Source organism: Achroia grisella, unplaced genomic scaffold (assembly GCF_030625045.1).
Source record: "Achroia grisella isolate CSIRO2021 unplaced genomic scaffold, CSIRO_AGI_Agris_v1 utg874, whole genome shotgun sequence".
Lineage (NCBI taxonomy): Eukaryota > Metazoa > Arthropoda > Insecta > Lepidoptera > Pyralidae > Achroia > Achroia grisella.
In genome coordinates this window covers 3273679-3329667 of record NW_026713051.1, presented here as the reverse complement: position 1 = coordinate 3329667, position 55989 = coordinate 3273679, and the positions used below count along the sequence as shown (strand labels likewise).

The following is a 55989-nucleotide window of genomic DNA, read 5'->3' as shown; positions in this document are numbered from 1 at the left end:
TATACCCTAAACTGCAACAATTATACTGGATATCGATTAATCTGCTACTAGCGAGTATTTAACAGTAACATAAGCTTATCGCATAATTAAAATAAGCATTTTTATTCCAAATATGATGACAAGCCCAATGTTCAGGTGTAATTTAACCTTTCTCAATTTTAGTCGTAACGACGAAAAGACTCCGTACAGTAACTTTATAAAAAAAGACTACTCAACAATAGATGGCGCTTTATAGATTATTTCGCGATCATATAAATTTAAAAATGATTATTCAAAAACGTCCGTTTTCACGTTACAGTGATAACCATTGTCATTGTGTACAGTTAGTTTTGAAATCAAAATCATCTCTCTGGTTACAAATGTAACGATAATAATAAATGATTGATTGTTCGTGAAAAATGAATCAATTTGCGTTTACTATTTGCCATTTCTTTACGATTACCTACATCTTTATAAATAAGCTTTTTAATTCTGTCTATCTTTCTAATCTTTTTATTAAATATTACTATTTTTGTCCACTCATTGTATTATATTTCTACTATATTCCACTGTCTATTTTAACGTAAAATATTAGTCTAATTAGGTATCTAACATTTTAAATAACATGGTTTAGCACCAATAGTACCATAGTCTTAAATTGTTTATTTTCACGTAATAACTGTATTTTCTTAATTTTTTTAATATGTAATTCGACCTGGGTGTATGTTTGGGTTCCTTATACCACAGATAATATATGCTTATACCTTATCTTATCTAAAACTTTGTCGACGTACGTCAACACTCAACTTCGCCGCTTGTGTTTCTCTGTCTGCTCAGCGAAATCTTGTAGGAGTTTGTACAGCTATCTAGTGCAGTTTTAGATACATGTTCTAGTATAGAACCCATTGTAGTTCTATGCAGGCCAAGATCTTTCAGAATATTGTAGAGATTTCGCTAGTGTACCTCTTGATTCCCTTTCAACCGGATATAAATTACTTTAATTACAAGTATTTATTTCTTTTTATGCTTGGTGATTGGTTATATTAGACGCCTCGGTGGTAGCGATTTAGCACACCACCTTTCTTCTGATAGTCACGGGTTCGATTTCTCGCACGGCACAAATATATGTATTCAGGAGTATGATAGTTTGTATCGGTCCTGGTGTTTTCTATGTATAATATGTATGTATGTATTTACGAAAAAAATATATCTATGTATTTGTATCAGTTATCTAGTAACCATAACACAAGCTTTAGTTTGCTTAATTTGGAAGAAGATGGCGCTATATCAATTATCCTAAGATTATAAGGTATTAATATTTATTATTTGTTTCCCATTGTACTTAACGTTAATTTTTTTTAATAAAACAATATGTCTGGTATGGATACTGAAACACATACATCCTCTCGGATTATTTTATTTTTTTCATGCGTGTCCATTAAAATCCAGTCCAGTAAGGAGCAATACTTAGGATTGAGAATGATTTATTTTTCGTGTACCAGCCTAATAAAAACAGAAATAATCTTTTTCCATAATATTTATAAATTCAATATTAGCACTTTTGATTTCATATTTTCTTATTTTACCACTCATTCGGAATGTAGACTGGTCACAAAAAGAATATACAAGAAACTTGTGCGTCGCTCTATTGAATATATAGAATAGATTTTTTTTAAATAAAGAATTACACAACAACATGTAAGAGGCATACGATAATCAACATAGGAACCTTTAACACACAGATTGATTAGTGCAATCGGATAATATAGCCACTGCTATGAATTTTAAGATCTTTTTGACTGCATCCGTGGTCTAGCGGTTTCCTTAGATACTTTAGAAGGTCGCGGGTTTGATCCTCGCACGTGACAAACATTTGTATTAATGAGTATGATTGTTTGTATCAGTCTAAGTGTTTCCAATGTATTTTATGTATGCATTTATAAAATAAATATCTATGTATTTGTATCAGTAGTCTAGTACTCATAACACAAGATCTGCTCTACTTGGAACTAGATGGGGCTGGTGAATTGTCTTTAATTTTTTTTTAATTAGATTACTACCATGCTCTATCATATTCTTTTATCGTAGACACAATACAATATATACATCTACCTGACTATGTCTATGATGGCTTCGGTGGTCTAGTGGCTTAGCACGCCACCTTACTTCCAATGGTCGCGGGTTCGATTCCTTGCATGGCACAAACATTTGTATTCATGAGTATGATTGTTTGTATCGATTTGGGTGTTTTCTATGTATAATATGTATGTATTTATGAAAATAATATAATCGCCTACCGATCTGATTAAAAAAGTTTATTATCTCTGTATTGATCTCTTTTCTAATTATAACTTAGTGCTTAAGTATTTACTTACATGAAAAACTATCTAGTAGTCTGCTCTTTGTTAATAGGTGCGTAAATTCAATTTATTTCAATAAAGGATTTTTCTATTCTAATGGGTCTGCACTCAGAATAAATCTTTGATTTTTCATCTAGTAGATTCTATGTTATGTTTCAGTTTGAAAGGTGCTATGAGCTAAAAAGTTGATTGATAAGTACTATGATTTAACATATCATGTGCTAACGTAACAATGCATCCTTGGTATTGTAAATATTCAATGACGGTCATGGTGGTCTAGTGGACAGAGAGGCAATTCAAAATTTATATTAAACAAATGCTATATAAAAAAGCCTATTATAGGATAGATGAATTCATAGATGATGGCAATATCTAGTAAGAATCAATTTTTTAGCGTACAACGTTATAATTTCTTTTTCATACTGCTTTCTTGAAATATGATAGCGTAGCGGCTTTTGTAGTGATTGCCGCATGCATCCTTATGTAAAGTGCAAATACTGTAACTACCATATAATATATGTATAATTTAAATAAGCAGCTATGACGAGGTCGAGTGGAATGAGTAGTCATGCTCACTAAAATGTCCAGACATGTGGCGGCGTGGTGAGCCGGGTCATTGGACTCCCTAAAATATGGTCGAGCGCAGTGATGGCTCCGTCATCCATCCATCCGTCATACTCGTGAACGAGTGCTGCTTGTAGGGACTGATCTGCTCTTATCACTACGACTGATTTAATCTTATTGTGTTTTTATATTTGAGCCTAAATTAATTAGTGTTGGTTGGTAGTTTGTATTCACACATTTCGACTTGTAAAATGTGAACTTACAAGGATTGTTTAAGAGAGCAACACACAAGTTTCTTGCTTATTTTTCTTATGATGAGACAAATTTCCGAAGATTTATAATCTACTGCTTAGTAGATTAAAAAAAAATGTTGACTATTCAAAAGTGCTTAAATTAAGTTTATTTGAATAAATGATTTTCTAATCTATTCTATTCTATTCTAGTGGTTTAGTACACCGCCTTAGTTTTGATAGTCACGGGTTCGATGCCATGTACGATACAAAAATTTGTATTCATAAGTATGATTATTTGTTTTGGTCAAGAGTATTTTCTGTGTATATTATGTATGTATTGATACGGTCATGTATCTACATCAGTTATTTGGTATCCATAACACAAGCTTTACTTAGCTTGGGACTATATTACGCTGCGTGTCCAGAGTCATTATTACTGGTATGCTTTCTTTTCACAGCTTTTGCTGGTTTTTTCCATTATTATTATTATGGCCACTTACCAGCAGTCTGTCTCTAAGTTTATTCATAATAAATACGGGTAACGGAGTTTGGAAATAGGATAGTGGGAGTGAAATAAAACACATATCTCCTTAGTTCCAAACTATTTAATACTGTAACAAAACAACCATCACTATCTAAAATAAGTAGGTCGGTACATAATACCTACCATTACAATGTATAACAATGTAGGAATGCTTCCCCTCTGTACGAAATTTTAACGAAGTTCATAAGCGCACACAGTGCGTGCCTTTGTTTGAAACTCTTTAATAATTCCGAAAAATAAGTATATACCACATTATTTAGAAAGGATTATTATATTAAAATACATTATGTTTCCAATGTTGTAGACAGATCCAATAATATTCTAATAAACAATTCATCGTTTAGTCAATTGATTTATTTAAAAAAATATAGATATTTTTAGTTATATATAAAACCAACAAAATGTCACCGTGTTTCTACGAGGTCGGACAAATAAAGATAGCATATCTCCCAGGTTAACCCCCCTTCCCACTAACATACATGTCACACATATATTTTGTGACATGTATTTTGGTAAGGACACTTTCTCATGTCAAACAAATAGCTTATTTTATACGTTTTATTAAATTATGTATAAATCATTATTTAAACACTACATGCTTTTCAATATATGTAGCTATAACATTTATAATTATATATATTTGATGAAAACACAATACAATGCTCAATGCCGTCTTAGGGCCGAACATTGAATTAATTTTGTCCAAAAACTTACCTAACACTAAAGAATGATAATAACGGAACCAGGCAAAAGGGCCTGCATTCGATTTCTATCATTCTAATATAATAAATGATTCATGATGGCTTATATCTTACGTAATTAAAATATCTAAACAATTTTCTCATCACATTCATTCAAACTGATGCTTTACAATAAATATCAGAACCTGACTCTCATGAAAGGAACATTACGTGATATTTAAACTACGAGAGAATTGTTTCTTTATTACAATGTACCTACGGCAGAAGATGTTTTGTGACAAATTAATAATTTTTCACCAAAGACAAAACCAGTCTTGTAACTCAATTTAACGTACAGCTGAGCTTGATTTGATAATTAGAGTTCGTTGGACCTCGATTCACGACAAAGAAGCAATAAAAAAATAAATTCAAATCAAGCCAGCTCAAGTAATTTTGTTTTACGATCACTATAATTAATAGTAACTATTTAACATTTTTGAATACAAAATTTTTCTCTAATTATTCGCAATATATTTATAATGATCTTCAGAAAAGATCATATGTGAGTCTATTCACAGTTTGGTATAACCTACAAGTTTAAATGCTTTATATAACATTTTTTTTCAAAACAAGCTCGATATGAAAATCTATACTAAGTAAATTTTTTTTGGTAATGAAAATGCTTATGTCATATCACGGTGCTTCTACTTATTAAACCCCAAAATTGTAACACAAATCATTTAAAAAGCAAAACAAGCCTAAACGTGGTCCAATGACATGCTAAAACTTACACATTATAATATTGCCTTATTTTAAAACAAACTTTTTTTTGAAATCTACTTTTTCTTATAAATAACAGTTTCAATGCCTTTTTATTAACCTAAATTGTATCACATTTAAATAATGCACTAGAAAAATTCTCACACATTTTAATAATTAGATTCCTTATTTCTAAATGGCTACAGAGTTTCGGGGTAAATAATAAAAATGAGAAATTAAATTGACTATACACAAAATATACCGTTTTGAAATAAAACCTTATTATAGGTAATATTAATCTCATTAGTGAGGATTATGGAAACTCAAATTATATAAATTTAACATCAGATTTCATTTATTTAAAATGTATAAAACTAAAAGAGAATTAATTATAAAATCTTAGCCATTATATCTTATGTTTTTCTCTACTGCATTCCGCCGTATACTTATGAATTAGTTTTGCGAAATACTTATTAATCGGCACCATGTATAATATCCAAAATACTGACATAGGCGCCTGTTATGAAACCAAGAATTCCAAAACATACAAGGAATATATTTTTCCAGAGCACCCAGTTAAAACGGCCTAGACCATTTGGTCGATCCCAAAATGTGACAGTTTCGATAATTGAGGGAAATATGAGGCCAAGGAAAGAGAGACAGACGGCACCAACCAAGGAGATAAAAGGACCTAAGTTCGGAATAGCAATGGCAATGCAAAGCGTCATCACAATTAATGCAATCCTAATACTGTATTCAGCAAAATTCTTCTTTGCCCCGAACCTGTGACGAACGTTTTTCCAGATGATCTCCATTGGCACGTAAAACTGTAAGCTGTAGGTGAAGAATATAGCCACAGCAATCATCAACTTCACAGACTGACCCAATCTGAAAATAAAAGAGTTTTATTAATGGTTGTTAACAATTGAGAGGTGAGTTCGGATAGTTATTTTGAAAAGAAATTAAATTCGTAAGTAAGTAAGGTATCGTTTTACTAGGAAACAGGTACTTTATTATTTAGGTATTTACTTATAAAAATATAGTCCAACAAATCCTTTCTAATGTCATATATCATATATTGCCTAATGCGAAAGTAACTCCTTCTGTTTGTTTGTCTGTCGTACTTTCATGTAAAAACTACTGACCCGATTTAAATTAAATTCAATAGTTATAATTTGATAGTCCATCTAGTCTATATTCTTATTCGCCAGGCCTACTACTAGGCTTATTAATGGCCTACCATTTGATAATCATTTACAATATGTGTAGTATGCCCCCGTTCTTTTGAGTTTTGTGTGTTTGAGTTATGCGTATCACTTACTTATCTATTATACTTCTACAATCTAGTATGCAGTGTATGCATAGTTGGTATTAGTATGAAGAGCGAGATAGTGTAGATTATACTGCAACTGAGGTAAATATCCATATTTTTCCTCTAAGTATGCGGACAACAAATATAATATTTGGTTATAGTTCGTCACTCGGTTTGCTATTCTTAGTATGTAGTCTATAAATCTGCAGATTCTCACAATATCCAGCAACGAAATTCCTTGTTACTGTAATACTTAAAATTAAGGAAAAACTCGTTTTGGCTATAGACTTACATTTCGTCTTGTGGAAGATTTAGCGTGATGCTGCTTTCAGTGTTTTCTCCATATTTCAAATATCCAAAGAATCCAACAAACGCGTACAGGGAAACCACAAAGAACATGCCGGTATTGAGGACACCAGGACATCCGATGAAATGTGTCGGGGTCTTCATGTTGTTTTCAAGAGGCATGACCACACCAATTCCTTCTAAAGCGAAAATAGCAGTACCAAAGAAAGTTGGTAGTTTCTCAAAACCAGTGAAGGGGTACCTTTCATGTATGCTTGGAATGTCTTGGAATAAATAGTAAAAAGTAATTCCCATTCCGGTGCCGACAAGAAGGTTAGCGATCATAGAGAATGGTGCCAAATATTTCAAGTTTCTTAGAAGGTTCATCAAAATAAGTAAAGGTAATAGTGCTGCCATGTAAACTCGGAGAGGTATATCATGATAATCGGAACCTATTGTATAGAAGTCAACCACTTGCTTGACGTTTTTAGAGACGAATACGATATATACGCAGCAGCAACCAAGCAAATCGACCACCAGGAACCAGTTGACCATAGCCCTGAAATATATATAGACAATTGTATTATAAAATGTAAATTTTTAGTAGATATTGGATATTTCATTTTTTATATTAGGTTTATGAGTCATAGTTGTAAAAATGTTAAAAGAAATAAATCTCCAATCTCATAATTAAACTTTTGAACTCGTTATGCATTTGGTCACCTAAGAACTTTTAATCAAAGGACTTACATAGTACCAGATTTTTTACTTTAGATATTCAAGTCAGATTTATACGGCAATGTATCTACAGAAAAGTGGTTAGTAATGTAAATGTTAGTAAGCTATTTTATAACAAAATAGTACAAAATAACATACAAACATTCATATTACCTACCATCATATGTATACCCATTCGTATTACTAAGAATACAAGGTGTTGTTTTTTATCTTGGAAAAATACAATTGCAAAATTACAATAGTAGTATCGAATCCTTTACAGTAAAGGAGACAAAAATGTTATACCAGTTAATTTATTAGAGAATATAATGTTTAAATGAATTGCCTATAATAAAATAGGCCTTTTGTTACCTAGCTAGCCGGGAAAATTTGTGCACAGCCGGAGGTCCAGAAAGAAACGCAGCTTCTGCCGTCTCTGCAAAGCCAAGAGATGGTTTTTGCATTCTTCTGCATAGTTCATGAGCAGTCTTTACCAGGATATGCACACAATACGTGCATATGCCACCTATAGCGAATGTGGCCACCAGACCAAAGAATAAACCAGCACTACGAAATGCTACAGGCATTGCCAAAATACCGCTGCCCAGAGATCCCTTCAACAAATGGACAAGTGTGTCCATGTCCCTGAAAACAAATTATATAATACAGAAATTTTTCCCGTAAGTAATGTATATATACATAATATAAATCTGAAAGACTCTAACACAGCCTATCAAAGGTGTTTAGTACTCTAGTAATTAATGCTGTGTATCGTCAAGTTGACAAATATTGGCCAATATTGTATTTAATTATTTCTAAATGAGGCCAAGTATCCTTGAATAACTTCGTAAAACTCGAGTGTTTCTGGTACCTAGTAATATGAAATGGCTCATTCCGATAATATACAAATTAGAGATATCTCGGAAATAGCACTAACGATTGATAATAATTTGAAAGACGACATTTTACTTTTGGACTAAAATAAGACCTGTAAATCAATCCGTATAATATATAATTTGATTATACTTAGTTTAAAATAAAGAAATTACTTACGATGTGGGATGTGCGAGTTTTCTGTGGTCGAATGGATTATAATCCTCATCAGCCTCAATATCACGGCCTGGTATCTCCATAAGTGGGAGAGTAGATCCAGCCTGTTGTTCCACTGGGATCTCATTTGGGTCAACTTTGTACCTGTGAAATATTCCCCAAACATTGTTATAGCTAATGATATGGCTATTGGATTAAATACCTTAATAAATGATGTAGACAGGTTAGAAGTGAGTGGGTAAAAGAGTGTAGTTTCATTCACAATCTGAATTTAAGCATAACTATGTAGTAGTAGCGATAACATATAAAGCGCCACATTTCAAGCGTATGTGATCGATGTGTGAAACGATGTGTGATCGCGTCGCGTGATCTCATTGATGAAAGGAAACATCTATACGAGAAAAATTGTGGCTACTATTAATTACTCGCGATTGACTATAATGTATAAATCGTTTAATGTTAGCTGCATTACTCTGTGTAAGTGTCGTTGTGTATAGTGTGATACATTTCATTATGGTCTCGAAAATAATATACAGAATTAAAGTCTTTTTGCATGCACTTCACTCTATTAAGACTTGGCATTTACAAATAATATGGCTCAACTGTAAATTTAATACAGCTTTACGTTGTTAGCGGTTTTTTATATTTCCTCACTAACAATTTAACAGTTTGTTTTTTTTTGCAATTGTTAATAAATTACTTTAAAGGATTCTTATAGCCTAAACTTCTGTTATACATTTTTTGTATAAAATTGGAATGTATATTTTACATAAAGCTAAATCAAATTTGTACAAATGGAAAGTTTGAGAGCCAATCCCAAGCCTGAACAGAGATGGCGCATGAGTACCAGCTGCCATGGAGCTCCGGTGTAGCGTGGCAACAAAAGGGCGCGCGGCAGCCGGCACTCCTACTACACATTTTTTTAGTTTTTTACCAAAACCAAATAAAACAAATTATAAAAAATTGAAACCATAAAATGGAATGATGTACCGGTGTATGAGTCCATTGCAAGATGATCAAGGTCGTCGAACGACTTTAATCTCGTGGAAGCAGCACACGTCTTCCCGGATCGTCTCCGAACGGCGTCGAGCTTTATTAGCTCGTTAAAGGAGCAAGTACTTAACAGTCAACATACAATATAAAATACCACGTCAAAACATTTTTCAATAAATATTGATTATGTTTCAAAGCTCAGGCAGAGGCCCTCGCCGCACTCCTAAGAGCGCAATAATCTCTAAATTTTAACGATACGATGTTAGCTTTAGCTTTTATAAAAGAAAACTATTTATGTTTTTTTCTTTTCAATTTCCTGTTGAACAAAAATGTCAATATTATTAGTTTAACGACTTAATCGATATTTCACAATCAAAGTGAATGTTGAACAAAAAAATGATGTTACAAGCTGTGAAGCATGCTTTTTATGTTGATTTCATCTCTAAATAGGTACTATGCAGTAAATCAAAATTAAATCAGATGTGGCATTATCGATTACTGATTATTTGAAGTAAATTATTGACAACACAGAGGCAATCCAAGCTGGTCGATGATCCTTCTGTTATTAAATGAATTCTCGAACAATTGCATGAAACAGATTCACTTACTTGACCATAACGACATCTGATAAGTCATTTCTGACTCCTTTTTTCTTGGGATCATATTCGGCTATCATCGGCCGCATTTGGGGTTTCTGAAACAAAGAGAATTAATATTAGTGTTAAAGTCGAGTCACTGTTAATTTACAACTTTTTAATAAACAGATGTTTGTTAATTAAATTTCTTTCCCTATTAATTTACATTTCATTTATAAGTATCTACTTAAATTTTATAACACTAGAGTAGGCACATAAACTAATAAATATATTAGCATGGTCATGAAAAATAGTAGTCATATTGTAATTGTTATTAAATGTTTTTTTTTTTTAATTATTTAGCAGCCGAAAAGATTTTTAACATTTACCTACAGGAAGGCAGACCCCAATTAAGAAATTCATTGGTAAAAAATGATCCGATTGAAAACCAACTCAGAGTATGGGGCATCCTATGCGACGACATTAAAATCGAAAACGAGCTATATCTGCATGTTAAATATGCTTCATAAGAACACTTCAGCAATCTATTCATAAATACTTAGTGGGTTTCGAAGAAAAGATTTATGTGAAAGTAATTTTCATTTGACGTCTTCAAATATTCTTCTTGGTTTGTGAACAACGACATATTTGAAGCGTTGTTAGCTATAAATAATATTTTTGTAGCACGACCAGGGCCGGATTAGGCATCTGCTTATAGGCCGGTTCGACTAGGGGCCCGTGTGCATAATGTTAATCTGTCATGGAGCGACTATTTTAATAGTGCCCTCAATTACAATAGATACTTTTGTGTTATATTTAACACATGCAGTTAGTTGATGTAATATGCTAAACATACAGTACCATCTATTAACGACCAGTAGAACTAATAATATGAATTAGTTGCATAGCGTATTTTGTGATAATCAAAACTTTTGACTATTAATCCATCCCTTCTGGGAGAAGGGGATTGTTAGTGATGTGGACTCTTGACCCCATTGCTAGCAATGTATCATAGGTTGACCTCCTCGCAATTCCTCCAAACACTATCATGTTAAATTCCTGGAGAATATACCATTATGTGCTAACTGCACACCTTATCCTCCACTTGTGCCCCGCCAGCGTATACCGAAAGCGTAGGTGGGGTACCATTCATTATCATCCATTATATAAAAATCCTATCCCTTCATACACTCGAAAAGATTAGTGATTTTGAAACAGCAACCTTTCTTTTCTAAACAGATAACTTCGCAGCAAGTTTTAGTAATCAATGAGCCCACAGGAAATTTCGCACCCCGTAAGATTTGTGTCATAGGAGCCCCGACATACTTGATCCGGCCCTGGGCATGATGATGCCACTGTGACGTTATTGGCCCAATCGCGTACAGGGGCTTGGTCCGCGTGTTTATACCACGTGACCAGTGCTGCTATTTTAGGGTGCTATAAATAACAAACAGCCGTGTACAAATGTGCTGCCCGAATCGCGAATCTCCGGTAGAATGAACGTTAATTCCCCCGTGATATTGTTGACTTGCTGGATCGCGCGGCGCCGCATAACCAGCGGTTTTGTTAATAATGTTGATTTCTAAAGGAGTAAGTATAGTTAAACCTGGTCAAGTATTTTCTTTTATTCTTATTATTATATTAATCGAACAAATGCTTCGTCTATACGTAATAAGAAAACTCAATTTACTTTTCTCTTATATGTAATATACGTATACAATACTCATCATTTCATTTGGCTGTTGATATGATACTTTTTCATTTAATCATGATCAAATTCCTTATATATTCATGTTCGTATGCGATCTAATGAAATAATATAAAACACTTTTTAGTCATACGGTCAAATTATTAAGTGACAACTTAGAGCATTACTGCGGAATTATTTATTGTTTGACTTTATTCGTAAAATTCAATAAACACAAATTTTTCATGAAATTAATCCATCTATGGATACTGATAAATGTCAAAGACGGAATTCAGACGATGTGATGCGATACTGTACAGATATTACCTATAAACAGAGTAGATATTCTTATAACGTTATCTTAGGAACCACTAAAGCGACATTGTTGTTTGTTGACATATATTGATATTGTTTTAAGTGATGAAAATACCGGTAAAGGAACATTATTTAAGTAACAAAAGGTAACATAACGACTTTATAAACAGCCAACTTGTAGCGATGATAATTGAACTCCGAAATTACATATAATTTTTGCTTATATAATTATCTAGATAATATGCGATAAATTTTTAGTTTTGTCTGCAATTTTTGTATTAATATCTGAATTGGATTCAGGGATTTGATACTTAAAATCCGAATAGTTTTATTTAACTAAGACGTATATTTGGAAATGGATGTTGTTACAAGTTTATATTAAATCATGGATGTGTCCTAAATTAATGTATATCAAAGTTTAATTTATTTTCGCAGTATGGTCGTAACAAGCAATTGCAATGTCACATGCAACTATCTATGAAAGGAATCTACAACAACAAAAGGGGGTTGCACTGTGAGTTTGCAGGTGCACCCCTGTTTTGTTATGAGTCAGACGTTGATGTATAATGTGCAAAACTCACCCCAACTTTAGTCCTATGTAGTAGTGAATATTATTAAATAGTACTCCAACTTTAAAGTTCAGGTAGATAAGTTTTGAATTTGCAGCAACTACATTTTGTATATAATTGAGAATAGTAATTTCGTAGTTGCATGATACATAATTATAATAATAATACCTACCTAGACACGTTGTAAATTTCATCCTCTATAATTACAATACAACTATTATAAAAAGGCGTCATTCTTAACACATGCCCATATAGAATGAAAATTTCTTTCGTCATCACTTTTATCATCCTCATATAAGTTTTAAAGTCATTTGCGCTTGGGCAAGGTCCGTTATTTTGAACGTATTAGCCCGTAAAAAGAGAGATGTATAAAATACTGATAATAATAATAATAAATACCCCTGGACAATTCACACAGCGCCATCTAGTCCCATGGTAAGCGGAGCTTGTGTTATGAGAACTAGGCAACTAACATAAATACTTAGATGTATTTTTTTGTAAATATATACATAATATACATAGAGAATACCTAGACCAATACAAGCAATCATACTCATAGATACAAATTTTGCTACGTGCGAGGAATCGAAACCGCGACCATCGAAAATGAAGCGGTCTGCTAAACCGCTAGACCACCATCACCGTCATAATAGGTATCCCTCCACTGTGTCACATTGCTATTTACATGCACATTCATAATTTATTTTACTTTTACTGTCCATATTGTCTGACTGACTAATTTCTGTTGCCGGCGGGAACTGCATAAAAGAGACGGAAATCCCTTAAGGGGATAATATTTAAATTTTCCAATAATAAGTGCATTATTGGAAAATTTAAATATTAAGACTTAGTCTGTAGTTACGTCTGCAAGCCATGAATAAAACAGGTGCAAAGGGGTCGAAGTAAGTTGATGACGTATATACCATAAGTAATTGGAATTGAAACAATACAAAATTACGGACTATAAAAGGAATATACATTCTCATGACTATCGCTCTAATATGACGCATTGTCAACTTTGAATTATCGAAATTCCGGTGAACACAACATATCGCTAAGGGTATATGAATGCAAAGTGACAATGCACCAATTATCATAGAACTGTCTTAATGTTATTTAATATGATAATAGTTAAAGCATAACGAATAAAAGTTATTTTCTGTCTTATTTTTTACGTATTGGACTATTTTTGGCAATTTATCTGTGTTCTTTAAGTCTGAAATCTTTCGGGTCTAAGTGATGAATTCTGAGGACTTGATGCAACGAGTTTTAAAAACCTAGAAATAGTCCAAACCCCTTAACAAATGTATAAACAAAAAATAAACACAACAATAAGTCGTGGTCACGATGTAAACTCTTCAGCATATGCGATCTGCGATGGTTACAAGTTACTTTTCAAAGTTGTAAACACACCTACTTTTCACACCGCTTACATAATAATATAGAACCTCATTATTGGGCGGCTTCTGGGCGTCGCTACTACGAATACTCATTTCGCGAGTAGCTACTTGTAATTCATGTTGATACAGAATATAAATCATCACATTATCTGCAGGTGACCATGTGAATATATTTGTAATAAATGTAGCATGTGTCAACAATATTGGCACGATGCTATTACAAATGTATTCAGAATCGTCCATACAACAGTACTGTGTATATATTAGTCGTCACGAAGCTCTAATAAGAAATATACTTGGAATTTCATGACGATAATAAAGTACATATTAGTTAAGAAGCAACTTGTGCGCACTTCCATCTAAATGACACACCAAGGTCAAGGCAGATTCAACAAATTCAGTCTATTCGCTGGGGGCGTGTCGCTTTACAATGATGGCGATTCTCGATGCTGACAATCGCCGTGTCACGACTATTAAATATTTTCAATTTCATAAAGCGATCATTGCAGCGATAGCATCGTTGTTCCGGAGACGAGAATATTTATAATATTACAGTTCTTATGTTGTCAACCACCGCTAGACACCGGAAAATATCAGACTCTACAACTATAATTATTCGATCACATTAAATAATTATAAGTATACCTAGAGAGATTATTAGCAGACCAGATATTATATTAAAATTAATTCTATTTCTTTGATCAAGCGTGAACAAACGGAATGATTTCGCTAGTCTTTTTATGTGTTTGTTATTGTGAGTGGAAGGTTCCTAGGAAAGGAAATCCCTCATAACCTGTTAATTAATATATAACATCATATTCTGGGAAATTTTCGTGACATATTGCAAGAAGCCTTTTTATGTACCTTATACTACATTATTACTGAAACGACAGGAAAATATGTCATTTCCGAGATCCGCTTGTAATGAGGTAACTTTCACGTATTTTACTAAAACCTATTTAAATAAACACAATGCTGTGGTAATTCTATTGTATTAGTGGCAACTTAAGTGTTTTCTATTTCATGTCTGTAAAATATTTAACATTTTGGAAATACATTTTATTTCAATGAATAAAAAAACTTACGTTTAGAAATCTATTATCATAATTATTTTATGAAAATTTATTACTCTAACTGCGTAGTGTAGATTATGTGGTACATATATTGTTATCAATTTTTAGTATATATTTCCTATTAATTTTTATATACATTATTTATTTTATTTTATTAGTGTAGTTTATTTCTAACGTCAATACAGCTAAAATACTGAAATGCGACTACATCCATCTAATACAACTATATAAGATAAAAAAAAATGTCACTTGCTTTGTACAAATTGCTCCGATGCAATCATTAGTATGTATATGTCAACTTAGGTGAACTTAGGAATAACTAATTTGTTGTACATCAGTATGTCAGATTAATTATTCCTAAGTTTTGGAAACGACTCGACGATACAGGTTCTAGACGATACATATATAATGGTTCCAATAATTCTATAATTTGACTTCAGTTACAGTTACCGGATATGGGAGTGGAATATTCTAGTTTATGCAGCATCACAACATATAATTTACTAATTACTTCCTGTACTTATAATTATATGACTATGTAACAAGTAGGAAAATAGTTTACAATTAAATACAATCCTTTTGTTTTATAAATAAGCCACCTCTGGCAGGTAACCTAATTAAAATATTGCATAAATAGCGTATATTCAGTTTACATTTAAATACAGGAAAATATAGCTCTGTTTATTTACTATACACAGCTATATTTTCCTTTATTTTACTTGGTCAAATGAGAATATAAGTTTTATAACAATATATATATATTTTATTATTTTTATTATATTCTAAATTTGAAATACACTTTAGATACATAGGTTTGATATCAAAATATTACGTGTTAAGAATATATGAATATTTTATGATTACCATTTCATCACACAGTTGACAGTCCACAAAGTTTACACGATTGGCAATCAGTCGTGAAATTACTTATATGTAGATATTATTTTAATTCGGAACCAGAATTTATTTTTCTCATATATAAAATTAGTCTCAGAGTTAGTTTGTGATAACTCTGTAGTTATAACTTGTATAAAACTCAGCTAGAATATATAATACATAATAATCAGTGTCAGATATTTTTATGATATCCATTTGTTTGTTAATAATTCTGATAATTGATGTAAACAATCATTTTCAATTATTGAAGATATTTTAATGAAATCAAACAATTACTAAGATAATTTCTAATCTTTTTCGTTAAGATACGTCCAGCCGTTTGTAACTGAAATGGTAATAGACAAACTTACATTCAAATTTATAATATTAGTATGAATTTCTGTACGGGTAATAAAATGTCTTTGACTAAGCAATGCACTGCAAAAGCGCAGTCTTTATTTCCTGCAACTAAACTTAAAATAAATCTATGCAACCACTTGTAAAGTTGTTATATTATTCAAAGAAAGAGATTGAACAGTTTTATAAATAACTCGTATCGTTCTACAAGGTCTAATATGACGTTAGCAGTATTATAGAATGAACCCCTTCAATTGAATTGCAAAATTGATTGCACTTTATTCTCCACCGGATCATAGTGATTTAGCACTTAAATAATCCAAGGGAAGATTATATCAGTACAATTGCAAGAGGTCTAAACGTCGTTGATGCAACCAATATTGTCAAATGCGTAATAGGTCCTTTATTGAAAAACTAGCTGCGACCGCTACTTGGCCTTCAGTAGTTACAGTAGTCCTTTCGCATGCCTGTTGAAGAGTTGAAGATGTAAAGGCAAAAAGCATTAAAATATATAAAAAAAAAAAAAATAATATTCGAAACACCATTTTTATGAATGATTCAAAGAGCATCACCCAAGTTTGTTGCTCGTTCTACTTGTGATGAGATGGCTTTCCGTAGGTGCGGAAGATTAAAATAAGGATAACTGTGACTATTCGATATACAATTCAAGTGGTTTATTTGAATAAAACAGTTTCTATTCCATTCTATGTTTATGAAATGAATTAATTAAAGAAACATTATACGTTATCGAAAGCTAGATATATCAGTGTAAGCATTCAAACGGATGTAATTATTATATAAATTTGAAAAATAGTTGAATTGTTACACTTTAAATCATGCAATTAAAGAGTCTGTAGCGATTGGGATAGGGGATACTTATCAGTATCTATCGATTAAACTGACAAAGTCACGGGAAGAAGCTACTACTGAATGGAATATAATTACTTTATGATGAATTGATATATAATTAAAAGTCATACTCAATGACTCCATTTTTGTCATAACATACTCTTGCCAATGGAAGGCAACAATGGTTATGTGAGAGTCATTCACAACACATCATGATTCGCCGGATGTTGTCTAAAATATCAATGGCACCCGCCAAAATCCGGGGCTCCTCAGGTGAAAGAAGTTATTTTCGGTCAGCACACTCGAAACTCGAGAGACGGATGATATACAGTTTATTTCATTTTATGACATTTTTATTTATACCCGCTAATTCTTAAAAACTGATATACCTACATATTTTAGTACAAATATAAAATATGAGGTATAAAATTAATGTTATTATCATTTGTTTTTATAAATATAGATGACGGTTTTAATATACAAAATAATTAATTGCTAAAATCGGCTTATTAGATTTCTTGACAGTCACGTATAGTCCGAAAAGATAAAAATCACAATATGCATACTGCACATAAAAAAGTTAAATACCATTATTTGGTATTTAACTTTTTTATAATGTAGTTCTATTTAAACTTATCTGTATCGGGTCAGAAAAAGATAGGTAGTATGTAGGTAGTAGTATGTTGAATATAGATTCCCTCTACTTAAAGTAATTTAAAAATTTAATTAAGGTTCATTAAAAATAATTTTCTGTTAATGTCACGGAAATAAAAAATAACTAGTTCTTTTTGAACGAAGTCACGATACATAAACAGTTTACAGTAAAGTCACATTTTTAATGACTGTTTTGAATAATTGACTTGCCAATCAAGGCACTGAATCTTGTTCCATACTTTTTTTATCGCAGCCTACTAACCAATATTTTATTGAAATTCTGAAGAGAATGTGTTTTTATACTTAATATTGTTTTAGCTGGCTTCATTATTCAAATTTTTTCACTTAAATAAATATTATATACTTATCATAATACTAAATTAATAAGTTGTAGTGTTTGAAATTATGTACTGGTACATGACGTTTAAAATAGCTATGCTATGGCAAATGATCGAGAACTTTGGACAAGAATCAAGATTTTGTAGACATATGTACATTCATGTTGTTTAATAATTCGGTATAGGAAGGTACAAGTTGGCTATAGCTGTGAAACAAGAACGCGGATGACCATAGAAGACAGATCCGTCATGAGACTTGCCAAGATAAATAGATACTAATTAAATACTTAGTAGTACTTAAAGAATATAATAATGCTGAAGAATATTCATGAGTGTTTTACATAGTAATTACTTGTCAAATGTTTCTAAATAGTCTTGAAGCACTACGCAGTCATATTACAAGTAACTAAGAATTTTCTGAAAATAGCCGTTAATTGCGACTTTGTCTGTGCAAACCTGCAAAATAAGGGTTTAAATTTTTTTATATTATGATTAATGTCCCCCCCTCCCCCTCCCTTCCTATATCCGTATTCCATTATGTATTTGCAAGCAAAACTCACAAGTTTGATTTAACACCGATGCGGCAATATACGAATACATAAAGAAATATACTATGTACTAATAGGCTACGTATTGCGAGAGCTAATTCAGTTTTATTTTATCTCTACAAACTTTAAACAATTCTCATTTGTCTTCTTTGTGTTTTGTCCATATAAATATTTGCGTCAAGCACCTATTTTCGACATAGATGATATTTCTAAAACCCAGACTTACGTATGTACTGTTTGTCTAATAAATGTACAGCTACAAATCACAATTTTGCATGTACTCAGCCACGGAAACGTATCATTGCTGGCCTTAGCAGACATGGTTGGTCAATGAAGCGTAATGTAAGGGATCATTAAAGAACTATTCAAGATTTTCTTCATGTAAAGTGGTCCTTTATTTACCTAATTCTATTCACTGTATTACCATGACCTCTCTTGCAATTTTCATTATACTTCACAATTTTTATTTGATCTGAACATTATACTTTTATAAACAGCCTTGACTGTAAATGAACCTATGATGTATTTTCGAAGTTAATAAACATTAGCTAATGGATGACGTCGAAACATTGTCATTAAAACATGGCGTATATATATATAGACATAAAATATCAAAATTCTGGAAATAAATTAAAATTAAATGTACCTATTTGCATATTTTGTTGTAATCTATTTTAATTTAAAATCGTATTATTTGTCATTTACGTCAGATTCATAGGTCAAAGAGGTCTTGTCCAATGGGAACGGCGCCAAGAGGCGCTGACCGCAATTCCTCCTTGGAATCTTTTACCTTGTGCGAAAAGAAATGATTTATATATTTTTCATTATATAGTTCCCACCAATATATAATAATTTGTCAGTAAAATAATATACTTTTGAGTATTAGATATACAATTACATATACGAGTATACCCCATCAACTGTTGCATAGAAGAGTTCGCATAAAATTATATATTTTTTCATATTTATATTTAAGTAACTGTTAACTACTGTATGTTATTAACTAATAATTATATTATTTCATAGCTCATGAATAATACTGTAAAAGATTATTGCGAATATTAATATACGTTATCTTAACAACACATATTGAAAATTTATGTGGAGATCTCTTAAACCTTGGAAAAGCTAAAAAGCATATAGTTTGTATTTTATTATACAATTTTGTCTATATTGTATACATCATAGTTTTAGATAAATATATTTCATTAATCAGTACTTATTTTTTACTCATTACCTACTTTTAATCTGACGTAAACACATACAGAATCTAGAGTAACGACGCATACTAAATTATAATGTGAAATATTTATCTCGTGACCTTCTCACGATCATCTCGCTTAGATTGTCACTGGCTTCCTACTAGGGGAGATAGTAGGTCGAGATGTTAGTCGAATAATAGGCTGGGCCCTGAAGGAGTGCAAATGAACGTAACACTAACTGAGTGACCTTGCTTCGCCGGAAACATACACTTAGAGCAACGAGACATTTTTCAAACTAATTCTGTTTATTTTATAGTTGTTACAAGTCCAAATATAAATGCTCTTGACCTTTTTTCAACTGTAATTTGGAAGACCTGAATCGAGGCGACTTTCTGGTTTATCTTATGACCTGCTTACATAAAGAGAAGCTTTTTAGTGTTTCATCTCAAATTGGGAGTAAATAACGTTTACTTCCTTATTATCTAAATATTTGATTTTACATATTATCTCTGTTTTCATTTCTAAGGCATTTTATCTGGTACTCTACTTAGACTTGCAGAAGGACTTCATCACGTAAACATCATAAAATAGATAGTGCGAACTCAAACTTTATGTTAATTGACGTTCAGTTAATTATGAATACTGTATAAATCAGTTTTGTATTGTGTTTCATTACAAATATAATAAATAGTCCAAATTTATTATTGAAATTTACTGATGAAAATTCATTGTGGTTATCGTTTATATCTTATACTGAATATGAATGGTAGTTGAGGGACAATTAAGTAAAATTTTCCACAAATTGCAATAATAGTAACCATGTTGCGGATAGAATTAATTTGCTTCCAAATGGACATATTAATTCTTTGTGGAGACGAAAATAAAATTATATATTTTATGTAATGTTTGGTTACTACATTATAATGAAAACTATAACACTACACTTGTATATTATCTATATATAAGGAATTAATAAGCAGTGAAATTAGATATAATAGCATAAGTGCCAGAGTCTCCATACCAATTCAGCAAACATCCGGCGATGTTGTGGAACGAGTTCAGTGCATGTTAGTATTTATATATACGCGTATATAAATGACATAAAGGTTGATTTATAATAACAAATATAATAAAATATCAGTTACAATTGAAAATGTGAGCAACTAACAAAATTTATAATATTAAATATTTAACAAACGTAAAGTAAAAAAAAAAATATTTTAGTATAAAACAAGTCCCCTTTGAAAAGTTTAATTAGATATCGTTTGAACTCAGCTCTCTCAGATATCCAAGGTAAGTGCATTTCTAATTAAACTGCAAAATCCAACAACAGACAGGTAGCTGAGGTAGCTCTTTAGTAATGCAAATGGATAATGTAAAAGGAATACCTTGGACCTGTTGAGAACTGAAACATTCAACTAATTAAACGATTAAAATTGTTTGTAAATATTATCAAGTAGCGAAAGAATTGCAATTAGAGCACTCGCTCTGAGCCTTTAGCATAAAAAAGTTGTAATTACGCTGCTTTCCAAATATATAAGTCATATTAATAGTGTAGTGCAGAAGTAATCATCAAAGTATAAGGTAACTTCGCCTTTTCTAGTTATTACGTTAACTGTTTAAGTTCAAAGAATCACTAATTAAGGATATAAGCTTATACAAAGTGGTTCTCTATTAGAGAACTGTATATTCTGATCACGTCAGGTGACCTGTCAGCTTGTTTATCAGTGCCACTCTCACATAGGAAAACTTTCTATTTTATAATCTGAATTCAACTTTTGTAATACTGATAAAAAACAAAAACGCAATTTTCTTACAGATAGAGTATAGATAATTATAGATATCTTTAGATAATTTTTGATGAATTAATACAATCATAAACAGCCTTTAGCTGCTGTCTAGATAATAAATAGGCTTTATAATTATAATTTCCCTTGTGATCAATCTTGTTGACGCAGCTGTCAGCTTCTATATCCTATGTTCATAAGTGCGAGATAAATATTTTTTCAACATACAGGAAATTGTTATTTCGAAATGGATTTGGTAGATGGAGATAAACGATGTAGTAACTTAACTTAGGAGTATGTCAAGTTGTATATTTATTAATAGTGATCGAATGTTGTAATTTGTCAAAATTGTACACGCTAATGCCGAAAAAAATTTTTTTTTCGTACTACCTTAATGCTATTGGCAGCAGCTAGCGTTTACAGCTTCGCCAGACGATAGGGGGCGAGTGCAGATGGCACTTCAAACCCGCGGAAGGACTTATCGGCTGAAGGCCAACTCCTTTTGACGGATACGACTTTAGTCTGAGGGGATCGAACCTCGGCTCAGGCCGTCGTAATTTCGGTCCCCGTTTGAATTTGACAGTAGATCGATCGGAGGAGAACATAAAATGTGAAATCGCTGTTCGAACATGGGAAGGCGACTGCCTAGATGTGGATTAAGATAGATAGATAGATAGATGAAGATAAAGGATAGTATCAAGTGGGTCACACTATACAACTTTTTTTATGTTCTATATTACACAATATATCTTTTCTTATTATCTATGCCGACTGTACTTTTCTTAATCGCTAAGATTTACTTCAATCTTGATTCAATACTTCTTTAGCTAAGATCAAAGATGCCTTACTGTAGAGCGAAACTTAAATTACAGATGTTCGAAGAAAAGGATTGCTAAAGGATTTACTTAATGATAATACAATTATACAAGTCAGTTGAATGTGACGTATTGAGTTAGTAACGATCCTACTTCCTCAGTAATTATTGGTGCACGAATGGTCAAAGTCATGGCCATCTTCTGGTTTATGCTTCCTCATGCAAAGACGAGGTCATTCTAGGCAGTGCATCAGAAAGAACGATTATAAATCAATCGTTTCAACGCTAAGCTAGGTGCATAATTATTTACAACTTAAAAAAGTACATAGAATTTAATTTAATTTTTAATATAGGGGACAATTCACATAGCTCCATTTAGTCTCATTCTGAGCAGTGCTCGTGTTATAAGTACAAGAGTACTGTTAAAAATATATAGGTAATATATATAAAAATACTAAATAAGGTAAATCCAAACAATCATACTCATATATACAAATTTTTGCATAGTAAAAGAAGAAAGGTGGTGTCCGAAACCATTTGACTATCGAGGTCGTCGTCGTCGTCGTATTCTTGTGTGTTTTACGTGATATCGTTATCATTAAGAGATGCGTTTATTGTGAAATTAGGAATTAATAATTACATATATATATATTATTCTAAATCGGATGTACTGATGTTTGGTTATTATATCTCTACAACAGTAAAAAATATTATTACAATTGTTCTGATATTTTAAATATATTGATGTGTTAGACACAATCATAAAAACTAATTCGTAGTCTTAATCAAAACTTAAATAAAAATTAAGTATTACAAATATGGATGTACCATTTACAGAAGGTACTTGTTTAATATAGATAGATAGATAGATAGATAGATAGATAATAAGAACTAAATATTGGATACTAAGAACTAATATTCGATACATATGACCACATTTGTTAAATGTTAAATTCAGTGTAATGGAAAATTATTTAGTTTAACCTTGTTAGCAACACAGGTGACTGTGCTTAGTGTATTTTCAACTTCCAATAAAGGAGCTGTCTGTACCTAAGCTATTATCATAATGTGATAATGTAGGTGTTCTTTGTTCAAGACTATCAATGTGGAAGCGAATTTATTTGTCATTTAATTTATTACACGTTTATGAGCAAATATAATTTGATAGCGATTGTCAGTTTCATCGGCTTTTAACGGAGCTATAAGTAATTTAAGGGACACTTTGTTGTTTAAAAATTGATTTTATACTAAATCTATTATCTATTTTTATTTATAAACACTATATTTTTATTTTTCATAACACAGGGGCGGCTATTTTAGGTAAAGAGCTCTTTAGAAAGCCACAAGTATACTTATTTTATTAAAAGATGGTTCAGCTGAAATATAAATTATTTTTAGTAAATTAATATTGCTTCCATATTGAGCATAACCTTGTAAAAATACATATTGAGAATGTATTCATTACCTATGGTATTCCATACATCCTTGTAATGTCTGTATGTCCCAGTTATAAGGATATTTACAACTTTAAAAGGTACTTCTATTCGAATATTTACTATTTTATGCAATGCAATCAATGTCTCTATTTACCGTAACATCTGCCTAACTATGTAGGCAGAACTGTAAAATAATCATTCATGCATAAAGTAGAGAACTGTAAGTTACTAGGAAAGTTAAATTCAACGCCATGAAATAGAGGAAAGTTAGTTTTTCTCGTTACGTAATTGTGTCGTCCCATTTCTATTGATGGCATACTTTGTATAGAAACATTGTTTGTATCGGTCTGGGTGTTTTCTATATATATATTTACGAATAAAATAACCTATGTATGTATTTGTATCAGTTACCCTGGTACTCATGACACAAGCTTTAGGGAGCCTAACTTTGGTCTAGATGGCGCTGTGTGTATTATCCTGCGATTATTTATTTTATTTACATAGTAGTCATAGAACATCGAACCTACTTCGAGAACTCCATATTTAAATCTTAAGAGGTTAATATAATAATATATCTTATATATAAAATTATCGTGTCACAGTTTTCGTTCCCGTACTCCTCCGAAACGGCTTGACCGATTCTCATGAAATTTTGTGAGCGTATTGAGTAGGTCTGAGAATCGGCCAACTTCGATTTTTCATCCCCCTAAATGTTAGGGCTAGTCCACCCCTAAATTTTTTTTTTCATTTTAAAGCAAAACAACGTTTGCCGGGACAGCTGGTGATATCTAATATTCAGGAATGGTAATACATTAGGGTGTCTTGACGACGACTTGCAGACTGACGTCTGCCTTAAGCAAGTTAAGGCAGACGTCACTTCAAGTTAGCCGTCAACTTACGTGCATTTACATAAATAAATCATTAATTTATTGGAGGTGATTACCTAAGGTTCATCGTATTGTGTCTACATCATATGATAAGCAGGTAAAGTACCCAGCTACTAACCTATCTACATATTCGTACTATAGTGGTCATTTTGGTAAGATATACTAAACGTAATATATTGTTATCGTAAATGATACATTACTTGTTCTGGTATTCCCTATATTTCTTTGGTTATTTGGTATTCTGTGATATATAAAAACCTATTACTTTTATATACAAGTATAAACATAATAGTGAACATGTAACATAAATAGGTAACCTACTTACAACGTATAGGTAATAAAACCTCTTTATCACCATATTGACATTTATTATTTTTAATGTGTATTCTAAAATTGGAAAATAATTTACCAGTGATGTTTATAATAAGTATGATATACTTAATTAATACGTGAAGCGAAAACTTTATACCCATTTTTACAAATATTGCGCGGATGGAGAATATGAAATTTCACACACTTATCGTTTATATAGTGAAGTGCAGATTACTAATATTTCATTTAAATAGATTTGTGTGAAATAGATTTGTTAAAATAATTCAATTAGGTTTTTATTTTCTCTACGTATTCGATTACATTTAAAAACATATATTTTTCCTTGATATTATTCGTTTAGTTATGTTTTCTGTAAGCTTAGATTTTACTAGTAATAATACTAGTATAATCCTGGCGTTTATCAACGTGGATTAGTAAATATTAAGTTTTATCAAAGTTCGTAGGCAAACAGATTTATAAAGGTTTTAGTAAATTTTATTGTAGTATAACGTATTTCTGTCTGTCGGTAATTATTGAAATAGTGCAATTATATACATATATATATAACATTACATAATAAAAACTGACGACTTTCTCTGGTCTTATTTTTAAATGAAAGTCTATGTTCGTCCAAGTTTGTGATATACATATATACAAAGAGATATACCATATTCTATCCATATAATGAAATCAGGGTTTTCTATTTCAATATTTTTCAATTATTATAAAATGAAAGTGCAAAAATAATCCAATTAATAACTTAATCAGTGAATTAATTAATTATTCTCATGAAGGATTTTATGAAATTCGCTCGGCATGCATATAATTGATTGCAATAAAGCGAATTGATTCGCGGAAGCTGCTATAAGTTCGTAATAAACATTCGCCTCGATTAAATTGCAATAAAGGTGTTATTTCGTAAAATATGATCGGCTTGTGCGTATTGTTTTAAATTGTAAACCGTTCTGTATATTCCATATTTTTTTCACAAAATAGTTTTTTATGTGTAGTACATATCTACATATATCATAACCTTATGTTATCAAAGTCTAAAATATTTTAGAATTATTATATCTATAATATAGTGCAGTAAAATAGCGAACTTTATAAAAAATATATTACAAAATGTATTTAAATCCATAAAAATGTCGAATTCATAAAAAAAATCATAAGCATACTAATTAGTAACCGAATAAATTGACTATAGTTATATTTACATATGTAAACAAGTAGATATAAGTGGAATGACAAAGAAACTGATAGCCCATCTGATGGTAAGTACTGACCGTCACGTATCTATACTAAATGCGTAAATCTGCTGTTTTTTCCAAACTGAAGAGGAAACGCCACTACACATCCGAGGTTGGTGCCCACTCATGCATAAACGTAATATCTCATTAGGAAAGTTTACACTCTATTCTGAGTAGATAAAAACTATCGCTCCTAAGGATATACTTCAATTCTTGTCCCTGGCGGAAGTACATAGCGTACTTTGAAAAAGGGCGAGCATAATAGATTTACATAGGTCGCAGTACTACACGTCTAAGCACCTGACAATAGCCCAAAGAAACGCATAAAAATCTATACTAATATTTTAAAAAGTCAAGATTTTATTATTTACTAGCTATACCCGCGACTTCGTCCGAGTGGAATTTAACTTTATTTTTCTAAAATAAAAGTAGCCTGAGTTACTCCTTATTACATCAGCTACCTGCCAAAAAAAGTCCCGTTAAAATGGGTCCACCAACTTCAGAGAGAACAAACAAAAATTAAAAATAATATATATTTTGGTGTATGTATTATGTTCATATAGGTACCTACATGTAGTAAAGAAACGGTTATTTCAATATTACAAACAGACACTCCAATTTTATTTATATGTATAGATTTCTGAAAAAATCTGGCAACGATGGTGTGCTCAGAGGCTTCAAACGTAGGCGGCAGATCACACGTTCTGAATACCGGGTGGCAAGAGCGCCAACACGCGCCTATCACGTGCAAAACTCGTGATTACGTGACGTCACTTCATAGATCAACCGATTAATTTATCTAACCAAGTTGTTAAATATAGTTTTGTTGCCAATTTTATTAGTCTATAAGTTAAGTTATTAACAAATTTTTTATGTTTACTTTGTTAATAGAGAACAGTTTAGAACGTGGATCTTTTATTGTATTATATTACTAATAAAGACAATAAGAAAATAGCAGAGTGAGTGGACCTAGACCGTTTTGTCTCTTTTATTACTTTTAAATATTATTATGAGCAGCAATTGTATTAGTTTATTATTTGAGACAAATAAAGATGATTATTAGCACAATCTGAGTTTTGTCATCTAAGGACATTATTTTCCTTATATATATAGATATATATATAAATACAGACACATAAATAAGTAACTAACATAATAACATATATATATATATATATTTGACGTAAGCCTACATGTCCCGTGAGCGGTTAAGAAATAGGTAAGTCTATGTGTGTTTGAAAAATATCCACTCAGACTTAGAAGTTCATACAGAATGTAAAGAAAAATTTTTGAGAAGCGATCAGGGTGATCAAAAGTATTAACATCTCTAGTTATCCAGAGAAATAGGAACAAACTTGGTGAATATTTCCACAACGTGGCGGCATAATTACGAAACAATTGAACTAATAAGTATTGACAACATTAATTTACATTGTTAAGTTGTAATAACAATCAGTTTATAACTTTCACGATCATCGTTCCTTAAATGAAATCACATTGACATCTGTATCTTTTTTAATCTTTGGTTAACGCGTGAAAGTAACAACTATGTCCGTTGTGTTTATGGTCTATCGCATTTTGGCTTGCCATACACTTTATATCATGTCGCCGTTATCTCATATTGTAGGGCGTTCAAAATCATATATTTATGACATATTTTATGACATGTATAACATATTTTTGTACTATTTTTACTGATACATCAAATTACTTTTATGCTCTGCCCTTTTCATTATCAAAATAGACCTACAAAGTTTAAGTGCCAAATTGAGCCAATATATTGTAATATTTTGACTTCTTTGTAGGAGGCGAAATATTTTAAGGTTGGCAAACCCTGAAGGAGTTATTAATACATACGGAGCATAAATTTTTAGACAGTGACCATTCTAGAAACCATTGCAAAGGATTGTAATAAATATGAGCGATAATGGTAAATTTTTATAAAGCTTATATTAGCTTATATTCTGTACATATATAGTAGTCTGCGATCGAATTATAGAAGAACAAAATACTATACTGAACAAAAAGCGCCTAATATTTGGTAATATATATAATCAAAGTATAATTGCGCTGCATTACGTCGCGTCGGCCCCAGTGAAATCAGCAAAAGTGTAATAAAATTAATAAAGTGCGATTCACTCCTAATACTAGCGGGCGTATACCGATAGAGCAACTGCTGTGTTGAAATAAGATCAAAATGTAAAACAACATAAAAAAAAATATTTGCTGAATTTAATCGTATATAATATAATATGTGCTTTTGTTTTTACTGATTCTAAAGGGACAGTTGTTATTATTTTATTGCAAGTTGAACTGATTCATTATTACATATATTTAAACATTATCGATATACCAAATCTTGTTACAGTTGAATGTACAAGATACAAAATCTAGATATGTTTTGCCAAATCATTGAGTCATAACACATAAGTTTGGACTTTGGTCTGTAATACCGTTTATACATTTATAAGTGTAATTTATTATGTAGGCATATACATGGAAACAAAAATACAAAACTAGCATACACGTATATATATATTTTTATGACTACTCTGATGCTGTTGTACAAATGGCACTCCAAACACACGGAAGGACTTATGGAGTGGTTGAAGGCCAACTTCCGCCTGACGGATGCGACTTTAGTCTGAGGGCACCGATAGGGGTTCGAACCTCGGGTTAGTCCGTCGTAATTTAGATACTCATTTAAATTGGAAGGGGGTTAATCGGAGTTATTAAAGTATGTAGTCATACTATCATATTCCATACGTAGCCTGAATTAACTGTATATATAATCCTTTCGTTGTTATACAGATATCCAAAACTTAGTATTTCGCATAATCAAGATCAAACTTATCTGTGGTCGAGGTAGACTTTTGAAGGGTGAGACCAGAGAAATGTAGCCCTCTAATGAGTTAAGTTAAGTTATTAACAATTTTATAACAACGCATTTAGAAATAGGCAGTGGCCGTCTAAGGCTGAAGCAGGTTCTAGAAAAATTGGTAATTCCGGGCCGGCCTTTAAAAATTACGGGACCTAGGTACGTGCCTAGATTGCCTAAACCTTAGTCCGCCCCTGGACACAGGGCACGTATTCGTGAAATAGAGAGTAATGCTCTATTTTTACTACATTGCACGCATTATGTGCATTCTATATATATATATATATATTATAATCATTTGACCTTCATATAAAAGTTACAAAAACAAACCAGTGGTTCTAATTCCTCTGCGTCGCCAAAAGTGTAAACATCTAGAGACGTTCCTCGTCTAATGTGATCTAGAGCATATTTTTTACTAGCGATATGTGAAAAAACGTATACGACCAATCAAGTCATAATTCAGAATTATCTGGGTGCATTAGAAAGTACATCACGTACGTACGAGTATGTGATAAACAACATTACGACTTGTGAACCATGTTCGCATCAAAATTTTTCCTGATTGAATCAAGTAAATTTGAAAACGAACTTTCTTTTTTATAATGTTGGTACATACGTCTATGAAGTATAGATAGTATAACTCACATAACTACACGTTTGTCACACGCCTTGAATAAACTATGCGAAAACTTTGGAATTGTCAATATAATTTTATTGACATATATCATACAAAGTTTTCGCAGAGTGAATAACGTCTATTTCGTTATTTATTAAGTCGCCAAAGAGGTAATACGTGTTTGTTAAAAGCACCGATACACAATAATACTAGTTCTATTTTATATTTTCAAATGATAGAACATAGTAATTTTATTATAAAATATTAATTATTTACTTAAGTGCTAGTGTTTACAAATAGATAATTACAACTAGGTTATTAAGTTTTTAGTGCGAATATAAATTATATAATACATATGTATATATATATTGAATGTATAATATAAACATAGAATTATAATATATAGTATAATATGCACTTATATTCAAGAAATATTAATGCCAATAATGTAATATAGTAGTTCTGGAATAATGTATAATCTCGTTGTATATTAAATAAATGAAAATTTTATAATATATGTACCTATATTATAAAATTTTCATAAAATATTCATAACTTTTATGTATATAACCACTTGATTTAATAGATACAAATATTAATTAAGATATTTATATCTCTTGAATAATATACATATAATCCATTCTCTAGAAGTTATATTCTTGAATATACATATCTTACTATTAATATTATAAATGCGAAAGTTAGTAAGTATGGATGGATGTTTGTTACTCTTTCACGCAGAAACTACTGAACGGATGATGTTGTAGCTTTATAGTGATATAGCTTACCTATACATCAGAATAAAACAGGCAATAAATTTCAATAAAGTGAAACCGCAGGCACATCTAGTCGTTGATAATGGAGCGACGAGGAGTTAAAGCAGATGCGAAACATGATGATCGTAAAACATGTTATTCGGATTGTCGTGAAAACAGAGGGTGAATATTAATTTCTCCAACGATAAACAAAACAGTTAATATTGTACACATAAACACTTCTACTTATATAATCCCTACATAATCCACAAAATCATGAATATTTAAGTGACAGTAAAATGTGAAATAGTAGCAACAAACGAAGACGTGTGAAGGTAGACACATATGTCTGCCCATAATAAGATTTCATTTTCCATCTACCCGCTGCTCATCAGTTTACCCGTGAACATGGTGGTTGAGACACTGCCTAAATATCGAGAACTAAGCAAATAAATATAAAACGTGGTAAGATCCCGTGATTTTGACTAATTATACATATAAATAATGACCGCGTCAAATTTAAAACAGTATATAATGTTAATGAATAATTAACACTCCACGACATGTCAATATACCTCAAGTGAAATTCCACTAAAACTATTTTGACTTGTACACTCATGAACTGATAAGAGAAGAGAATTGGGAATTCATCTTTTAGTAATTACAATATTCATTATGATGCTGCCTATTATCCTTCAATGGGATATATTGCAAATATGAAATCCGTATTTTCAATTTAATATTTTACAGGAGCTTTACATTAAGGTATTAAGAGAGATTATACTTATTTACTTATAATATATTTGATTTTATACGAAATTTATAAATTGAAATTAAATGAATTTAATATTTATGTCAGAGCTATGTCAAATCGGACGTCATGGTGAATTATTGCAGACGAGTACGTATTCTTTCTAAAGATACATATTAATTGTTACTACGGGGACATTGTTAATCAAACATGAATCATAACAACTCAATCTATTTATATCGTCTTGTTGTCTTCAATAAACTATTTAAATGTCAATTAAATTGACAGCAGCAATTCCACTAACCACTTGCATGAACTCGACATTCTGAACAGTGTGATGTGGAACCAGGGTTGTTCTTGTGATATTACACTAATGGGTTAGGAAGTTTAGCTGATTTGAATCTATTGCGGTTTTATTTTACATGCGTATGGGTAAATGGAAATCTATAGAAAAACACTTGGGATACCGACATATATATTAGGAAAAGAATGACCAGACAATTTTAATTTAAATACAAATTTAGAATAAAGAATACATTTTCTATTAGGCAGACACAACAGAATCTTTTTCTAATATTTGTTTATAAAATAAATGTAAGAATAATTCTTATAATCTTTTCTATTGTGTACTTCTTTTTTATAATTGTGTTTAAAAATAAGAAGTTCTCAGTGAACGAATTAAAAGTAAATGACGATATATTTTATTGCATCATTATAATATGATTGTTGAGCTAATTTCTCTCCATGGTAGGCAGCACTGTTTTGTATGGTAACAATCATAAAACCTCTGGAATATTGATTAGTATCATATACAAAGACCTGGCAACCCTACGCAGCACAAATTACATTCAACGAAGTCGTGTAAGTACAAACGTAGAGGTTACCGTATGGTAATGAAAAAGTAGGCGAGTGTGCCTGAATGATTGTAACATTGACTTTATTCGTCAATAAAACTCATTCATCTATACTAATATTATAAAGAGGTAAAGTTTGTATAGTTGTAGATATCTATGTTTCTACTAAACCGATATTGAAAATTATTTTAATGTTGACTAGCCTACTTAACGAGGAAGGTTATTGACTATTTAACAATCACGCTACGAGCAATAGGAGCGGAGCTGCAATAAAAATTGTTGCAAACACGAGTAAAATACGATGCAGATGAAGTCGCGAAGGTCCGCTAGTATAACATACTTAAAAGTACTTATACAAGACTAGTTGATGCCAGCGACTTCATCTATGTATATAAGATAGGACACTATTTACTTGTACCTACTGTCAAAGGACATAGGCTACTTGTTACTTTTTTACACAAAAAGCATAGCTCCAAGGCATATTGTCTTAATCTGGTTTGATTAGTGGATTGTGAAAAGGTAACAAATTCATACCTCAAATTTTAACTACTATTATATATTTGGCGTGTATGAAAGTATTTTAGCATTGAATGAACGGAAAAACATAAAATTTGAATTCTAAACATAAACCAATATCCTGTTGTGTAAAATATATTAAGATAAAGTCTGTAAAATTTTACGAATATTTGTACTGAATTATCTTATACTTACACAAAATACATATGTTTTGTAATCAGCGACGGTAATATTCTAGGAAAATACTACTTAGTATACTAATACTACTTATAGTGGTTTAACTAGCCGCATCCTACGACCCTGTCTATGTGAAATACAAGGTTACAAACTCATAATATAGTTAATTATATTATAGATGCATTTTCTTTCAATAAGAAAAAATGCAATATATATACAACGGGAAAGTTGAATTTTTACTATAAAAATATTATACCTATTCTCTTATCACAATATTATATCCGTGTAGGTATTACATGATTATTAAATGGCCTATAGATTAATTTATGTGCCAAAATAAATTATAGATACAGATAAATATAGTAAGTTTTGTGTATACACACAACGAATTACCTGTGTTCGTAAGGGTTCAATTCCATGCATTTATTACACATCTGTCCTATGAGTAAAGTCGTAGTGTATTTTCTTTTTATATATGGCATTTTTACTGTTATCCCTTTAAATACGTACACGAGTTGCAAAGAAATCAGCGTTGCATCAGAAATAGAAATAGGTGAGACCGATGTGCCACCTCTTTCTTATCTATTTCTAACGCGTAGCAGACGATTTTGTACATAGTCTCATAGGATATCTTAATAGTTCTTTGAATCAATTTCCCTAGAGGTATGTCAAAAAATAGGTCTAATTATAGCTATATTATTCCTCAGTTTGATAACATTCAACTACATGGACTAATTATATTTAGAATATCTTTTTCTATCCCGGATCAAAAGAATAGCATCGTGTAAATCCGTCATAGACAGTCTTTTCTACGAAACAATACAGTTACAATTGCAAACTTTCTCCGCACAATGAGGTATTTATAAACACAAGAGCGTACAGGTGGGTCGGCAAAATGTTTCCAACAGCCATTATAAGAGTTAACAACTTAATGCACTATTAAAGTGCATGTATTTAAAAAATGTATTTCAGTTATCTACTCATAGTACCTACCCATCACACAAGCTCTGCTTAGTCTGAAACTAGATAGTGTTGTGTGAATTACCCTGAGATATTATATTACAATTCCGCTTTGAACGGTGAGATATGGTAGAGAATTTACTCTGTAAGGTAATGACACCTAAGTCTTCAGTAATTGCAACACATAAGACTCGGGCGTCAGCATATATTTATTTATTTTCATTGCACTGTTTATGTACATAGGCTATGGTTACTTTACATCAGGTGTACTTTATTAGCATTCTATGTACAAAATATATCAATCACCACGTAGGTAGGGAACGTGTTGAATGTCGGAAGTAGGTATTACATTAGATATATGATAAACAGTCGTTGTGCACGCCACGATATCGTTTTCAGTTATAACATCTATCAACAATTACTAGAGATAGGAATCCACAATTCCACTCCTATCATTGATTCAAGTAGAGATTAGTTATCAAGACGACAATCTTTAGTTATCGGCGCCTGTTCAATTTCCTCACTTTTATTGATAAATATACGACTTATAACGGAATTTCATTAACGAAATCAGTTTTATAAAATACGAAACTAAACTTAATTTCATTGAAATAATGGTTCAATATCAATCGTGAGCAAAATATTGTTGACGTTCAAAATTAAAATGTTGTTTTAAATTTAGTTAGGTACTTTTTTTCTGTGTATTCTTGACCCGGTTTCGTTAACACTTATGACGTAATTTTTATGAACATATACTAACATAAAATATACTTCGCTGACTCCAAATAATGTCAACGACGATATACCTATCTGTAAAAATTTTCAGTAATAGTTTACAATTCTAGCATATGATCCTGGGGAAGGCATGGGATTGTTAGAAAAGAGGATTGGTGCCAGTGTCAGAGCAATATCAGGTGAACATCCAAGTGCTCTCTCTTGAAAACCGCCCAGCCTAAATTCTGGTGCACAATTATAAATATAAATATATATAATATTTGTATATGAAAAAAATGTTATTTCATTCTTGCTTACGTATATAATTAAGTGTAGTAAGTAACACCTCTAAATACGAATCTTATAATGATACTAAAAAACCTTCCTCATAATGTTAATAGTCAGCTGTAAACACGAAATTTTTCCTACATCATTTCATGGTAGGTACATAAAAATATTAGGTCAATGGCCCTATCTTTTAGTTAGGCACATACGTCGGACGTGACTAAAAAAATAATGTCGGACATTAAAAGCAAAATCATCATTCAATTGAAGAAGAGACCATTTTTGTATGGCTTTGTGATGTTTATTGCACAGTTATTTTTACATGAATAGATTTCTTTTTTTCTGACTACATATTACGATTTGTTAAAGAGCGTCGGCTGCTCCAGCTATAGATTAAAATTTAAAAGTAAAGAATTGTGATAAACTCACGATATGGGTTATTACTATCAATTCTTAATAGCATTAAAAAGGATTACTATACAACACACGTATTATCTATAGAATATTCTACAAATACATTTCTAACAAAAAATATAAAAACCATAATCAATGAATAGTGATAACCCTACCAACATAAACAGGGTGGAAAGTAGCTTGAAAGCGTAAACATTTATAACCAATATTTGCGTAAACAAGATCTATATTGTGTTGTTGCAGAAAAGCAACAACTACGAAGCCAAATGTACGTAAACAGGCTAATAATAGTGAGTTCATAATATCAATGATTAATTAATGTCAGTGCAGTATCCGTAGCATATGGCATACACAACTCGTGTGGTGTATTATACTGTCATACTACATCTCTTCTCTTATACTATAATATATTTCATATATAAAGAGAAGGAGGGGATTTTATTAGGAATATAAATTCTCGGACGAATTTGAAAAATCCTTTTAATACTACTAGGCTCCTAAATGATATTAAATATATACTGTATTAGTAGGAATATATAAAACCTACAAATTTATAAACAGATGGTTGAAGTTGAAGCAGAATACGATTTTGTAATAATAGAGAAACGCAGAGTGAATACACGCACTATATACTTTGCAACTTTCATGGTATTGTTTATCTGATCCGAACAAAATCAGTAAAATCAAGGCCCCAGTTCTTGTACTATTCGCACTATATAAACAATATCATATATTTTCAATAATATTAAATTGAAATGATTGTCATTAGTAAGATGCTGCATCATAATCGGTATGAATGGATTTTTATAATATTTACCTATAAAATCATCATAACACTGATATCTCATTATTTTTATTTAAAACGTTATTATTCTTATATTATGTATTATGGTAATTAAATATCTCGTGTTGAATAAAAGAACCAACATTTTTATCGAGTTATCCGGTGTTGTCTTGATTCTCTTTGAAAATAACAGTACAAATATGGATTGTATTGATTGACAAAATAGGACTAACTGTAACATAAACTTGAAACTTTAGTTATCGGACTACTCTAATGCTCTTAGCCAGAGCTGCCCTTTACAGTTTCACCGGACAATAGGGGTGAGTGCAGATTGCACTCCAAACCCCCGGAAGGACTTATACTCCAGACTGAAAGCCAACTCCCACCTGACAGATACGAATTTAGTCGGAGGGCACCGCTAGGGGTTCGAACTTCGTCTCAGACCGCCGTAATTTCGATTCCCGTGTATTGAACGGGAGATAGATCGGACGGGCGTGAAAGTTTGATGAGATGGACAGAAGTTTGTTACTCATTCACGCAAAAATTACTACTTGAATTCGAAGTTAAGTTACGCTCATTTTCTAGATATCACGTAAGATAGTTTCATCCGAAATCACGCTGGCAACGTCACGTGATACAACCAGTAAAACATCATTTGTAGTTGACTTTCATGAGAGAATGTTTTGTTTATTATTAGTACAACTGGATGTCCAAGAGTCCAACTTCATGCCAAGTTTTGTGTGCCAATAATATGACGAATTTAAATTTATGTGCGTTGTACAGTAGGTTTACATGAATCCCTTCCATTAGTTGTTTTTCTAAATATTGTACTGACCAATCACGTGACTTAAAACATAAGTCTATTGTTTTAAGTCACATGATTGGTCAGTTTGTGTTCTAGGTACTATCAGTCTACAAGTCAGAATGAATTCTGAAGACAACTATATTAGAACTATTAGCAACTCATTGTTAGACAGACTCATTTCCGTTAGACTGAAATATTACTACATTACAGTAACAGACCATCCACTTTACAAGTCCAGTTATATGTAGATTAAAAACATCAAACAAATACCTTAAATTTTTGCTTTACAAAACACAGTCTGAAAGTACGTAAAATTTCTATAGATAAGTTACTGAGCTTAAGATATAGAAAAGATCATTTCATCGCTAATTACTCAAAACATATAAATTAATACTAGTAATAAACATCGTATATTACAAAAATACATCTAGTATTCGCCAGTTAAACCTAAATAAAAAAATAGTGAACGAACATACCGCGCCATCGCTTAAATTAATTTTGTTTATTAACGGTGTTTTCATTACCAGAGTGTAAGTCGAAATTTTTATATAAATAAATCAACACATATTTTATCTTGGTGCCGGTCAGGTCCAAACTCATGACCGGTGTGGGCCAGAAGTATCAGAAACACTCTTTTTTGAAAAAAAAAATATTTTATGGAACTGACTTACATGACTTAGGTAGTACAAAAACAAGGAGTGGTCAATTCTGCAATTCCATTAATGGTTACTTTAAACGAAGGCTAGTATTTTATTTGAAACTAAATTACAACGATGTGACATCATTGTTTGCGGAAAATCTGCCAGAATTAACGGCGTTTTCCATTGTTCCAATATTTTCATAACTCTTCATAGGCAATCGCTTATAGTACATATTAGTACTTTGGTTAATTATGGTACATAAACAAAGTATGCGAGTAATTTAACCATTCTACAAATATAGATGTCCATGTGAATAACCTTTCTTATGTAAATATTATGTCGATAACGTATATATATATATAGTAACGATGTCCAAAATTTATTATAAGATGTAGTATGTACCTTTACTTTTTTATGGTTGTACCTCTTAGACACATCTAACTAATTACTAAAATTTTAGTTTATTATCTTTTATCTACGTATTACTTAAGTAATACATTGCCATTGTGCTAAAATTCAACAAGTTTCATATAAATATATACCTGCATATTCAGTTCAGGATATGAATTATGGACATAATACACCGATTTGCAAATAAAGGTTGTGAATTCAAAGGTAGTTACCAAGAAAACTTTCATTTTATATCTTACTGGCTCCCCTATGATGGACTGACGGATGAATAGCAAAAATATATCAGAAAAATCCAGAGAGACAGCGGTAGGCTGGTTCTCATTTACTTCTGATTTAAATAAGAATAGAATAGAATAGAATAGAAAATCATTAATTCAAATAAACTTACATTGAAGCACTTTTGAATAGTCATCACATTTTTTTAATCTACCGCTCATTCGGCAAGCTGTCTCATCACAAGAAGAACGAGCAAGAACATAAAGTAAATATAATATAAAACATGATAAATGGTGAACATGTCAACTATTGTGGTCAATATGACGGCGATGTCATTTGAGATTGTCTCTTTGAGGGATATCTGTAATGATGGTATTATTATGTTATAGCTATAAATATGAGCTAGCTGTGCCCACGACTTAGTCCGCGTATAACAGTGACCTTGATGAGATAGAGAAAAAATATTCAATAATCTAGCCAAAAAATGCAAACTAAACAGTTTTATATTTAATCGTTCAAAATAACGATACCTACGTACTACCTTTCATCTCTACTTTCATCCGCTTACAACCCTTTTTTAGCATTAAAAAATAGTCTATGATGTCCTTTCTCTTTCTAGATTATCTGTGTACTAAATTTAATTTAAATCAGTCATTTTAACGTAAAAATGAAACAGACAGATAGAGTTACTTCTGCATTTATAATATTAGTAGAGATTATGTAAATATACGTATGTAAAATCGGATATTGAAATTTCATTTATCCAAATATAAACAGGCACTCTGCAAATAATAACGGTCGTGCTCAACAACTGCTGCAGGGAATTATTTATTTAATACAGTCTGATCTGCGGTTGGATTATGAATTGTTAGTAATAATTCCAGTTCGAAATATGTTTCAATAGACTGTTTAATGATTACGTGTATTATATGACCACAAATGAATCAATTGTTACAAATTGCACACATTATTGTATGAATAAATATCAGATTCCGTTGTACGAATCTATTTAATTTAGCAATCAGGTTTACAATTAAAAAAAATAAAATTACTTACTACTTTAATTTTTGTACATACTTTGCAGGTTACTTTTAATCCTAATACTCTAGCTACTCGCCCCGGCTTCGCACGGGTGCACATGTATTATATATATAAACCTTCCTCTTGAATAACTCTATCTATTAAAATAAACAGCTTCAAATGCGAATTAGTTCTTCTCGTATATCTCGTGACGTCACAAATAAAACCCAGAATGAACAAAATTTATCACATTTTTTTTAATTATTACCATGCAATATTTCTCCACTAAATGCTAAGATACTTTTTTGGAGCCCGATATTAGGGGCAATGCTAACCGCCAGTAAAGTAGCAAAATCAAGGACATTCTCTTATCTTATCAGAGAATATGCGAGCTCACGGTAATCGATGGAGTTATAACTGATGAAAATCGATGATACAATTAATTCTGATTTTTATTGCATTAACTTAGAACTTTAAATAGAATGTCCTTAACCCGTTAATTCTTTTGCTGATTTCAGTTTAAATAATAACATTTCTATATAGCTGTAATATAATATTAAAAATACGGATTATCTAGGATTAAACACTTTGTTTCTAAAATACCCACATTGTAAAAATAATAGTTAATTCATATTATTGTGTAATAAACCCTTGTAATATATTATACGCGAAATATTTTTTTAAGGAAATGGTGAGTTAATAAAATAAAAGTAATAAGATTTTGAATTTGTGAACAATATAAAAAAATAATAAAAAAAAAGCGTATTCGAACACTAAAATATCTATAATTCACTATAATATCTACAAAATTAAATTGGTGATTTTAATTGTAGAAATATAAAATAAACAAAATTGTTACAGTATCGTTGTACCTTTTTAAGCAATTTATTCTGCATTAATTATTAATAGTTATAATAATATTTCCGGACAATTCACACAGTGTAATATAGTCCTAAGCTAAGTAGAGTTTGTATTATGGATACTAGACAACAAATATACATTTTTTTTGTAAATACATAAGAATACGAAATATATATAGAAAACACTCAGACCGTCACAAACAACCATACTCATGAATACAAATTGTTTGCACCGGACGAGGAATCGAACCCGAAACCATCGGAAGTAAAGCGGTGTGCTAAACCACTAGACCACAGAAGGCGTCAGAATAATGAAGTGAAACACGCAGTTGGTAGTTACTGCTTGGTACCTACACCCACGTTAGCTAAATCAGTATCAATGTATTTATATACAAGAGATGTAATCGGTGTAGTATTTTTAAATTTAAGGACAGTCATTGTTTTATAATTAGGATGGATGATCAATCTAATTTTATCTACATAATTACGAGTTTAAACGACATTCCGTAGTGAACAGACATTGTTTTATGTTATATTTTATCATATTACTCAAATATAGTTGGCGTATACGAAGTCTATCATAATGGGATGAGTATAGGTATGTTCTCGATTTATCGATATATCGATATTTCCAACAACTTATTAATTTTGAAACATAAATATTGGCGAACCTGTATCGCAGAAATCCACAGAAGAATTGCCAAACTATTAGAGTAGAGTAGATTTAATATATCATAAGAGCCAGCAATAGATTCAGATAAATGAAGATATTTTAATTTGATTTGATAAAATAATTTCTGATCAATTTCATACCAGTAAAATGAATTTCAACTTATAACTTATTTACAGTACGCATATTTCTATTCGATTATATTCTATGTGCCAACTGATATCCATAATTTATTACAATTGATTTATGAATTTGCACGAGAATTTAATAAATAAAAACAAATAATGTCCTATTTAATAAAAACTAAACTTATCCTGCCAATATATTAATATTGTTTATAATTTATTATATATTCTTTATTGCACTTATAAACAGAGTAGAAAACTTAATTATACACAAACTGGGCAAAGGTAGACTTATCTCTAAAAGATATCTCTACCAGTCAACCTAACAGTGTGGCATAGCTATTGGTGAGTGGGTAACACTAGTGGAACTAACAATATAATGTTGAAATGTCTAAAATAAAAAAAAAATCTATAAATTAAATAATATTCTAATATATCATTATAATAAATACAGAATAATACATACATATATACATTTACATAAATATTACATAAACACATACACAATTTAATATCTACACATATTACACAAAATACAAATAATGAAATACACGATGAAACTAATCATCCTAAGATTGATAAATAGTGCGACTTTAACCTTTTCTTAAAGCAACCAATTGATAGACTTTCGTATATCTGTAAAGGAAGTTTGTTTCATAACTGAGCAGCGCGAAATGAAAAGGAATTTCCCAAGAATTGAGACTTTCCATGTTGAAGTTTTAACATTTTGGAGTGGTTTTGACAAAGACGTCTCAGTCTAGCAGGAGGAGGTAAGAATTTAAAGCGGGATTTAAGGTAATTTAGAACAGTTTTAATTCCGTAACAGTTTTATAATTTTGTATCACAACTAGTTTATACATTTAGTTCAACCTTTATGACTTAATATAACAAAGAACTCATAAAAATACTTATTATTGTCAAATGCCATTGTCATATCAACATATAAATATCGATATAAGTATTTTTAAAACATCGATATCGGTATTAATGTCGATTTTCCTACGCTATCGAAACCCCTAATTGCCGACTCCGGCTGTGTAAGCGCATCATGTACAAATTACACTTAATACGGTAACGTGAGATGCACTTACAGAGTATTGTTGAACATCGTAATACGAAGTGTTCGCCGAAGTTTATACAAGATACCACCCATAAAGTTACTAATTGTAGAGCGTCTAATGAGAGTATCAGCAATTAAAACAATTTATGTACAAACGGAGTATAGGGAAACTAAAAATTGTTGAGATTATTATCAGCAACTAAATGAATTTATATCCAAACAGAGTAGGGAAACTATACAAAAAATGTTATTATCAGACTTGCATAGAGGCTATAAACTGCATGCGGGTGAAACCGCGGGCACAGCTAGTACATTAATAATATATTATTTATAGAAATCATGCTCATATAACATCTGGAAAAGTACATTTTTTCAAAATTAGAAGTTATAATTGCCTCCTTTTGTATGAGTCAGTTAAATTAACCACCCCGTCTTAATCATTATATAAATACTTTTAGAATTATATATAATACTTCTGTGTCAATACTTGATGAAAGTTTAAAGGAAAAAATAATAATTTAAATAAATTTTAAGTGCTTGTGTTATAAAAAATGTACATTTTGAATAGTGCCATTTTTCTATTTAACCGACGAAATGTTTGCATACAACTATACGCAATTCTACATAGTCGTTATGAAATAAAGAGGATGTTAGTTCGATTATTTCAATATTAGTGGATTTTTCCATTTGTTAGTACAGTTGCGGTTGAAAAACAGGTAAATTATTATGTATAATTAATAACTATATATATACCTAATACTATTTTAGTTTACGAGTTTAAATATTCATAATTTTTATAATTAGAATACTTTCTCTATTAATGTGCATATCAAAATTTCATTCCAGTCTTTTTTATTTTTCCTTTTTGTTTTCAATGCCAAAACCTTTTAATATGTCTATTATGCTTTACTTGTGCCATGTTAGGAATCGAACCCGCGACCATTAGAAGTAAGGCGGTGTGCTAAACCGCTAGGCCACCGAGGCCGTCATCTCTTATTAATTGATAAACGCGAAAGTTTGTAAGTATGGACGTTTGTTACTCTTTCACCCAAAAACTACTGTACGAATTTTAATAAAACTTCACAATATCTAATATAGCTCATACATCAGAATAACACATAAGCTATAATTTAAAAAGTTATTACGTAATTTGTTCGAAATATAAATATCAAGTAAGTGTAAGTGCAGACGAAGGTGCGCGGGCTAGCTAGTGTATTACTAGCTGTACTGTATAAGTAAGTAAAATAAGGAAAATAAGTACTATTAAGTACATAGACTTTGTTGGCAACGGTGCGTTTGTTTGGTCGTACCCACGACCTCATTAGTAATTCAAGTGCATTGCAGTCAAACAATGATTGTGTGAAAGTCGCATTATAATCTGATCACCACCCACATAGATAGACGCACACTGTAGCTATTTGTGTCGCAAATTTTATAAATAAACTATTTCCCTTTCGACCACCTTCTCTTTCCGTTATTATTAGACAAAGTGACAACAAATACATAAAAGATTTTAATTAAGAATATTTTTTGCTACCATTACTCATGAGGTTGAAAAAAGTATTTCGAATTTAAAAAATCCATACACAATAAACTATTTCTCTTTCGATCGCCCTGCTCATTCCGTGATTATGAAAGATACATACATACAAGGTAATTAGACAAAGTGATAAAAAATGTATAGAAGATTTTAATTTAGAATATATTTTGTTACCAGTACTCAAGAGATTGAAAAAGTATATTTCTAATTTTAAAAAATCCATACACATTTTTTTTCTCCGGTAAACGTATCTTTAATCAGTCGGCCGGTTTTACTCTTTATTGTACTATGATTGAACAATTTAAATGGACTTTGTCCTCTTATCAATGGATATTTTTTATGTTACATATCTGTATGTATATTAAATTTCGACTGTCAATAGTTATAAGTAAAATTTTGTTCTACGTCATATTATGTAGACATAAAAGGTAGTTAAAGTAGGCAAAACAAAAGACACACACACACAAATTATTCCATTATTACAACTAATTTTATTATGATTTCAATAAAAACCGATTATATTTGTTTATACATAAATACATAATAAATTATAAGTTATATAGGTGTATGATTTATAACTTATAAGAATACTAATAAGAATAGTCTTATTGGAAAGTACTAAAAAATGTATAAATAAAATATAATTTCTTAATAATATTTTGTTAACAAAAACCACATTAACTCTAAATCGATATATATGTGTCAGTCTCTGTAATGAATCTACTGTAATAATAACATATTTTATTTATACTTTATTGTGCTGTTTTTTTATTATAGATGTAGGTATGTCTACAAAATAAATTTAGTAATCCTTTAAAAATTTTAGAAGCAATCGGCTTTATGTGACAATCTTAGTGTTATTTTTACCTGATTAAAAAATATAGTAACACTAGCTGTACCCGCGATTTCGTCCGATCAAATACTAAAATATTTTTTTAGCAATAAAAGCCAAATAAAGTAGTTACATCGTTCTAGCTTCAAAATGACGAATTTCCTTCTTTATTTGGGCGTAAAAGCGAGACAAACAGACAGAGTAACTTTCGCATAAGGATTTCTGACAACTGAATATATTACAATTTTTTTTTCCTTAAATGTACGAAAACGTATATAAGTACGTTTTTACGATATACCGATAATCTAAAGATACTGCCATACCGTACATTACTATCTATAAAGAGTTATAAAGTTGACATCACGCATATATATGTGCTATTTTTATATCCGAGTATATATCTTAATAATATTATGAACGCAAAAATTTATAGGAATGTACGTTTGTTTCTCTTTCACGCAAAAACTACTGAAGGAATTGTGGTGTAATTTTACTGTAATATAGGTTACACATCAGAATAGGATATAGGCTACATTTTTATTGAAATATATATGTAGATTGAAATTTAACGCGGGTGAAACCGCGGGCCCAGGTAGTATACATATATTTCGCAAACGTAGACTGCGAAAATTGAAACTTGCTATTTATGAATCATGCTATTCAACTGGTATACGTACCAACCATATGTACTTGTGTCTAACAAACAATACGTTACGAAATCCACGCGCTGACTATTCATTAAAATCTCATCTAAACATTTTGAGAGCCGTGTTGTTAACAATATTTCTATAAAGATGGCTACTTCATTGATATAATTGATATATAGTTTTGTATACTATCATAGTTCTTCAGTATCTGTTCTGTATTTATTCAATTCTTTAAATTTATTCTTGAATTCAATGATGCACTTTAAATTCGAATTTAAACATCTTGGTCCCGTTCTTGTAAGTGTACAATACTCTTGTAAGTGAACTCACATAATAGAATGTCAGCAAAATATATAGAATATAATAAAGATTGATTTGTGTTGTAGGAAATAATTAACAATATTTTATGATCATCCTATTATCAACATTTCATTCTACATTTTATTCTTTTTAAATAAACGTCAATGATTTTTACTGTCGTTAGGTTAAATGCAAGGGGCAGATCAAATCAACGGAAGGATATACAAAGCGGTTAAAAGCCATCCCCTACATGACGGATACTTGTTTGTTACAGTAAAAATAACACGACTACTAACAAGGTGCGTTGATGTCTCTATTATCTGTAATTCAAAGAGTCTGGCTGAATACAATAATAAAACGACAGTTGAACATAACACAATAAAAAAATCTCCAAATGTTCCTTCAGGAAAGTTCGAAAGTCCATTGTTCATGTCGAGGTCGTCAGGTATCGGATACAAAACGCAAAAGCTCGCCGTTATGTTATTCCTGTTTCAATTTATAAGCTTTTTTGTCAAAAGTGCGAGCGCTGGCGCCTTACGATTTATGCGAAGTAATTTATTATGTAAGTAAGTGGGGTTAACAGTCTGCTGGGTGTATTGGCGATTCCATGAATTTATTTAAATTATTACATATATATGTATATTACAGAGTAATTATAATATTAGATTCAAATACATATAAATAAATGTAGAGAAAGAAGTGGTATAACTGTACCTATCTTTATAATTAAGTGAACTCATTTAATTATACTATTTACGGAATTTAAATAGTCTTCCTTATTTTGTAAGCTTTAAAACTTCGTATTTTTTTTTTTAGTTATATATTAAAAGGTCCAGAAATGATAGGTATAGAGTTATAAAATCGCCAAAATGCCTATTTTTCCTAATATATAAAAACAAACTTAGGTAAACGTGAACTTTCCCTTGTAGGGAGAAAGTTAGTTCTTTAAAAATACTGTTTAAAACTTAAAGTTATATTTTAATGACAAATAAATATACTTTGTATTACCATAATACTATAAAGACAGTAATAATAGCCGTCGGTCGGCTGTGAAATACGTATTACTGCATTGTGATGTTTCTGAATAGGTGTACTGTGTAAATAACGGTGCGTACAACAGGCTGGAGCGGAGATCCTAACTCTTCACTGAATATACTTCAAGGAGCGAACGTCGGGGGACGGCAGCTCCGAGAATGGTATTCGGGTACGGGCGGGGGCAGGGGCGCGGGGAGGGTCAGACGGCCGTCGCGGCAAGCGAAGCGCGGCTGTGGAAATTTCCATTGCCCAAGCGCCGTATTCGTATAAGTTAGACCAAACACCATATGCGATACAAACAAGCGAATATAAGCTTTAACGTCGCAAGGTTAAGAGTGTTGACTGTTGCAAAAAAAGATTGGTTGTATTTATAAGTCGACGAGTGAGCAAAGCTGTCCGCGGTCGCAACCGCCTCCTCTACACTCTTCGCACCAATTTGGAGGCCGCGCATGCTTGTTGGCGGCGCGGCTCTAGCGCTGGTTTCGGTTACACGCTTCAGTAATACTAAGGCCATAGTGCTATCGCAGAGTTACTTATTCATATGGCGGTTTCAGCCGCAAGGCTCTTGAATACTAATACCTACAAACATGATGAGCAGAGAAATGATCGGTCAAACGATTAATTGAAATTTGAACTTATGACCACAAGTGAATGTCCCGAAATAGAACACGGAAAATTCTTTATTACACTTGATACAATGACACATTCGGACGACTTAACGATCTTGTCATCGTTCAATTGAACGTGTTCAAGATATTGGAATTTGAAGTAGATGTACAATCTTAGTTATCTGAACATACATTAGTATGTAGATAGATATAAATATATGTATATTGATGTATAGTAAATATATGCTCATATATAACAAATATGCTGTAATAATATTAGTAGGATTTTCTCAAAAACTATAGATACCTACTTAGTGCAGGTTGGTTTGATTTCATACCATTAGAAAATCAAGTTACAATTCTGAATTTATACATATTCCATACCTCTCAATAATAAGTATGACCCACCCTTAAATATTTTTATTTATATCTTTGCCAATTTTTTTATTTTTATTTTATTATGATTTGGCATCAAAAATACATACAACATCATCATATTGTCACTCTTAAATCATCAAATCCTATTATTTATTGTAACATTAATTTATGTTGCAAATCAACGATTCCCGGGACAGCCAGTGAATGATACAATTACAAAGCACGTTTCTTAAGAATCGGAACCTATATCACTGGAGAACAACAAAGTTCTCAACTTACGTGGTATCCAATGAACAATACCCACATAACCATTATCTGTTTTGAATTACAGCATGTTGATAATGCAATGATCATTGTTTCAATACGAATTACTGCATAATTTATAAAGGAGTAGTAAAGAGTAGATAATTTACAAAAGACTTATTTTAACGCCACAATTATACTATATTATATCACGCCTCAATCTGTCGATTACAGATATTTGGCATACATATATATTTTTTACTAGCTGACCCGTGCAACTTAGTCAGCATCACACTTACATGATATTGATCATTATATTCCACCCAATTTACATAATATCTTTTAAAACTATAGCCTATGTGTTATTCTGATGAATATGCTTTACAATCCGTTCAGTAGTTTTTTCGTGAAAGAGCAACATGCATGCTTTCATACACACAAACTTTCGCGTTCATAATATTATTAAGATGCTGGATAAACTCAAAATATATATTACTTTATTTCTAAATTCTTTTACCCATAGACAATTACATAATCAGTTTATGTATGTATATGTATATGTGTGTAATATTTTCAGAATAACTAATAATGACATCACTACCGAACCAGGGCTAGTTGTGAAACAAACTGACGAAGTATAGAAAGTATCGTAAGTACCATCCAGATTTATAAGTAAACATTAAAAGACTCTTCATAAACTGGGATGACGAAGGTATTTTGGCGTGTAAACATCTGTTTATTAATAATCTCATTATTGTAATCAATCATTTTCATAATGAAGTGAGGCGCAAATAGAGTTCCGCTTCGCCATATAAATATACGTATATCTTGAAAACGCTCGATGCGTGGGTAGTTCTTAAAATAAATATTCAAATATCAATAAATAATCAACACAGATACTAGCATCTGTTCGGGGATTCATCCGCGTGACCACAGTTGACCGGAATCTATCTCTATTACAAACGTATATGCCAAATTTCATGATGATCGACGAAATGTTTAGACGTGAAAGCGTAACAAATAAAATCAATTTCTGAACTGTTAATTCCTAAGGATATATAAACTATTTGAATGTATTGCTAAGCCAGTAACTTCTCTTATTATAACAATATATTACATTTAGGTATTCTCTAATTAAAAACATTGCCAAGTCTATAAGTTTTTCGTATGAACAAAGCTGTTTTGTAATAATAGATTCATAATATTTTAGTAATTAATAATGAAATTATTTTTGATAATAAAATTGTTAAATTAATGATTTTGTAATAATACTAATTACCTACACTTGACTCTAAATAGGGTGTAATAAGCGTTGTATGAAAAAGTAAAGAAGGAAAAGGAATAATGATATGCTAACAAGATATGGAGTTGCTCTTGTATGTTATAATTAAGTAATTTAAATGAAAACATACAACAGAGCACGAACGAAAATATATTTAAAATTTTAAAAGAAAAAAAATATTTGTACAATTGTACATATGGCTATTAGAGGTTTTTCATTATTAAATACAAATAGATTCTTTTTATAATTACGCCTTTAATAATAATTAACCTCAACTCCATTTACGTCCATACTATGTAATATTACATTACATATATATATTTTCCTTCTATTAGAATAGAAAATTATTTATTTTAATAAACTTATATTGAAGCACTTTTAAAGTCATAACTTATTTTTAATTTACACATTCGGATAGCTGTTAACAAGATGAACGAATAAGAAACTTGCTTGTTGGTCTTTTAAATAATTTAGTTGTTATTTTAAAATTTGATGTCTGAATATAAACTACCGACTAGCAACAATTCATATGAAGTTTGTATTTAATATAGATATACCTATATTCCTGTATTTTATTTCAAAACTTTACAAAAGAGAACTGTGCGTCATTCTACTCAGATGTTAACACTTTTTACTTCAAGAGAAGCTACAATTATTAATACTTAAATTGGAACATTAATGTCTAGTTAATGTTTTTTCTCATAATTTAAATAGTATTACGGATACATATATTACATAGTCATATGTTCGTAGGAAAGAAATAATAGACATTTTTATTAAAATTAAATTTAAAATTACACATGTGACGACATTATGACGTGGAATATAATCGTAAAATTGTGTTGCAAAATTAAAAGGAAAATTATTATTTATAGACATAAATAATGTAAATTATTTACAGAGGAATTACATACATATAGAATTTTGGTAGGTACATAATAGCAAAAATTTTGCAATGTTTCTCATGAAATCTTATGACTAATCGATATTGTTAGTTTCAGAACATTAATTATCTTGAAAGATCAAGATATATGGACGATTACTACATGATGGTAGCTAATTAATAAAATAAATATAACTACTTATTTACAAAAAATAGTCTACATGAAGCTAGAAGAACGATTTTACTACTAAACAACTCTCCTAGACTCACACGAGATTATTAACATTTTGATCACATAATACTACTTCGAATTAACAGAATAACTTTCACTATGCAGTGATCTAAAACTCAACGCGCTGGTTCAAAATATAAAAGAAATAGCTCTTTGTTTACGTTGTATTAAATTTAGTATATTTATTCTATTTTCTCTGTTTACTCTAGTGATCATAAATATATTTGTATTCATCATTTGCAGGTAATCTTTTTATTGGTTTATATAACAAGGATTTTTAAGCTAAAGAATAAATCTACAAAAACTTGAGAACGAAAGAAAATTTTTACGCCTATTTTTTTATTTCAATAGACTGAGTTTGTCCTGAACTTATTGAACTAGTTATATAAGTAACTCAGTCAGTTCTTCTCAAACTGTTTATATTTTCTTTTTGTGTTGCCGTCAGAATTTTATTGTACCCAATTTTGAATTCAATTTATATCATGCATAACTTGATGATGATAATCGATGGTCAAGTAATAAAATATATTATAAGTGTACGAAGTTCACCAAATCATATGCTAAGTTTCTAAATACTAATAATTGTGCGATCAGGTAGTAAGAGAACAATACAAACGCCCAGCTCTATTATCTCATTTTTATTCTACAATAACGTGCTAAAAAGGATCCAAAGTGGTGGAGAAGAATTTAAGAAGTGAAGTCATGCTAGTAATGTACCGTAACATGTCGACCTCCACGCGGCGCTCCCTGGAAATCCGTCGTGTTTAAATTCTTTTGAATTCACTATTACACGTTAACTGACCTGACTTCAAACTCATCTTATCATCTTCAATTACTGTTCTACCATCAGTTAGCATATAGCATATTAAAAAAACAAGGAATAACAAAATGCTACCTAAAATTTATAATGAAAATTCTTGAAGTACAGTTGATAGTAGATACCTAACTTACCTAAGTAATTTATTTAAATTGAATTTACACTTCCTGTCAATAGTACAAATATCTAATTTAAAATTATGCATGAAAAACAACGACGCGGTATATATTAAAACTGAAATGCTTATCCGATGTGTGACTCTACATTTTCATCAAAATAATAGGTAAATAGGCATAGGTACCTACTTACAGAGTACAGGTATTGTTATCTACTTACACAACATGGTGTAATTCGGTTTTAATAGCTTTCTGTAACTAGGTACCACATCCTTTAGAATATTTGTGGACGTCGCAATATTTTTAATGGATTTTGTAGCGAAACCTAAAAAAAATTAAAATTTGATAAAGTCAATTTAATAATATGTACCATAATTTATACTACACTAAACGAATCCATTAAATGTATAAAAAAATTATACAACATCAATAACCAATTTTCATTGAACTTGCCGCAAAGCGATTTATGAGGGTAGTTCCGTGAAACGAGTTATTACCCAAAATTTACTCACATGCCAAGATAAAAAAAAAACGCCAGCCATATTAAAAAAATGACTTACCTTAAACACCGCAGGAGCTAACGGTATAGCCGCCTGATTGTGAAGATGTTTTTTCGACATTTTCGCCTCCTTCCTGGTCCACGTCTAATGAAAATTAACAATAATTCTCACAGAATATAATTTTAACGAAGTTGGTGCAACAACTCCGAACAAACTTGTTACAGCTGAAAGCAAGTGGCGTTCTGCAAATCGTCGATGCTTGAAATTGCAGTTAACTTTTCGCAAAGCGAATCTTCGTTCTCTTTGTAAATACCGGTTCGACTGGCGTCTATTTTGAGATTCACTCAGAAGAGTTTTCTTTTTTTTATTTTTGAAAAATTTATTAAAAAAAATATTATTTGAATTAAGAAGTTCGAAGACGCGTCGCCCAGAGTACGTCGAGCCGCTGTTGCGGTTAAATCGGCAATGAAAAGAACTACGGGTGGGGCGCGTCCTATCGCGTAGAATGGTTACCGAGTTAAGTCGGTCGACTATCGCTCTACCCAAACGCTCTGCTGTACCCGAACCCGTCTAGCGGCGCCGTGTGACGCGATAACAATCTTTGAGCACGATAAAACTAGTAACATCCGTAATTCCAGTCCAAACAAAACTTATATTGAATATTGCAGCGAACTCTAGTTTAGACAGTAATTATTTATAGTACGGCATTACTAGTCATGTCCCAGACAATGAATCACTTGTAGGTTTTACATAGATAACCTAACCTAACCTAACATGTGGAATACGATATAGAACAGTCGTCCATTAATATAATTCTGAAATTTGTTCCATACTAGCCGTACACGCGACTTCGTCCGCGTGGAATTTAAATTTCTTTTCCTAAATAAAATACTCCTTATTACATCAGCTACCTGCCAAAAAAAGTTCTGTCAAAATCGGTCCAGCCATTGTAGAGATTAGCCGGAACAAACAGACAAAAATTGTAAAAAAAAATTTCTTGGTGTATGTCCTGTATTTATATTCATAAGCATGTAATAAAAAACGGTTATTTCAATATTACAAACAGACACTCTAATTTTATTTACATATATTGATATAGGACTGGATATTATTCAAGGCACATGATGGCCTCGGTGTGCGAGCGGTTTAGCACATCGCTTTACTTGCCATGGTCGCATGTTCGATTCCTCATACAATGGATATATTTGTAGTCTTATCCAAATTGTTGTTATTGTAAGTGTACTAAAAACCAAAATTATTATTAATATGGTGTTGTCACTTTTAGAGATTCGATTCACTTACGCAACTAATATTTATATTTTTTAATATATTTTATATTGTTTTGTCCATTTTTTTGTGTATATTACTATTGTACAAGAACAGTATTGTAGAAAAAATAAGTAAGTTTCAATTTTTAATTTAAGTCTAGTCGGTATTTGGAGTATAGAGTTATTCATAAGCCATATCCTCTTTAGTGTAACCACAGATCTCCTGACATTGACTCCTCTTCCTAACCAAAAATTAATTATAACGCATAATATTTTTTATTTACTGATGCAAAAAATAAAGATATCTAGATGGTTGATTTACTGTTTACTCGTATGCTGTTGGCATGGTAAGACGGAGGACGTCTCGCGGCGCCGCGTCGCTTCTACCCTATACGCCAAAATACTGTTCTGAGCTTATGACGGCCGCGATCATGCAACTACGTTAACACCTAATTGCTTGCACAAGACTGAGTATGCAACTTTACAACAAATTTGTACATATTAACACAGATAATATAAGTACTAAGCTTAAAAAAGTTTAATTATACGTCAGTTCAAAGTAATATCGCCCCTATAATATAACTACTAAGCTAAGAAGAAGTTTAATTGCACGTCAGTTCAAAGTTACACCGCTCATTCGATCCCGACTTATCTGAAACGCAAACTCTAAGCGGCCAGACTGTAAGTGTATAAATGACTAATATTACAAAAGAGTTTAAGATAGGCAGACATAGGACATGATATTTCCACTTTTACGTAAAATTACTGCATGGGTTCGCATAATTGGTGGTCGGATACATTCTGTTCAAAAATAACAAGAATACTTCTAGAATAATTTAACCAGAATTCAGAGCATCATAGCGGGATTTAACGATTAATAACAGGGTATTGACTATATTACATAAAAATCTAATTTATCACTTACAGTGCATATTACAAGAATGCACACTGACTGCCGCAATTTGACCGAAATAAAAGGTAAATAAATCTAATAATAATCTAATATCTTATAATAAGTTTCTTTAGTACTCTTATATTTTATTTTTCATAATTGGAATGACATACGATAACAATATATAATGTGATGCTCATACCTTTTGAACCGTATTAAAAAATATACTTAAAAATAGAAATACGTTATCAATATCGTTGTATTTATTTCATGTTCGATTACTTGTTAGATTTTATAGCTAATACAAGAATCGTTATTCAAATAAGCTAAATTATAAACAGTTGAACAGTCATTTTTTATCCCATCGTTAGAGCGACCATACGTACATATTATCCAAGTAGAACATACCTTTTGATCTTTTAAACGAATGTCGTACGAATTATTTACGAACTACCAAATATAGCATGTATTTATAACATTCAATATGTTACGTATTACGTAGGTACCGTAGTTAAAATTGAGTTGTGGTCTCACACAATGTTCTGACTATCTCGAATACGGAAGTACCACCGCTCTTATCACAATACATAAAATAATATGAATAATTAAACAGCAGTAGCACTATATGATTATAGCAGCAACTACTATCAAGATTTTCTAGAATAAAATAATTATTTACATATGTAGATATATTATGAAAAGCTAACTGATCAATGTCTGTATGTAAATGATAAATTAAAAAAGAGTTATCTTCAAACTTTATCACAAGAAGACAACCCAAAAGAATGACTTATATTATTTTGTCTATATTTCTTACTTTTTGTGGGGATTTAATCGCAATATTAGCTTAACCGATTTTGGTGCGGCATTAAATGACATGTGGTAAACTTCAATTAAAATTGTTTGATTTATAAATGTATGAAATTGCGTGCTCAGCGTGAATTAATTATGAATCAACCAAAATACTGACACCTAGCAACAAAAATTAAAGGTATAGGAGTTCTCTAAATAGTCCTTGCTCTATGTTCTAAATAGTCTGTGGGTAGAGCAATGGAAATATAATTAATCTACACGTTTCAACACGTTTCCGTAACACAATATAATTTCCACGAATCCTACTGTTTAATATTTCAATGTAATACATTGTAAACTTATAACCAAGTCAGCCCTATTTTGTAACAATACCCTCTAAAAAACTGAGAGTTCTGTATCAGTGTGATATAATAGAATATAACTAGTGGAGTGTTTGAAGAAGTTTTTATCTATACTAATGTTATAAGGAGGCGAAATTTCATTGTTTTGTTTGTAAGTTTGCATTGAATAGGCTTTGAAACTACTAGACCGATTTTAAAATTATTTTATCATTCAATCCAACAACATAGGCGATACAATATTTTAAAATGTTAGGGATCTGTATGATCTTCGATAATGTAACCCGATAAAAATCTAGAATCCTTATATAGCGTACGCTGTGGAAATTATTGACAATTATAATTCAATTTTGTAGAGGACATCGATATCAAAGGAATTTATAATATTTAAAAATATTGTTATGTGAAACTCCTGAAAACGGAACAAGTCTAGTCTATTAACAAAATAAATGTTGTTTCACAAATTCAATTCAATTACTTAATTTTTTTGTGCTATTCTTATTGAATTCATAATATTATAAATGCGAAGTTACATCTGTCTGTCTGTTTATTTCTGTTTTAAGACTAAACGACTCAACTGATTTCAATGAAATGTGATTGAATAACGAGGACGGACTTCGGCAATCTTTTATTTAAGGTTGTGGCCAGTAACGTTAAAACTAATTTTTAATACATTTTCACATTAAAAACATATAGCAAATTTCACATGATATTTCTTATCTTATATATAAAATTCTCGTGTCACAGTTTTCGTTCCTATACTCCTCCGAAACGGCTTGACCGAATCTCATGTAATTTTGTGAGCGTATTGAGTAGGTCTGAGAATCGGCCAACATCTATTTTTCATCCCCCTAAATGTTAGGGATAGTCCACCCCTAAATTTTTATTTTAATTTTAAAGGAAAACAACGTTTGCCGCGACAGCTAGTTTTATATAAACTTATTGTTACTGTACTAACAATTAAGTAGGTATACTTCGATAAAAGATTGGATATTGACCCTCAACCGAAAAATATGTATTGACTAAATTTCAGTAACAGTAAATATCTTTGGTTTATGGTTACAATTACAACCTTTATGGCTGTAAACCTAAATGGGTTTGACAGAAAAGTAGTAAATCGTGGATGTCGTGATAAACGCTACTAAATATATAGACGTGTCCTCATTTCGACGAATATATTTGAAACTTTTGTTGCTCTATGTACTACCGTTTCTAGGATTGATTTGGTTTATTAACGGTGTTTACAGACTGGAGGGCAAAATAGCAAAGAATGTAAGAAATAATAAATTCCATCACAAAGTTTTTGTCACGTCCAGATTCGAACTTACGACCTTTGCGGTCTTGGAAT

At 31.1% G+C, this 55989-nt stretch overlaps 1 protein-coding gene across 3 annotated transcripts; it reads right to left on the bottom strand.

Moving 5' to 3' along the window:
* Window positions 1-3723: 3723 nt before the first annotated feature.
* Window positions 3724-51850, bottom strand: LOC131853012 (proton-coupled amino acid transporter-like protein pathetic). 3 transcript variants are annotated; one of them, XM_059203802.1, is made up of 6 exons: window positions 51391-51850; window positions 10085-10170; window positions 8487-8627; window positions 7806-8078; window positions 6724-7275; window positions 3724-6007 (listed from the first exon to the last, which is right to left on the bottom strand). In XM_059203802.1, the coding sequence occupies exons 1-6, from the start codon at window positions 51448-51450 to the stop codon at window positions 5593-5595; spliced, it is 1527 nt and encodes a 508-aa protein (XP_059059785.1). In that variant the 5' UTR covers window positions 51451-51850; the 3' UTR covers window positions 3724-5592. The 3 variants fall into 3 exon arrangements, with proteins under 3 accessions (XP_059059785.1, XP_059059787.1, XP_059059786.1); XM_059203804.1 differs by lacking the exon at window positions 51391-51850 and adding an exon at window positions 9474-9792 and having other exon boundaries at window positions 10085-10136; XM_059203803.1 differs by lacking the exon at window positions 51391-51850 and having other exon boundaries at window positions 9474-10170.
* Between the last annotated feature and the right edge of the window lie 4139 nt (window positions 51851-55989).

What these genes read in the sequence shown, in the direction of transcription:
- LOC131853012 (XM_059203802.1), bottom strand. Translation starts at nt 51,450, where the DNA reads ATGTCGAAAAAACATCTTCACAATCAGGCGGCTATACCGTTAGCTCCT. An exon ending in TAGCTCCTGCGGTGTTTAAG is followed by an intron (nt 10,171 to 51,390) that starts GTAAGTCATTTT and finishes TCTTTGTTTCAG; the next exon opens with AAACCCCAAATGCGGCCGAT. An exon ending in TCAGATGTCGTTATGGTCAA is followed by an intron (nt 8,628 to 10,084) that starts GTAAGTGAATCT and finishes AATATTTCACAG; the next exon opens with GTACAAAGTTGACCCAAATG.